Source organism: Cibotium barometz, chromosome 7 (genome assembly GCF_041138505.1).
Source record: "Cibotium barometz isolate CiBa-2024 chromosome 7, ASM4113850v1, whole genome shotgun sequence".
In the NCBI taxonomy this organism is placed as follows: domain Eukaryota; kingdom Viridiplantae; phylum Streptophyta; class Polypodiopsida; order Cyatheales; family Cibotiaceae; genus Cibotium; species Cibotium barometz.
In genome coordinates, this window is record NC_141052.1 from 12710520 (window position 1) to 12782608 (window position 72089).

Consider the following 72089-nt stretch of genomic DNA (forward strand, 5'->3'; position numbering starts at 1 on the left):
AACGAGTTCTTGAGAAGTAACTCTGTTATCCTCACCTCCCAGTTTCCCTTTCAACCTATTGATATGAAAGATTGGATGAACTCTAACATGTGGAGGTAGTTTTAAGTTCAAACACAACCGTGCCAATCCGATGTATAACTCGAAAATGGACCACAATATCTAGGAGATAAATTCGAGCATTTTCCCATTGACAAAGTTTGAGAATATTTAGGAACATTAAAATAAACCAACGCTCCTGGTTCAAAAGACTCAGATGAGCATCACCTATCAGCATAAAACCGTGCCCTATCATGAGCACTCCTGATAGAGAATCCCAAGCTTCGGTCAGAATTTTCTGCATATCTCGCAAGAAATCTCTCGATGCATCAAGCTCGATGTCCTTAAGACCGACATCAATAGGTGCCCTGGGTTAATACTTATACATAAGTATGCACGGACTAAAACCAATAGCCGTATATTTAAAACTGTTAAAGGCAAATTCCATCATTGAAAGATATTTTCTCCAATATGATGATTTTCTAGAGACATATGCACGAAGCATATCCTCTACAATCTGATTCATACACTCTGTTTGCCCATCAGACTACTGCGGATGATCAGAGCAATTCATATTCAAAGTAACTTCCTCGTTTGTAAACCTTTCAGAATAAAGTAGAAAAGCATAGCATTATAACAGCAGAAACCAGGGATTCTTCGACGCCCCGACATACCCACATCTGCATATGGAATAATCGACGTCTCGAGTTACCCATATCAACATATAGAGTCATCAACGTCTCGATGAGACACATATGTCCATCCGTAAACAATCAGGGTGACTATATAAATCACCTAAAGTACGGAACTAGAGAAAGAAATGCCAACAAAGGAAGAATCCAAATTTCCTTATCCGAACAACACAACAAGGTAAACTTGTTTGAACTCTAAAGAAAGAGATTTCAACAAGTGAAAATGCCGACGAGATTTTTCTCATCAAAACATATAGGCTATAGATAAAAGAAGTTTATCTAGAGAATGCCCACACTATAACTTCTAGTGAATTTAGAAAATAAGATTGTCTTTGAATGTTGAGGTCAACATGCTAACAATGTGGAAAGACGAGAGTTTGTTATAGAAACTGTATTTATGACCTATTTTTAAACTGTTTTATGTCAAGAATGCTGGGAAAGCATTTTGACCGTCTTGTAAATGAGGTCGTGGGGAGACCTAACTGATAAAGTTGTAACAGTTGAGATTCAACGGAGAATGTCTCGCGTAGCAAGATCGACCGAGATCTTTACCAACCTCGGTTTGATTTAAATGGTGAGCTTCCGGTATTGTAGATGAGGGACCAAGGAAGCGGCCTATGAGTGAAGCGCTAGGTGACCTGCGAAAGGATCCTAGAGGGTGTTGACCATACGGTGCTCGAGCTCTAGGTCGCCGAAGATACCCACACGTACATCGTGGAAGATATTGGAACAAGGAATAAGAGTTGTTTTCTCAATTCGGGCCTGGATCTGGTTGATTGACCTTGCTGGTCCTCAACGGATGAGTCCATGGCTCTTTTATATGGATATGTTGGTTGATCTTGCTGATCTTGGACGGAGATTCCATTTTGATTTTTATAAGTGAATATATTGCCAGGTACTATAAGCTAGGAACTATTGAAAAGGCCCCTCAGTGGATACGTGGTAAGCGTTCTGGTTGCCAATGATGCCATAAGTACACCGATGAAGGAAAAATTAAAAATTAGGATTTAATGGGATATTTTGAAAGATTATGATCAATGATAGTATAGTTTCATTAAAAGATTATTTTAAAGACAATTTAATCTGTGAAAAAGGTAATTTCATATTGGGTGTGTAAGTGGTGTGACTAGTTTTAAGTTTGTATGAATATCCGGCTCATAGTTGTTAAGGCACCCATTAGGGATTTATTTTGCTATTTTATTTTTTTCCTCATTTATGAAGTCATGTAGATGTGGGACTGAGTGTTGAGAGAATCCTTGGGGTATCCATATCCTTTGCACACTACCTTTCCCTATTCTTTTTTCGCTGCTCTTTGAGATGGAGAGACAAAGTGATTATTGAAATTGATAGTGACAAATTGTGTATAGCAAACCCTCCGTCAATGTAAATCGACCACTACAACATGTCTCCTCCACGATACCTCAGATTGAGATAAATTACAGAGCCTCCTTCACTAAACAAGGTGATCTTTTATTTTTAAGATGATCTAGTCTTGTTCTTATCTCTCATTATGCTATTGCCCACAACATAGCCAACAAGGCTACTCCCAATTTCTTATAAAATGGCATAAACTCTAGAAGAAGTCCTGGCAATTTCGTTGTAACCACAAGCTTAGCACAAACCCTACGTCCATCTATGAAGAAAGCCCATTGGCGTGTGAAAGTGCACAAGACCTTTTACTATTGAACTGCACTGGGCTGCTTTGATAATTCAAATTCAACACAACACTCTAGCATTCAAGGACAATGATGTGCATTTCCTGTGCGCGCATGCTAACCGTGTGTGCTCATCATGATGGTGCAAGAAATTGTGTGCGTGTTGCCAATGGTGGGTGTGTGTGTGCGCGCGCGCGCGCGTGCGTGCACGTGCAAGAAATTGTGTGTGTTGCCAATGGTGTGTGTGTGTGTGTGTGTGTTCTTGTTTAATATATATACATATTACACGGATGACATTAAATCATGAAATCATACGAGGCCGACAAGTTAGGGGCAGACCAGTCTTTATTACATTATAATCAAAAACTAGCTTGAAAGTACAAGAGAGTTTCTCTTTAAAATATTATACACTTCCGATATGACAAACTAGTGTACACAGAATTTCAGATAAGACATTTTAGTTGTCTGAAAAAGCTGAATGTTACATTGAGTATAAGGTACAGCCATATAATAGAGTAGGCTTATAAAGTAGGTCATGGTAAAAACAGCAAGGGATTAAATCCATGCAGGACCTTCCTCAATCAATAAGGAAGAGGACATATAAAATGGTGCAGAGTATTCAACAGACTAAAAATATTTTTAACATATTACAGCCAGCAGTATTTGTTTAATGATCAAAATAAATCCATACTCAGTAGGCATCAAACCAAAGCAAATATTTGTATAATGACTCCTAATAAGGAGATATAGTGTTTAGTCAAGAATACTAAACAAGCCTTAGGTAGGTGTCAAGCAATATACAGCCATAAATTTTGTATGTTATACGAAAACCAAAAACCAACAAAGCACGTATTGTATCTACTGCTCCATCATACCCACCATCACCAGTAACGACATAAAAACCAGTTTGTACAGATCATCAACCAGAACATGCCAACCAAGAAATCCCCACACTGGTATTAGCACTTGCCAGAAAAAGCCTTCACCAGAGGTAATGTCAAGCATAAATTTTCAGAGTAGGGAGTATATTCACAAAAATCAGGAGCGCCAAAGACCTCTTCTCAAAAGAGCAGTAAGTACATAGCATCACCAAGCACATGCCAACAAAAAAGAAGTAATGTACCAGTAGATATGCTCTACCTGAGAAGCCATGGTGCAGGTCGGAAATGCTCCAGTAGGAAGAGACCAAGTCCGGATGAAGAATAAGCGCACAGTGTGCGAAGGAGTAGTGTTTAAATAGCCTAGGGCTTACCCGATACCTTCTAATTATTACTAGAATTAGGGCATTCTATAAAGGCGCCGCGCAGAAAAACAGCAGAGCCTCATCTTCCCTCGAAACAGAAGGCGCAGTTAGAGCACCCAAAGTGTAATTCCAAATATAGCAAGGCCAACCAGTCCAGACCTATTTTAGAATATATTAAAAAAAACCCCCCTTTTTTTAAATTTTCCTAAAAGGGATGCAAAAAAGCATTTTGACCCTGCCTTTAAGTAAGGCAAGTAAATCACCACTGGGGCAAGCATCATCCTATAATTCTGGAGAATGAATCAGAGATATGAGCAAACCCATTAGGGTTTATACAAATAAAATCAAACCCATTAGGGTTAGGTCCAAAGTGTTTAGAATTAGTTCACAAGTTTTTAAACGGTAAGCCACTTAGATAGTTTAGTATACATGCAGCAGTAGAACAATAAAAAGCACTAAAAAAGTTTACAGTTAATGTGTGTGTGTGTGTGTGTGTGTGTGTGTGTATTCTTGTTTAATATATATACATATTACACGGATGACATTAAATCATGAAATCATACGAGGCCGACAAGTAAGGGGCAGACCAGTCTAACCAAAAACTAGCTTGAAAGTACAAGAGAGTTTCTCTTTAAAATATTATACACTTCCGATATGACAAACTAAGAGTGTACACCGAATTTCAGATAAGACATTTTAGTTGTCTGAAAAAGCTAAATGTTACATTGAGTATAAGGTATAGCCATATAATAGAGTAGGCTTATAAAAAGAAGAGTAGTGACAGATAAACAAAACAGGTACCCTCCTTATCTAGTCCCGCACACACAAGTAGGAAAGTTGCTTACCTACCACCATCAACCAAAAATAACATGTTAGAACAAGTTTATTTTAATGGTTGGAAGACAGGTGTCATTGCCTTCCCACACTTGTTATCGATGTCCATGTAGACAAGACAAGATAACAAGGGTACTGTAAGCATCATCCAAGCTTAACAAGTATTAACCAGTATCCATTCGTCAAATAAGTTTTATCTTATCAAGTCCAAAAAACTCATTTATCGAAAGTCAGCAAGTCATGTATCATCAAAACACCATGAACCATAAATTCCATTTCCAATTAAGCAAAAATGATAGCCATTAGTTAGCAGCCAGCCACCATTTAGACCAGTAGTATGCAATCACAAGGGAGCAGCAACAAGACAACTTAGAAGTCCTATGATAGAGTACAGTGTAAGGCTTAAGGTATATTACAACAACACAAGAAAAGATATCATACATGATGCCATATGCACCCTACAGGGTGTAAAACAACCCAAAGTACTTATCATTATGTACATTCAACATGCAATAGCATGCCAAACCAGCAGCAATTCAGATCATCTATACAACTAGGTGCCAAACACTAACCAAGTATCAGGCTATTTTTAGATAGAAATTCAAAAAAAACTCTCAGCTAAAGCTGCTCAACCAGCAGCCAAAGTCCACCAAGAGCACTTAGAATGGCTTCCACCATAGATGGCACAACAACAACAAAGATGCCAACCGTAATAACAACTCATATCAGCCGTTTAAATTTGTGCCACCTCAGCAACTTTTCTTGACTGGTTTGACCACTGCCTTGTGACTCGTCGGTGGTCATTGCTTTATGTTGTCTGATCTGCCCCTTTCCCAGATTCTTGATCCTCCCTGGGTTGTGAACCGAGATATCTGCCTGCTGGCTTTTACTGCTCTCTGAAATATCCACCACCCTCCGATCTTGGTGTCCGACCTGGTACATTCTGAGCTTACCAACATTCACCCAATCTGGAAGCTCCAATCCCTTTTAGTCTCTTCATTCTCATATAATCTGAAGAGCTCATATGGTCCAGCCTAGCCTATGCTCAAATTTTTCCTTTTCCCTCCCAATTTTCCAGGGTACCACAAACCAGGTCACCCTCCTCAAACTTTCTCGTGTTGAGACCCTGTGGTTGTGTTGTGCCTTCATTTGTCTCTGAGCAATATCCTACTCCCAGAGTGCCCTCTACCTCTCCTCATCTAGCTTTTTCGGTTCCAGCAACTTGTCCTAAAGATTCGTCTTGGGGTTCAGCTGGTGCTTAACTGACACTCTCAGAGCTGGTATCATGAACTCATATGGAACTATTGCTTCCAAACCAAAAGTCAATCTGAAGGGCATTTGCTTTGTTGACACCTTGAAGGCTGACCTGTAGGCCCAGGGTGCTGAATCTAAGTGCATATCCCAGGAGCCCTTCACCATCTAAGCCATTTTGGTCAGTATGCTTTTCAGGGTTTTGTTCGTGCTCCCCGCGTGACCATTGCACCTAGGATAATACGTGGTTGATTTTTGGTGCTTAATCTGGAATAGCTTAATTAGTGCTTCAACCGTTTCATTCAAGAAGTCGGTACCCTGGTCACTAACCAACTCTAAGGGGCAGCCATATCTGGTAATAATCTGCTCAAATAAGAACTAGGTTGTTTTCTTGGTTGTGTTGTCCGTCAGTGCTTTTGCCTCCACCCACTTTGTGACGTAGTCAGTTGCTGCTATTATGTATTTGTGATTCCCAGTGTTCTTGAATGGGTCCATGAAGTTGACTCCCCATTTCATGAATGGTGCCAAAGGGCTGAATGGTGTTCAGTGGCCCCATACTGCTAGAAAGTGGTTTTCCAGTTCGTTGACATACATCTTCTCCCTGCATCGGCTGAACATGAGCCGTAGACACTTCAGATGATCATTTATACTGGAATACACAGTGAAATCATCCACAATGGCCATGAACTTTTGTAAGTACTGGCAAATATAGTCATCATTGCTCTCTGAAAAGTTGTTGATGCATTGCACAGTCCTAAGGGCATCACTAAGAACATGAACGCCCCCCACTTGATGATGAATGTGGTCTTCTCTCGATCATTCAGCTTCCTGAAATCCACACAAATTCTCAATAGGAGTTGTTCGACTGTAGGAACTGCAGCAGTAGTTGACATAGACATGGGTGATCCCTCATGGTAACCTGGAGAGATTATCATGGGAGGATCAATCCTACTTTGTGGAGGGATTGGCCCACAAGATTCATTCATCTTTACTTGCAAGATAGAACCCTCACTTGGATAGTCTACTCCCAATTTCAAGTGCTCTTGCACTATGGTTTGGTTTAAGCAGTCACCCAACATTTGTTTGCAATCGGCATACGTAGTTGCAACTGATAGATATGTTCACAGCTCATCACACTTAGATTTGTTAGGCCAAAAACTCAAAATTGCACGTCATGCACCCTTACATGTTTGATGTTCCCCAAATTTGGATTGTACCGATGGAGACTTTGTAATTATGCCTTGTTTGAATTTTGGTTTCCATTTAGCCAGCCGTTTAGGCCTTGCAGTCAAAGAGATGCTTGTGCATGTGAACATGGCCTAACAAGCTCTGAATTGATCAAATCTTGGTTCAACCTATGGGAGGCAATGTGTTGACACCTTGTTTCAATTTTGGTTCAATTCCAATTCTAGTTCACACGGGCAAGAGTGATTTACATTGAAAATCATGAAACTACATGTGAACATCCTCTAACTTGTAGGGTTGGCTTGGGGTATACTGTACAGGCCTGCCAAATTTTGATACCGTTTGGTCGGGTTCACATGGGACAAAGTATGTAAGTGGGGGTTTTAGGGGGTTGGATGCATGAGTGGATGCCGAACTAATGCATGCCTACAGTGCAGTGAGGCACGTATTTGTGTGCACGGGTGCTTTTGCAGTTGCGCGTTTTTGTGGCACGGACGATTTGCGCGTGCATGGTGCATTGTGCCTCCGGCACATCAAGGTCAAACTTTGGGGGGGGGTGTGCGCGCGCGCAAGTGCACGTGGCTGCTTGTGTGTGGATGCACTAGTGCGTGCATCTGTGCATGCTTGTGAGGTGTTATGGCGCACGCGTAATTTTATTTTTTTTTGCTACAAGGACCGGCCAATCTTTAGAACCCCACACTTCATCTCTCTTTTGTCTGGCAAGAAGACTGCCATCTCTGTCTTCAAGACGCTGCCATCTCTGTCTTCAAGACGATAAGTTCTTTTTTTTTAAATTATTTTGTTTAAGACGATAAGTTCTAAGACGTTTTTTCAAAGTTTTTTCCAAGGCCATTCCAACGAGCACACAATGCTAGTTTTGGAGTTTTATTTTTCAGTCAAGGGAACCCAAGGGGTGTTCATGGGTGGCAAAGCAAATATCGAGACCTGCAACAACCATTCCCAAACAAACGGCAAGTAGACAACTAATTTTTCTCGATCAAGAAGAAAGGCCATGGTACTATTCTCGTAAGCACAATAAGAGAAATATCAATTCAGGAGATTCCTACAAATTTTACACGACAAAGAACACACTCGACCTCCAGATGAAGTCCTATTTCTCATCTTAGTATAAGGAAGTATTTCTTAGCTTTTGATTTTGAGCGTATGCTATACAAACCAGGGATGACATAGATCTAGAAGATGATGTCCCTATTGAGATAAGGCCACTTTCACACCTTTAGTTGGTCGCCATGTTGCGTGAACGCAACAAGGAACACATTTTTGCACAAAAGCGGTGATACTCATCGACTAAGAACAAGGCTGAGAATTGGGGTGTTTTAGATATATGCCATATGATTGGCCTTTCAAGCACGTAGTATATGTCCATGTATAGGGAGATTAATTTCAAGCTCGAAGGACTGGATGAGTTCGAGAAGCAACAAGGTTTCGTACGGGGTATGGACACAGAATACCGACTTCATGCTTAGACTCAATTCCCAGATTGACTTCATGCTAAAACTCAAGTCCCAAAGACCGTCGAATAAGCAATTAATCATGATCAAACATACGATGTTGGGAGCAATTGGCGCAGTTGTTCACCCAATCATTTTAAGGACAACAGGACACGACAGACCTTGCCAAACCATCATGAGGCTACGAAGCCTAGACACGCAGGTGATGTTCCTCATGGGCCTCACGCCCCAACCCGTCTAGGGTGTTCATAGGTGTCCCTCCAGGTTAGGATCAGACTCTCTTGGGGATTCCACACCTGGACCCAAGTCCAACTTAAGGGGGTTAATCCAAATAAGTTATACCGCGCCGACAAGCACCTCAAACGATTTGATACGCTACGACAGAGATATACTAACTAATTAAGTACCTCTATGTTTCCTTCGTCCTACCAATTTGTTGGGAAGAGGGGAAAAGGGATGTGAGGGCTACTGTACGTCCCTTACAAACCGGATTCATGGAAAAGGTTTCAAAGGCTACTGAAAAAGCATTTCTTACCTTCACAATTTAAATCTAAAGTTAGGCATCAATGGGATACATTGCATCAACTTGAAAAAGAAAGCATGTCTCAGTATGTGGAGAAGTTTTGGAATACATTACTACAGGTACAGGTTGTGGAGAAAGTCAATGAGAAGGACCAAAAGAGGAAATTCATTTCGGGCCTTAAGTCTACAATTAGGGCCGATGTGAATACGTTTAAACCTCATTCACTTTCTACAGCTATATCTTTGGCAACAAATTCCGAACGCAAAAATGGTTTTCTTAGAAAGGCCAAGTCATTTGAGAGTAACCACTCTAAACCTTTTCATGCTTCAAGAAATTTTCATAAGCCAGGGTTTGACAAAGGCAAGGAAATGGTCAAAGGCGAATCAAATTCAAAGAAAGTCAACGGTGGCAAGCCCAAAGGTCCTCCAATCAAATGTTTTCGATGTCATAAAGAAGGACATATAGCACCAAATTGCCCAGAACGTGCAAAGAATCCGACACCTGCGGCACGAGTCAATATGCTTGAAGGGGACGACAATGAAGATGAATCGCTCAAGCAAGAGGGTAACTCTGACCCTCACTATTCAGAAGCAGAAGGTAAGCCTCAAGCTCATTCGCTACTCAAAATAAAAGGAAAAATTAATGAGCATGAAGTTATTGTTTTGCATGACGATGGTAGCACTCATGACTTTATTTCTAAAAAGACAATTAGAGTTTTAAACATTCAACCTTCACCTACACATTATAGAGTTAAAGCTGCATTTACTGGAACCAAGTATAATTGCATGCAAGAGATGAAAGGTTTAACTTTAAGCATCAATTCATTAACAGAAAAAAGAGATTTCTTAGTTACACCTTTACAAGGCGTAGATGTAATATTGGGTATGCCTTGGAGATATATGTACAACCCTATTATAGACTATGATACACATAGCATTTGTGTAAGGAAGGACAACGAAAATATTTTCCTCCAATGTTTAGTCAAAGGAGAGACGAGCCCTTTATTGAGTCATACTCTTCCATTTTGATACATTAGGAAAAATACATTTATAATGTTGAATTTATTAAAGCCTAAAGGCTTTACCCTAGCCCCAATTTTTGGGACACTCTATTTTTGTTGTGGAAGAGTGTCGTGCTCTCTAAAAGCACACTTTGTATATTTTTGGGGACTATGGCCTATTTTTTATTGGAAGCTAATAAAAATACTCTTGTGTGGGGGAAGGCCACGCACAAGGGGGGGGGGGGGGGAAGATTGCACCCAGCATGTTTGTCTTGGAGCTAAGAATTATGTTTGCTATGCTTTTGTTTAATTTATTTGATTTTGTTGAAACCTGCAAAGCATGTGTTTTCATGGTTGAATTTATTTGTTGAATTTCTCAAGTGTTCCACAAGCTATCCTAGAGAACGATTCCGTTTTCAGTGGGAAGATTGCACCCAGCATGTTTGTCTTGGAGCTAAGTATTATGTTTGCTAAGCTTTTGTTTAATTTATTTGATTTTGTTGAAACCTGCAAAGCATGTGTTTTCATGATTGAATTTATGTGTTGAATTTCTCAAGTGTTCCACAAGCTATCCTAGAGAACGATTCCGTTTTCAGTGGTATTAGAGTGAAAAAATCAACTACTAAGGTTACAAGCTACGCTTGTAAAAATAAATATGATGCGCATAAGAAACATTCTCCTCAACATTATTCATCAATCCTCGTAATCTTCATCACCTAAAAATATAAGCCCAATTAATAATTAAATTAATCCCACAAATATTAAACAGGCACAAACCATCACCAACTCATGACTACCAGGCGTAAGTACCCCAAGAATCATCCTAGGAATCACCCTATCATACAAACCTAACTGAAATAATCATAGGCGGCCCCAAGCATACGTCATATACCGCACGTATTAATATTTATAGTGGTGTCACCCACGATATCAACCTAGCCAGCATGACGCAAGAGTAACCTAGGCGTCCCCAAATAACTCAAGAGGGAAAAATAATATTCTTAAAGAGGACTTAAAATATATTCTCATGACACAAAAAGAGCTTGTCTTCTTCAAAGATGGCATAACTCACTTGATTGAAACAGATCTACCGCTTGGCACAGATTTTGGAAAAGGTGGGATAAAAAAGTTCATTGCAGACATGGCTGCAAGTCATGCTATCTCTATGGTCTAAGTAGCAACTTTTGGGTTGAAAGCAAATCAACCAAGACATAAAGAGACAAAGGCAAGGAAAGAAGAAGATGAAAGGGATCTCCGGTCATCTGCAATGGAGCTGATTACAAAAAGGGAAGTATCCAGGGAGGCCTTATACGAGGCAGGGGATTGTATTCGCCTTGAAACTATTTGGGAGGATTGAGTAGACTCCTTGTCAATCCATGCCTACATTGCAAAGTGCCAGAATGAAGTACAAGTGGAAGATAAGCATAAAAGGGAAATTGGGGATGAAGGACCGTCAAAAAGGGTTACTAGAGGCAGCAAAAGAAAGGAACCAGGGCCTTCTCAAGAGTCTCTGCTACGAGATCCACCTCCACGTGAAGTGCCAATGGAGGATGCTTCAATAAAGACAAAGCATTAGAAAGAAAGGAGCAAGGGAAAAAGCCCATTGTATAAGCTGCAGTCCACGACATTGAAGCCGCTATAGACCTCAAGAAGGTACTAGAGGATAGGATCTTGAACAGCAAGGTGGAGTTTACTTTGGGCGAAGTTCTCGGAATTGCAAAGAAGGAGTTCCATGATGAAATTATTGACATAATATGAAGGAAAAGATAAAATTTGATTGAATCCATCTTGCCATAGGGTGAAGCAAGTATCTCTAAAGCTCACGGAATACAAGTGCAACAAAATGATGAAAAAGAAAATGAGATAGACTGTAACCAATCTACAAAGGGACACGCTAGGTATGATTTGTGGGTGAAGATGAAGAAAAAGAGGTTATTCCTAGAAGCCACTATTCTAGGAGTCATTGGGCAAGAGCTATACATGAAACCCTCGTCAAAATAGGTGAGCTGGAAGAACCAAATGTTGCCTTGATTGACCATGGATCAAAGATAAACCTTATGTCTAAGAGTCATTATAATAAATGCAAGTGGCCAATGGATGCTAACCATGGATATATGATTAGGGCAGCAAATAATTCAGCTGGTGAACTTTATGAAGTCTGTCCAAATGTGAGGGTATGTAAAGGACGATCAGAATTGCTTTGTCCAAGAAATGTTGTCATATCCCCTTATCGTTGGACAACCCTACATTACGGTGGTAAGGATGGAAACAAAGGTCCTTGATGACGATTCAGCCTATGTAAGGATAAGGAGCAAAGATGGTAAGAGGGCTGTCCAATTTTTAACTGTCTGTGTCAATCACGAGAGGAACCGTGAAACATTTGGGGAACAATCACTTCCAAAATCAAATAAAGAGTTTAAGAATTTCAAAGAGGTGAAGTGTTTTTGACAGGTACCATTGCATGGCGAGACTATACTGGTACGAGGGGCAGAAGATTCTCGCATGACTCAAGCTTTCTCAGCAAATTTTCTAAGTTTGTCTAGCTATGGTCAGTGTCTTTCATTAAGAGTGGAGATTTAAAGCGTGGAGAGCGTCATCATGTACAAAATGTACAAACAAGTTTGAAAGAGTGGTTTTCTCGAGGAGGGTGAATCTATAATAGGCGTGTTTGACGAAATAAACTTTGTGGATACTATGAGTGAAATTCTTGCTATGGAAAGTTCTTGTTTATAGGGTGGGAATGAGACTATGAAAGTTTCAATGGACATGTATGATGTGATTGAAGCTTTTGAAAAGGAGTGCAGAAAAATGCAGTGTGGACCAATGGTTCAGGTGGATACCAAATACAAGACAGTGGCAAAGAAGGTCAAGCCAGTAGCCTTGCCCATATCACCAAAGAGCAAAGAAAAGATGGATAAAGCTTTTTTGCAACCGAACCTCAAGGATCCAAAAAGGATTAGGCACAAATTCACGCAAGAGTCTTTGAAGGAGCTAAAGATGGGCTGCAAGGACTTCCTGCTACCAAATGAGAAGAAATGCTTTGAGGAGATGCTTTTGAAGCACAGTAAGGCATTTGCTTTTCAGTCGCATGAGATAGGATGTGTTGATCCAAGTGTGGTAGTACCAATGGCGATCTTCATTGTACCTCATGTGCCTTGGAACCTACGGCCAATTCCAGTGCTTAAGGCTCTCTTGCCAAAGTTAATGGAGCTACTGAATGGGAAAATCAAAATGGGTATTTTGGATTCTTCTTGTGCTCCATATTCCAACAGGTGGTTCACTGTGCCAAAGAGGAATAGGGCTCTACGCTTCATCCAGGACATGCAGCCAATGAACAAAGTCACAATTAGAAATGTGGGTACAGGGCCAATTATGAATGAATCTGTAGAGGCATTTGTAGGAAGGGCGATATATTCTAAATTTCTATGGGGGATTTGTAGTCAGGTTTTAATCAGTTCCAGCTAGATATAGGGAGCAGGGACATGACTACCATGAGGACACCGTTGGGTTTGGTAAGCATGTGCACCTTATCATAGGGAGCGGTTGTAAATATGATTAATGGTATGAACAAAGTCTTACATGAATTCATACCTCAAATAACTATGCCCTTTCTGGGCGATGTGTCTATTAAAGGATATGACAAAAAAAAGAAAGATGAGGATCCAGATTCAAGGGGGTGCCGCAAGTTTGTGGTGGCAAATCATATAAAAGATAGTGATAGGATTTTGTCCAGGTTGGAAGATGTGAACCTAACTTTGTCCTCAGGAGCAAAGTCGATATTTGGAATGAAAGAAGTGCTTGTTGTGGGGCACATGTGTAGTCCAAGTGGCAAAAGACCTTGTCCTGCGAAGGTGGATGCAATACAAAGAAAGAAAGAGACATGTAAAAGTTATTAATCGATAATTGATAACTAATTATTAGTCATGTAAATTAAGGAATAAATATTATGTTACTTAACCAATGATTTGGGGGAGTCATAATAAATTATAAGAAATTAACGTGTTTTGCCATTAAAAAAATAAATTTAAACATGATTTATGCGCAAAAATCGATAAAAAGGCCATTATAACTTGGAAACCATTGTTTACCTAAAGCCGATGCGCTTCAAGGTTGAGTGTTGGAGAAGCTAATTATGCCTTCTCCTTCAAGATAATGTCATTCTCTTTATGATTATGTAAGTATAATAAACTTTGAGTGGAAAAGTTAGTAAAATTGTGAGTTAGGGACCCCTTTTTATAAGTTTTTGGACCTGTGGTGATTGGATAGGGGGGAGCTAGCTTTAAAAATGTGCCACTTTGACCTAGGAGACCTGTTGAGTATCTTGGTTTAACCTATAGCCTCCTTTTTAATTAGTTCTAGCACGTGGCTACTCACTCGCATGACTTGTGAACTTAAGAGCAATAATATTCTCCCCCTTGTGGTCCCATGATTAACCTAGAGTTAATTCAAAGATTTATATTTCTATTTTCCTAGCCTATCTAGCCCTCTTTTTCCACTTGATTAACTCATTGCATCCTATCCACCAACCTCTTGATATGGAAGCTTCTAGAAACTTTCAAAAAATACACTTCTAAGCTTTTCTAGAATCTTTTAAAAAGTTTGGCTTTTTCAAACTTTAATTTTTTCAACTTTGATAGACCATCTAAATATTTAATGCTAAATTTATAATTAATTAATCACATACGCTTTATAATCACACGACCGCTAATTGCCACTACAACATGAGGAATAGAGAAGCAACATTAAATCAAGTAGACACCCAAGAGCCTCAGGCAACACCACAACATAGGCAAAGGGGCAGAGGAAGATACCGAGGGGGACTACAAGCCCAGGAAGGACCCAGGGGCAGAAACCAGCTATCATGTTATTATTGCCGGGTCTCGAGGCACATAAGCCATGACTGCCCACTAAGAATAAGGCATCAAGAAGAAAAGCAAGCTGAGCTTAACAAAGTCAGTGCTAGAAAGAAAATTTTGCCAAAAGACCCCACAAGGAAGTGCTCGGATCCCATCGCAAAATGAACTACCCAAAAATGCATGGTGGGAGCAACACCAAGTAAGGATTGAAGCACAAAAAACAATAGACGAGCAACAAAGGAAAGACAAAATGATTAACGAACAAAATCATGAAACAAGGCAAAATAATGAAAAAATGCTACGTGAACCATTGCAAGGTGAGACAAGCATGGGGCCTAAGAAACCAAGAAAGAGCGATGGGATCCAAAGGGACCATCAGCCAACAATGGACCTCAGATGTCCGGAAAATAAATGGAAAGCCTAGATAGGCTTGATACAGGGCTTGAGATGTCCCAAGAAGTGCAATGGGACCCAAAGGGACCATTAGGCAACACAAGGGTTGAGATGCCTAGAGAAATGTTGTGGAACCCCATTGGGCCACAAATGTGTATCGAGTCTGATCAACCCAGGGGTATGTAGTGGAGCCAAGAAAGGCCACTAGCAGATACAGGACCTGAGGTGTGCGGAGAGCAGCAATGGAACCCAAAGAGGCCATTGTGTGCAAAAGGGTCAGAGTCACCCTAGAAGTATACAGGACCTGAGATGTCCGGAGAACAGCAATGGAACCCAAAGAGGCCATTGACTGAACAAATTGAAAAACTAGATGATCCAATGACGTCTAGGGGGCCGGAAGAGCCCAAAGAAGTTACAAGGAGCACAAAGAAGCCCTTGGAAAATGAAAGCCATCAAGAGCTAGGAGAACCATCCAAAAATCCAAGGAAAGTGTTGGACGAAGTGAGGAGGCAAAACCCCAATCAAAAGGGAGGAAAAGGAAGCCCAGTTAGAAATCATGAGGAAAGGGCAGAAAGAAATGATGAAAATCAAAAAATAGGACAAAGGAAATAGGGAGGTACTTAACTAGTTAGTATATATCTATCGTAGCGTATCAAATCATTTAAGTTGGCCGCCTACGATATAACTTCAGAGATTAACCCCCTTAGGCTAGACTTGAGACCGGGTGTGGATATCCCGGGGGAGTCTGGTCCTAAGCGAGAGGGATGCCCTCTGAACACCTGAACGGGTTGGGGCGTGGCCCTCACAACAACAGATAGACTTTAGAACTATTTACCCTGATTGTAAGTCCAGCCAGACATTGTGTCCATGGATCGTTGTGATGTTATGGTCCTAATCTGGCGAGGGCGTATCACAATGGTAGATTGTCAACTTAACCCAACCGGATGGGTGAGAAAAATCCATGGAAATGCTTTCCCATTTACTAGAAGGTATCTATAATGGGTGCAACATTCCAGCCTTTCGAAGATGTTCTGCCTTGTTGACTTGGCAAATCTGGCATTTATCCACATAGTCTTGTATGAAGTTTTTCATCTTTGGCCAGTAAAATGTTTGTTTTACTAAAGTCAAAGTTCTGTGTACCCTGGATGTCCTGCTGTGGGTGTATCATGACACTCACGAAGGATCCGCAAGCAAATATCTGGTACATCTAGCACACAAATCTTCTTATTTCAGAATAGTAGACCATTCCAAATCTCCCACTAATCCCCGGCTACCTATATCGTAGGCGGCGCAGTCAATGAGGTCCGATCAATCTAAAGTGAGCTCCCATCCTGGACCATATGCCAATAAGGACCAAAATAATGATCGCCCTTGCACAACCTCCTTGGAGACTGAAATAAGTCAGTGAATATCTCTGTGAATGCTAAAGCATTCACCTCTGGAATGCGACTAAATGCATCTGCAACGTGATTTCAAAGAACCCTTTCTGTAACGTATATCTAAGTCGAAATCTTGCATCAATTCTGTCCATCTTGCTTTCCTACCCCTCAAATCTGTTCCATCACAGACATACTTTATAGACTGGTGATCTGTCAAAATGACGCATTTAGTACCGTCGCATAAGTAATGTCTCCAAGTCTTGAGTGCATATACGACTGCATACATCTCTTTCTCAAGAGTAGGCCATTTGATTTGAGTGTCGTCAAATTTCTTACTCTCAAAGGCCACTGGTCGCCCGTCTTGGAATAAGGCCGCTCCCAAAGCATAATCACTGGCATTTGTCTCGAGGACATATGACCGACTATGATTTGGAAGAGCTAACACTGATGTTTCTTTAACTTTGAGTTTAAGCTCATTGAAGGCCTTGTTTAGATTTTCATTCCATGGGATCGGCTAGTTGGACTTTTGTCTCTTGCCTTTCAAAAAGTTAGTGAATGCAACTGTAAGATGGGAGTACTCACGCACCGATTTCCGTAAGAAAATTGTGAACCCTAGAAAAGATCGTAATTGTCTCATTGTCTTACATATAGGCCATTCTAGAACCTTCTAAATTCTCTCTAAGTCAATGCTAAGTCCATTCCTAGATATAGGATGTCCTAAGTAAATGATCTCTTCTTAAAGAAGCCACATTTGTTGATCTTAGCATTCTGTTTGAGAATACTCAAAACGATGCAGAAGTGTGGAACATGGTCCTCCAAAGTCTTGCTATACACAAGGATTTGTCGAGGAAGACAACTACAAAGGTATCTCGATGATCTCTGAACAAATCGTTCATCATCTACTGCTAGAACGTAGCAGGTGCACTAGTTAGACCAAAAGGTAAAACAAGAAATTCATAATGGCCATACCTCGTACGGAAGTAGACATGTCTAGGATGAATGTGTATCTGGTGATACCCCGTACGACGTAAGTCTAGCTTTGAATAGTAGGTAGCGCCTTGCAACCTATCTATCAAGTCATCCAATCTAGGAAGGGGATACCGATTCTTGATTGTAACTTTATTCAACTTCTTGTAGTCCATACACATGCGCCAAGAACTATCCTTCTTCTTATGAAGTAGAACGGGTGCGCCCCATGGACATTGCTATGTCTGATGCACCCTAGCTTTAGATATTCATCCTATTGCTTAGCTAGTTCATCTTCTTCTAATTGGCTCATCGAGTAAGGTGGAATACTTACCGGCTGAGTTCCGGGAACTAGGTCAATCCTATGGTCTACTTCCCTTTCGGACGGTAAGCCTGATGAAAGATATTCTAGAAAGACGTCTTTATATTCATCTAATACTTTCTTCAACTGATCGTTCTCAAAAACATTAAATTCACTTAGAGAATACTGTAAACGTATAAAATGGTTTCAAGACACAATGATACAGGTCATACAAAGAAAGGTCTGATGAAATTATATGAATAAGTTCATTTACAAGAGGACCCTCAGAAGGAGGTACAAAATCGCCCTGGATACTAATCCGGGTGCCTTCAAATGGAAAAGAAACACAATGGATTGCCCAATCAATCTTGGCATTGAGGGCTTTAAACCATTCAATGCCTCAAATCAAGTCTACATGCTCCACTTGCATGACAAAACACTGGAGACAATCCAAATATGCTTGAATCGTGATCGGCAAATCTGGTACCCAAAACTGTCTCCCATAAACAAGACGCACCTCGTAGGTGTGATCGCTAGGCACCGTTGTCATGTGCATACCAGATGCGACCATGTACATGGGCCTAGTCAAGTGTAGGCTAGGGGGACCTAGGACTAGGTAGCAGGCAGATTGGCAAGCTGGGCATTGTGGGCTTTGGACGACCTGATGGGCGGGCGGCCACTTGTGGACGCCCATGTCTGGACGCCCAACCATTTTGGTATAAAAGAATGGGCAAGTCATCACTTGATTATTATCTTTGTGCAATCTTCTAAACAGCACACAGTAGAGCATGGAGGAGCGATCATAGAGCTTGGATCTAGCGTGGACGCACGTGTGCTACACATACAGCCAAGACCGACAGTAGCCTTGGGCTCTAGTGGAGCACTGGGACCCCGTGAGGGCATGGGCTAGTTAGATGTGCATGCTAGGAGCTCAGCTTGTAGCTCAGGGGACGATGATCTACGATCATGCGTGGCATGCAATCTGAAAAGAACATGCACTCATGGGAGGCCATAGCCACGACCTAGGAGGGAGGAGAGCTCTAAAATTACCACCCAACCACACAAGAATAGCTAGCCCTAAGTGCCCATTGGGTTTTATACTAAAACCCTAGCCCGTGTCCACATTCATTGACCGGCCGCCCACTATCCTCATAACTGTGGCCCTTGGCTCGACACCCGGCTCCTCTTGTCCCCTTGACCATGTAAGGCTTAGCCTAGGCCGTGCCCGCTAGTATCCCTTATGGTCGAGCTCCCCAGGACCGTTGTCATGACATTACTCTCCCCTTTTGAAAGAGTTTTCGTCCGCGAAAACAAAAGTAGAGAATCGCTTCTTCAGCGTACTAATGTTTTCCCAAGTGGATCCTTCGTCAGGCCTATCCTTCCACTTGACCAAAGCATGGCAAACGAACATGATGGCGAGTACGTAACTCATGGAAATCGAGAATCTTCTCTGGCTCATGTGGTGTGACTGGAGGTTCGGTATACTCAACCAATACTCCAGGATCAACCACGTTATCTTCATTGTAAAGTCGTTTCCTTAAACGGCTCACATGAAAGACTCGGTGAACCTTTGAAGTTGCTGGAAGCTCCAGCTTATAGGCAACTTGCCCTACCCTCTTGAGGATCTTAAATAGACCACAGAGCCTAGGCGACAGCTTGGGTACTGGGCCGGTCTTTAAACTTTGTGAATTTTCAGGTACACAAAGAAAAACTAGTTCCCCTTCATCAAAGGTAACTGGTCTTCGTTTAGCATCTACAAATTTCTTGTAACGGTCTTGTGCTTGTCGAACATTTTGACGAGCAACCCATAACATATCCATGTGATCTTGAAGAAAATCCTTCACTTGTTGAATTTTCTCGTTGGCTAACCCCATCGTAACAGGTGACCTGGGTTGAAAATCATACATAAGCATAAAGGGACTGAATCCCGTAGTTACATGCTTAGCTGTTGTAAGCAAACTTTAAAATGGGCAAGTAGTCTTCCCAATTAGATTGTCGTTTGCTCACATATGCTCGTAGCATATCCTCAAGTACTTGATTTACCCTCTTGGTTTGGCCATCAGTTTTGTGGGTGATCAGCAGTACTGAGATTGAGCAGCGTATCCAAACGTTTGAATACCGCCCTCCAAAAATGGCTATCAAACTTCTTATCGCGATCGCTTACAATGTTGGCTGGTAGCCCATACAGCCGATAAATATTATCCACGAATAGCCGTGCTAATTTGGGAGTCTTAACTGTTGTTTTGGTTGGAATAAATCGACACATCTTTGTTAATCGATCTACCACTACCCAAATGGCATCATGTCCACGATTAGTAGAAGGTAGTCCAACAATAAAATCGATAGAGATGCTCTTCCGACTTTCCATTAGAGATCTCTAAAGGATGCAAAAGCCCACCTACCTTTAGGCGCTCTATATGTGCATACGTCTTACGTATTTCTGGATGACCTGCAGTGGGACTATCATGACACTCATAAAGAATTTGGCGCCGTGTGGTGTCAGAGTCCGGGGGTACACATACCCTTCCCTTGTGGAGTAAGTACCCATTATCGATGGTAAAATTCTTCCATCGATTAAACTCATCGCTCGTAAGAGGTGAGTCTGGTGTGGAATTTGCATCGTCTGCTGCAGCTTGTGGTGAGGGATCCCTTCTTTTTACCAAGTTCCACACTTGCATATACGTGGGTTCATGCTCACACTTACCTTGAAGGGATGGTAGCAAGTCACTTCTCAATTCCGTGAATGAGAGACTTTTCACTTCAGGCATACGACTTAGAGCATTGGCAACCACATTATATCGGCCTTTGCGATATCGTAACGTACAATCAGATTCTTGAAGAAACTCAGCCCATCTAGCTTTGTGTCCCTTCAAGTCCTTTTGAGTGGTAAACCATTTGATACTCTCATGATCAAACACCACTTCAAACGTAGCACCATGTAAATAATGCCGCCACTGTTTCAAAGCATGGACAATAGCAAAAAGTTCACGCTCATAAGCTGAATAATTGCATTGGGCGCTATTGAGTTTCTTACTTTCAAAAGCCACAGGACGTCCATCCTGAAGTAATACAGCTCCTATAGCTGTAGCACTCGCATCTATCTCCACAACAAATGGCTTGCATGGATCTGCGACGCATCTATCTCCACAACAAATGGCTTGCATGGATCTGCGACGCATCTGTCCCCACAACAAATGGCTTGCGTGGATCAGCGAGACAGCTAATATGGGTGCAGTGGTGCTAGCTACCTTAAGATTATCGAAACTGCGTTGTTGGTCCTCACCCCAAGACAAAGTGCAACCTTTGCCTTTCAATTTGTCGGTCATAAGCACCGCTATCTTAGCATAATCCTTAATGTACTTGCGGTAGAAACCCACCAAGCACAAAAAGCTTTGCAATTCTTCTAAATTAGTAGGATGAGGCCAACGAAGAATAGCCTCAACCTTTTCTGGATCCATCATAATACCCTCATTGGTTATGATGTGATCAAGATGGTGAATTTTGGTCTTGAAAAATTCACATTTCGTTTCCTTCGCATAGAGTTTATAAACACGTAACAACTCAAAGGCTAGCCGAAGGTGCTATTAATGTTCTTCTTCAGAACGACTATAGACCAAAATATCATCAAGGAAAACTACTACAAATTTCCCTAGATATGGTCATAAGACACTATCCATAAGTGTCATAAAGGTGGCAGGAGCATTAGTTAGTCCAAAAGGCATAACTAAAAACTCAAAATGCCCAAACCGGGTTCGAAAGGCCATCTTAGACACATCACTAGCACGTATACGTACTTGATGATATCCCGACCTTAAATCAATCTTAGTGAAATACTTTGCCACGTTGAGTTGATCAAATAACTCATCAATACGAGAAAGTGGATACTTGTTCTTAATCGTGATTGCATTCAATCCATGATAGTCTACACACATGCGCATAGACCCATCTTTCTTCTTCACCAATAATATTGGTGAAGCCCATGGAGAAGCACTGGGCCGAATAAATCCACGTTGGATATAATCTGCCAGCTGTTTCTCGATCTCGCTAGCTTCACTAGCACTGAGGCGATACGGTGGACGACTCACCGGTTTACTGCCTGCCATGAGGTCGATGCCATGCGTGATGGCATGCTCAGGGGGTAAACCTGCGGGTAAGTCAGCTAAAAAAAACATCTTGGTATTCCTTAAGTAGCTGTTGCATACATTTATTAACATGAGATTGAATAGAATAGTCGTTACCATTAAGAGAGTACAACGATGGGGAAGATTTCTTTAAAATGAGAGTAGAGAGAGAGTGTGACGTGCTAGCCTCTGGGCATTGATTATCCACATGTATTTGTTCACCACTTAAAGACTTTCGTAAAGAAACAAATGGAGACAAGAAATAACAAAAATAGATGTCTTGTACTTCATTATTTTTTAGCAAACAAGTAACTTCAGCTGTACAAATAAGAGGAGACGGTGGGACCTCTTTCTCCCCGAGGAACAAGACATGCACACCATTGTCCTCAAATGCAAGAGTGTTATGTTGATAGTTACGTGAAAGTGAACTACCCAATCCATGCAACCACTCCCGGCCCAACACCACATCCGCTCTAGTCATGTTCATAACATGAAAGTCAAGGTTCATTGTATGCCCTTGCAACTCCAAAGAAACATCCTTAACTGCCGTATCCCACACATCCTTGTCGCTCCCGTTCATGAGAGAAACAACATATGTATGACTGCTAGGGACTTGTGGTAAGCGTAACTTCTTAACCAACGTATAGTTAAGGAAGTTATGAGTTGACTCGTCATCTACAAGTACGCGAACTCGTCGTTCGTTTGATCGTACCATGTAGACGGAATAACTCATGCGGGCCGAAAGTTGCCTGCCAAGGGGCAGCAGTAAGGCAACACTCATGCTCGATGGCTTGGTGGCACACTTGCACAGCCGAGTACTTCGAGCATTCTTCTAATGGTAGAAGCTGCACCGTGTGTAGGGCCTTTTCCTTGCCTTTGCTCTTATCGGGCTGCCAAGGGGCGGCAGTAAGGCAACACTCATGCTCGATGGCTTGGTGGCACACTTGCACAGCCGAGTACTTCGAGCATTCTTCTAATGGTAGAAGCTGCACCGTGTGTAGGGCCTTTTCCTTGCCTTTGCTCTTATCGGGCTCGTTGCCCTGTAGTTGTGGAGGACAATCCTACGCTCATGAGAGCCTAAACACTGAAAACACAACTTCTCGCGCGGTGCGCTCGAGCAAGCTCTTCGCTTGACAGCGGCCCTCTCGCCCCTTTGGGCTTCTTACCATTATCCTCTCAAGAGAGGGGTTGAAACTTACGCTTCTCGTTTTTGTGAGACACGAGATGAAAAAAAAGGTTTCCCTCGTGCAAAAGAATGATTTTTCTTGTCAGACAGATCATCAAATATTTGGGTGCTTTTGATGGCTTCCTCCAAGGTTTTAGCATATTGCGTTTTTACTTTGGTCTTGTACTCCTTGTCCAAGACACGAATAAATCCTCTAACCTTTTGAAAATCATCAAGACCGTCCAGTTTTAGAACTTGGAGATATACTGGGTGAGTGTGAGACCCTCCATGCGACACTTGTCCCATGCTGTCCAGTTACGGTCTTTCTCATTCTCGGGAAGGAATTCTTTGCGGAACATATCCTCAAAGAGAGTCCACGTGCGTAGACGAGTCCCAACATCAAGACTCATCCACCACTTGTAGGCCTTGCCCTCCAGTGAGAGACTGGCCTCGAGTGCACGGATGGAATCTTGGGTACGCCTCAAGGCATGCAAATCACTCCACTTTTGTAAAAAAGTGTTGACCGCATCCTTGTTGCGATCTCACTCTTCGCCACGGAACACAGGGGGTTTCATATTCTTTAACATGTTGCCCATCTCCTATGTACTTGAGGGACCAGTGGCCTTAGCACCTTGGGCTAGCCCTGAAGGTGATAGATAGGTTACAAGGCGCTACCTATTATTCAAAGCTAGACTTATGTACGAGGTATCACCAGATACGCATTCATCCTAGACATGTCTACTTGACTGTGTTCCGTACGAGGTATGGTCATTATGAGTTTCTTCTTTTACCTTTTGGTCTAACTAATGCTCCAGCTACATTCCAACAGATGATGAACGATTTGTTCAGAGATCATCTAGGTAACTTTGTAGTTGTTTTCCTAGACGATATCCTTGTGTACAGCAAGACTTTGGAAGATCATGTTCGACACCTCCGCATCGTTTTGAGTATTTTCATACAGAACAAGCTTTATGCTAAGATTAGTAAATGTGACTTCTTTAAGAAGGAGATCATTTACTTAGGACATCGTATATCTAGGAATGGACTCAGCATTGACTTGGACAGAATTCAGAAGGACCTAGAATGGAGACAATCAGACAATTACGATCTTTTCTAGGATTTACAGTTTTCCTAAGGAAATTAGTGCGTGAGTACTCTAATCTTACAGTTGCATTCACGAACCTTTTGAAAGGCAAGGGACGAAAGTCCAATCAACCGATGGAATGAAGATTTGGTCAAGGCCTTCAATGAGCTTAAACTCAAAGTTAAAGAAGCGCCAGTGTTAGCTCTTTTAAATCCTAGTCGGCCATATGTCCTTGAGACAGATGCCACTGATTATGCTTTGGGAGCGGCTCTATTACAAGACAGGCAGCCAGTGGCCTTTAAGAGTAAGAAATTTGATGACACACAAATCAAATGGCCTACTCTCGAGAAAGAGTTATATGCACTCAAGACTTAGAGACATTACTTATACGGTGCTAACTTCGTCGTTATCCTTGAATCATGTTGCACAAAGGTGAATGCTTTAGCATTCACAAAGATTTCCATGGACTTATTTCAGTCTTTGAGGAGGCTGTGCAGGGACGATCATCATTTTGGTCCTTATTAGCATATGGTCCAGGACGGAAGCTCACTTCAGATTAGACCTCAATCGATTGCGCCACCTATTGTACAGGCAGTCGGGGGTCAGTGGGAGATTCGAAATGGTTTACTATTCCGAAATCAGAAGATTTGTGTGTCGGATGTACCAGATATTCGCTTGTGGATTCTTCGTGAGTGTCATGATACACCCATAGCAAGATATCCAGGGGTACACAGAACTTTGGCTTCAGTAAAACAAACATTTTATTGGCCAAAGATGAAAAACTTTGTACAAGACTGTGTAATTAAATGCCAGATTTGCCAAGTCAACAAGGCAGAGCATCTTCGGACGGCAAGAATGTTACACCCATTACAGATTCCGTCTAGTAAATGGGAAAGCATTTCCATGGATTTTATTACGGGGTTATATAGGACCTCTAAGGGTCATGATTCCATTTGGGTTATTGTTGATCGGTTGACAAAAATGACTAGATTCATACCTACCAGGAAGACTATTTTCGCTACATAGTTGGCTCATCATTTTGTTGAGCAGTTATTTCGGTTATATGGTCTTCAAGTGGACATAGTCAATGATAGGGATTTTAAGTTCACAAGTGGATTTTGACAATTAGTTTTTCAGAAACTAGAGACCACTCTGAGCTTGAGTTCCTCAGATCATCCTCAGACCGACGATCAAACTAAGAGGGTGAATCAGATCTTGGAGGATATGCTTCGTGCGTATGTCTCTAAGAAGCAGTCTTCATGGGAAGATTATCTTCCTATAGTAGAGTTTGCATATAACAGTGCTACGCATACTAGTACTGGTTACAATCCTTTTATGCTTATGTACGGGTTTCAACCCAGATCTCCTCGAACAGTGGGATTCGCGGGACTCACTAATGAGGCAGCAAGGAATTTCTTGCAAGACATGCAAGAGATGTTACAGTTTGCTCGCCAGTCCATTAGGAGTGCACAGAATCGAGATAGATTGAATGCAAACAGACATTGTTCACCTTGAGAGTTCTCGGAAGGAACAATGGTCTACTTACGAGTTCTAAAGAATTCAAAGACGTCTACATGACGGGTTAGGAAATCATCCCCAAGATATTATGGTCCTTCTGCGTTATTCGTCGGATTGGTCCAGTTGCATATGAGATTGCGTTACCGTTCCATATTCGTGTTCATCCGGTCTTTCATGTAAGTTGCTTGAAAGAAGTCTTGGGTGGCGCAGATCAGTTGGTTTCTCCTCGGGATCTAGCACCGATCGAAGATCTATCTTTCGTACCGCACGAGCCAGAACGGATTCTTGGCTTTCGTGAAAGAATAAGCTCATTATGGAATACAAGATCAAGTGGCAAGATCGGATCAAGGAATACTCTACATGGGAGTCGCTGCATACTCTTCAGAGGTACTTTCCTAATTTTCTTTGGAGCTAAGGAGTGAGCTCTTAGAAGAAAGGAGTATGTCATGTGCATACCAGATGCGACCATGTACAGTAGGGAGTACATGGGCCTAGTCCAGTCTAGGCTAGGGGGACCTAGGACTAGGTAGCAGGCAGATTGGCAAGCTGGGCTTTGTGGGCTTTGGACGACCTGATGGGCGGGCGGCCACTTGTGGACGCCCATGTCTAGATGCCCAACCATTTTAGTATAAAAGGATGGGCAAGCCATCAGTTGGTTATTATCTTTGTGCAATCTTCTACACAGCACATAGCAAAGCACGGAGGAGCGCTCATGGAGCCTGGATCTAGTGTGGACACACGTGTGCTACACATATAGCCAAGACCGACAGTAGCCTTGGGCTCTAGTGGAGCACTCGCGGTGGTATGGGACGCTGTGAGGGCATGGGCTAGTCGGATGTGCGTGCTAGGAGCTCAGCTTGTAGCTCAAGGGACGATGATCTACGATCATGCATGGCATGCGATCATCGTAGAGGTGAGTCTAAGCCCCTACAGATTCACGTGTGTATTGGTTGTGTTTTGCATGCGATCCTCAAGGAGACGCGAGCATGGTGAGTTGGTCCTAGTCGGGTCCTGATGATGACAACCGTTGAGATCTTCACCTTCTACACCAATTGATTGTTAACGAAGTTGTGTGAGCTACCAAGATCCAACAGTATGTGACCTAGTTGTCCTTTCATTTCTCCATTGACTTTAGGACCAAATACTGCGAAACTAAAATTACAATCTAAACAGGTAAGTGGATGATGCAATACGTTAAACAAAAATACCTGCAAAGTCTGCCATATGGGCCGCCTTGAACTTTTGCTACGATGGCTGCTTCGTTTGTCAAGCTTCTTGGGACAATTGGCATGTGTATGCCCCTCTTGTTCACAAGTAAAACATCCCTGCTTCTTCAAGCGAAGAGTTCGCTAAAGCCTTGCCTTCTTTGCTACCGCATTCTTTTGAGGTCCCTTTTCAAGGTTTGAAAACTTTTTGTTCTCTGTGCTAGAAGAAAACAGAAAACTTCTGTTTATTTTTTTGGCTTGTGTCGGAGTTATCTTTGTGTTTCTGTGGTGTCATCAAGTCATCATAAATGCACGCAAACTCGATGGCATCCTCAAGTGTAGCTGCTCAGTTGTTTTTTAATTTCCAACTTATAAGTGTCTGGCAATCCTACTCAAGAGTGTATACAGTCTTGTCCATCTTCGTAGCCTGAGTCTGCAAATCCCGGAATTTCTTGAGATAACTGTCAAATGATAGTCCCATGACTTTCATATCGAGGTGTTTGAATTTAGCCACGATGTCATAATCAACCTCTTTGTTCAAGAATTCCTTGCGAAACGCCTGTTCAAAATATGTCCATGTCGCTGGCTGCGGCGGGCAGAGTTCTTTCCACCACATTAACGCTTTGCCGGATAAGTACCCGACTGCTAACTAAATCTTTTGCGTATTTGGGTAGGGGTGAAACTGGAAGTGTACAAGCCACCTCTATAACCAAGTGTCAATGACTTCCTTCTTTCTCTTCTTTTGCTCACCCGAGAAGGGATCAAGAGTGATATTCGGAGCAGCTATCTTTTCGAAACCCGAGGATAAATTCGGAGGTATTCCCATGATGAAAGTGCGGATCTGCTCGAGAAGGAGCGATTGACTGGCAGTGATCTTGGCATCCAAAGATGTGGAAATCTTCTTGTATTGTTATCCTCAAGCTTCAGTAGCGCGGACGTGTAAACATGTTGTATCTTTGCCATTCGTTTTCCATCTTTTCCTTGCTTGAACTCAAGGATTCTCCCTTTCCAATGATAGAGGCGTGAAGCAATGTGGCGTCGAGGAACCTTGTGTGCTCCCTTCATGCTGGGCTGCATAGTAACCCACATGAAGCGCTTGTACTCCACTGTAATCCAATCACCTTCATTGTCGAGCACATTGCTGCGGCTCATAGCCTCAATAGCGCCTCATGGTCTTCGAGTACTTGGTAAAGCCATAGCTACAATAGAGAGAGAGAGAGAGTGAGTAAGAGTACTTGGCAAAGTTGTAAGAGGAGAGATACAGAGGGGGGAAGATAGAGACGGGGAAGATTGAGCAAGAAGGGAGAGAGTAGGGATGAAGGTGAAGATGATGGAGATGAGGCGCGAGAGAGAAAAGTACGAAGAAAGTAGCATTGTACCTTCACGAATTTGGAGCACGAGAGAAAATAGGCCCTACATAGTCCTATTTAAAATGTCCCCTACAAGGTCTTTAGAGTAAATGCTGGACAGCTTTGATTTCAAAGCTTTTAAAGTAATATATATACCTAGAAGAATCTGGGAAAAGCCCAAATTTACCCATAAATGAAGAGTAAGTGGAGTTACAAGCTTATGGCAGTCAACCACAAAGACTATATAACCATCAGCTCCATCATGCGTAGTATTGACCATATACTAACGTCGCCAATAGTGGGTGTAGAACTATGTATAAATATATGCTCCCACATACACACCCCATACACACACATGAGCACATACTTATAAAAAGTTCTGCGAACTGAGTTTCTGTCAATTCTCTAAAGATGCAAGGCAGACTTAGCCACAATGAAGCCTAGCACAAAACAGAAGCATTAGACAGAAAAGTATGTTTCTTAAAAAAAACTAAAAGTAAAAGCTTTGACCACGAATTTTAAAAACCAAAGTTCCAAAAAAAAAATACGAAAACATACATGGACAAAGTAGCCTCTTGGAAAAACAGCGAGGAGAGAGAAAGGCGGGTATTAGCGTGGAGAGAGAATAATATAGAAAAACAGATTTCGAAAAAAAAATAGCCGCTAGCTTTTTTTTGTCTGCGCAAGTGTTTTTTTCTATTCGCACCCTGAAATTTGCCATAAAATGGCCTCTCCTCCCACCCGCGAATCTTCAGCCTCAAGTACTTCTTCCACTGCTGCTACTGGCTGAAAACAGCCCTCTCCTGCTTGTCTCGTTGCGCGCACACACACACATGCTTTCTACACAGCAACCAAACCAAACTGCATTTCCTTGACAAGGCATACCGGCTGAATTCTGACAGGGCTGCCTCCCAAGCCACAGAAAAAATGGGAAAAATAGGGGAAAAGTACGGAGAGTGGGAAAAAATGATAAAACACCTCATAAGAGCGGGCACACCCACAACAAAGGCCCTGGTGTATAAATCTAGACAGGAGATGACTTCTAACATAAAGATGCAAGAATCTTACACACTTATGGCGTAGAATCATCACACATAATCCTTGCAATTGGCTTATGTGTGTGCCTGATTCAATAAGGGAAGACTAGGAGAATCCATGTGTGTGTGTGTGTGTGTGTGTGTCCGCATGCACACGAGAATAGAATATTTTGTTACTTAGAACTATGGTAATTAAACGTAGATTATCTCCATACAAGCTCCGCTAAGTAATTTAACGCCAACTCTAAAAGGAAGCCTGTAATAGAAAGATAATCAAAGAGTTAGACATGTTAATTAAGGGAATAACACAATTATAAATGTGTGTGTGATGTTTCTCTTTCAAAGAGCTTGTCTAACTATGTTAGCACTAATTTTGCAATTGTTTCTCTAAATGTAAATGCTAAAAGGAATTTAAGCGCTATTTCGGTTTCATCCTAAGCGGGAGGAATGCCTGTGAACACCCTAGACGGGCTCGGGTGTGAGGCCCACGAGGAACATCACCTGCGTGTCTAGACTTCGTAGCCTCATGATGGTTTGGCGAGGTCTGTCATGTCCTGTTGTCCTTAAAAGAATTGGGTGAACAACTGCGCCAATTGCTCCTAGCATTGTATGTTTGAGCATGCTTACTTGCTTATTATTTTAAGGTCTTCGGGAATTGAGTCTTAGCATGAAGTCGATCTGGGAATTGAGTCTTAGCATGAAGTCGGTATTTTGTGTCCATACCCCGTACGAAACCTTGTTGCTTCTTGAACTCATCCAGTCCTTCGAGCTTGAAAATAATCTCCCTCTACATGGAGATATACTATGTGCTTGAAAGACCACTCATATGGGATATATCTAAAACACCCCAATTCTCAGCCTTGCTCTTAGTCGATGAGTATCACCGCTTTTGTGCAAAAAGGAATGATACAAGCTTTCAAGTAGTAGAAACTCGAGGAAGAGGGCCACAAAGGAAGTGAGCTTGGTTACGGCAAACATACGGGGAGATATAGTTCCTGTTTTAGATGCCTGGGTCAAGGAGCAAAGAGTGTCAAAGGCGTATGTTAACGGAGGGACACAAATGTGTGTAATGACTAAACAAAGTTACAAACACATGATGGATAAAATTGAAGCTAGAAGTTAATTCCTCATTACAATTATAAGTATCCTTAGCCAACAACTCTAGTCTTAGGTGCCTAGGGGGGATTAAGACCTAAAGATCAAGGAGCATGACATAGAGGTTGAGGTGGATATGTATGTGATCACAAATAATGGGGAGGGGTACTTGATAATCCTAGGAAGGCCCTCGCTTATAGAAGTATGAATGCCAAGAAAAAATGGGTCAAGGGAATGCTCTTCCTAAAACCTAAGGCATCAATGGGATCTAGTGCAGAAAAAGTGACTTATTATGTGAAAAAAGACAGAGAATTACACATGAGATATGAGACGATAGAGCAACACATATTCTGCTACTATCAAGAATGAGGAGGGATCAATGTATGAAGATGAAAGCATTTTAGTAGATGTAATGGGGATTACATTTGGGCATGGTGAGGTAGGAATTGTACACACCAAGAATGATAAAACGAGGAGTTGGAAGGGAAATATAGATAGAAGATGTTGGTTGATGACTTGTCACCAAAAGAGGAGAGAGAACGTATGGAAATGTTAAACACATACCCAAACATGCTCATCATAGACCATGAGGGAGTGATGACCATTGAGCATTTCAGAGATAGAACATGTGGCTCAAACGACGTTAAGGAGGTTGTGAAAAGTGCAGAGGAATGCAATTTTGGTTAAGGTTACTGAACTATTGAATGTTGGCTTTATCTACCTTGTAGAAGATTCTGAATGGTGTCCCCAGTGGTTGTGATACCTAAGAAGAATGGAAAGTGGAGGGTAGGTGTAGACTAGCCATTAAATAGATCCATAAATTTCCCCTCCCATTTTCAGGATGAGGTCCTCAATGAGGTAGTGCATTGGCTCCCTCAAAGCTCACCCCAAACTTGGGTGTTCCTCTTTTGAAAACATTTCCTAGTAAACTCTCACCTTTAATGGAGTGGCCGACAGATTCATAATACATGTAACACTCTAGTCATACGATACCAAGGGAATGCTATGATCTAAGCTTGGAGTTGTGTCAATGAGCAAGAGCGCGCCTAGCACACTTGCCTAGGCAAAAGAGCTCTGACCACACTCATAGACACACAAACACACATTCATTTCATGCATTGAAGACTTGAATCATCACAATCAAACAACGGCCGATCCTGTCCCCTCCAACATCGAAGGCCACATGTACCGCTGTCTGACCCCATGCACACCGAAGGCCTGGTTTACTTATCCATTCGGTAAAGCAGGCCCAGCACCCAAATCCAACGGCTCTCGCAGCCCCGGGAATTGTGCAACCACTCCCCAAGTCTCATAGACGTGTAAATAAATAGCAATGTAAGCTTGGGTTCAAGAGTCAAAATATATTTTAAAGTATATATATTGCGTGTCTTTTTGCATCGCGTCCATTGTAATATCTGTAGCGTTCTAGGTTTTCTGTAGAGGGCAATGGCATCCGCATCATCTCCTCGGCGTTCCAGAAGAAAGGCTGTCGCACTTATGAAAGTGGTGTCCTATGGAACGCCTCAGAGGCTGTTTGCACGAGAGGGACAATGCCACCATGTGTCACCTCAACCCAAGCCTTGCCGACAAGCTGAAGGTGGGAATCAAAAGGACCTTGAGCTGTGACAGTCAAATTTCTCCCATTGAACTCACTACGAGTGTCAACCCTACAACTCTGGCATTGATTCAAGGCCTAGTAAACTCCGCAATCGCGCTGATGCCCTGCAGCAGCAAGCGAGACAAAGTATGAAAGAGGAAATTCCTTCTGAGATTCAGAACGAGCTGGGTGTCACTTTGCGCTCGCTCATATCAGAATGGGTCAAGTCTCCTTCCGGCAAAGTGACATTGGACAAACTAACCAAGGAGCTTAACAAGGCATACACAGATCAGAATATTAAGTGTAGAGTCATGGCAGGTGATGTGTTGCAGGAGATCAAGCATTTGATCAAGGGTGTTGATGCAGGTGATGCGTGCTCAGAAACAACCAAGTCATTTTTGAAGATTGCTCAGCGAGTAATTGAGACGACTTCAAATATGCCAGGAGCTGAGTTTGTCGCATTGATCACATCCTATCTCCAGACTTATCAGCATGTGCATGTACAGTGGAGCCAAGAACGGCTTCAAGATGTGGTCAACGAAGCCAAGAAGGGAAAACTAGGAGTGGGTGATGAGACACGCACTACATGGATCAACAAGATGGCTCTCGACATCGCTACCGCACGAGGATGGCTCGTGAATGTCTCGTAGTATATATATGCATTACTCTCAATATCTTTACAATAAAAATAAAAAATTGTGCACAGTAGCCTTTTGTGCACGTTTTAAACTAAAACCTTGTGCGTTTGATTTTTTGAGTAGCCACTAGCTATGTTTAGGCAATAATATAACTATGCCTTTTCTTTTTCTCATATTTGCAGCATGATTTTTATTTTCCATGCATAATTTCTCATGTGCACATCTTTTAGGTCTTACCAAAAGGCATAAAATAATTGTACACTATGGGATTGCAAAAGTGTACAATTATTTTATGCCTTTTGGTAAGACCTAAAAGATGTGCACATGAGAAATTATGCATGGAAAATAAAAATCATGCTGCAAATATGAGAAAAAGAAAAGGCATAGTTATATTATTGCCTAAACATAGCTAGTGGCTACTCAAAAAATCAAACGCACAAGGTTTTAGTTTAAAACGTGCACAAAAGGCTACTGTGCACAATTTTTTATTTTTATTGTAAAGATATTGAGAGTAATGCATATATATACTACGAGACATTCACGAGCCATCCTCGTGCGGTAGCGATGTCGAGAGCCATCTTGTTGATCCATGTAGTGCGTGTCTCATCACCCACTCCTAGTTTTCCCTTCTTGGCTTCGTTGACCACATCTTGAAGCCGTTCTTGGCTCCACTGTACATGCACATGCTGATAAGTCTGGAGATAGGATGTGATCAATGCGACAAACTCAGCTCCTGGCATATTTGAAGTCGTCTCAATTACTCGCTGAGCAATCTTCAAAAATGACTTGGTTGTTTCTGAGCACGCATCACCTGCATCAACACCCTTGATCAAATGCTTGATCTCCTGCAACACATCACCTGCCATGACTCTACACTTAATATTCTGATCTGTGTATGCCTTGTTAAGCTCCTTGGTTAGTTTGTCCAATGTCACTTTGCCGGAAGGAGACTTGACCCATTCTGATATGAGCGAGCGCAAAGTGACACCCAGCTCGTTCTGAATCTCAGAAGGAATTTCCTCTTTCATACTTTGTCTCGCTTGCTGCTGCAGGGCATCAGCGCGATTGCGGAGTTTACTAGGCCTTGAATCAATGCCAGAGTTGTAGGGTTGACACTCGTAGTGAGTTCAATGGGAGAAATTTGACTGTCACAGCTCAAGGTCCTTTTGATTCCCACCTTCAGCTTGTCGGCAAGGCTTGGGTTGAGGTGACACATGGTGGCATTGTCCCTCTCGTGCAAACAGCCTCTGAGGCGTTCCATAGGACACCACTTCCATAAGTGCGACAGCCTTTCTTCTGGAATGCCGAGGAGATGATGCAGATGCCATTGCCCTCTACAGAAAACCTAGAACGCTACAGATATTACAATGGACGCGATGCAAAAAGACACGCAATATATATACTTTAAAATATATTTTGACTCTTGAACCCAAGCTTACATTGCTATTTATTTACACGTCTATGAGACTTGGGGAGTGGTTGCACAATTCCCGGGGCTGCGAGAGCCGTTGGATTTGGGCGCTGGGCCTGCTTTACCGAATGGGTAAGTAAACCAGGCCTTCGGTGTGCATGGGGTCAGACAGCGGTACATGTGGCCTTCGATGTCGGGGGGGACAGGATCGGCCGTTGTTTGATTGTGATGATTCAAGTCTTCAATGCATGAAATGAATGTGTGTTTGTGTGTCTATGAGTGTGGTCAGAGCTCTTTTGCCTAGGCAAGTGTGCTAGGCGCGCTCTTGCTCATTGACACAACTCCAAGCTTAGATCATAGCATTCCCTTGGTATCGTATGACTAGAGTGTTACATGTATTATGAATCTGTCGGCCACTCCATTAAAGGTGAGAGTTTACTAGGAAATGTTTTCAAAAGAGGAACACCCAAGTTTGGGGTGAGCTTTGAGGGAGCCAATGCACTACCTCATTGAGGATCTCATCCTGAAAATGGGAGGGGAAATTTATGGATCTATTTAATGGCTAGTCTACACCTACCCTCCACTTTCCATTCTTCTTAGGTATCACAACCACTGGGGACACCATTCAGAATCTTCTACAAGGTAGATAAAGCCAACATTCAATAGTTCAGTAACCTTAACCAAAATTGCATTCCTCTGCACTTTTCACAACCTCCTTAACGTCGTTTGAGCCACATGTTCTATCTCTGAACATAGTTCAATTTTATGCTCAATGGTCATCACTCCCTCATGGTCTATGATGAGCATGTTTGGGTATGTGTTTAACATTTCCATACGTTCTCTCTCCTCTTTTGGTGACAAGTCATCAACCAACATCTTCTATCTATATTTCCCTTCCAACTCCTCGTTTTATCATTCTTGGTGTGTACAATTCCTACCTCACCATGCCCAAATGTAATCCCCATTACATCTACTGAAATGCTTTCATCTTCATACATTGATCCCTCCATTCTTGATAGTAGCAGAATATGTGTTGCTCTATCGTCTCATATCTCATGTGTAATTCTCTGTCTTTTTTCACATAATATTCTCTCTCTCCCTCCCGCAAAATTGAAACTAAAGGTTGCATAGTATTAGTAAGTGCTTTAATGTTCATTGATGTATCTTCAAACTTCATATTTCAAAATTTTATAAGTAAACTATAAATTTTGTATCTATATATATATATATCGGGGACAACGTTCACTACGTTTGGAATCTTTTCAGCACGTACTGAAGTCGTCGGAGACCGGTTGAGGATATGGACAGCCGTAGCCACAGCCTCTCCCCAAAGTGGACGAGAAAGATCACAATGCTCCAGCATCGTCCTCGCCATCTCCACCATAGTCTTGTTCTTTCGTTTAACTACTCCATTCTCTGACGGCAAACCTGTATTAGCCAGCTCCCTCTTGATGCCATGTTCCACACAATCTTACGAAAGCTTTGGAAGAAAATTCACCTGCTTTGTCAACCCAAAGAGTCTTCACCTGCAAGCTAGACTCTTTCTCCACCATTACATGCCACTCCTTGAACCGAGCAAAAGCTTGGTCCTTTTGTGAAAGGAAATAAACCCGTGTGAATCTGGAACAATCATCAACATGCAGCATAAAGTACAAAGAACCTCCCAAGGATGCTGTCTGCATGGGTCCACACAAGTCAGTGTGTACCAACTCCAAAGGTTTCGAAGCCCGCCTGGAAGCCTGCTTCGGAAAAGTTTCCCTGTGCTGCTTACCACGAATGCAAGAACTACAGTGTCCTTGCCTACTGCCAACATCTGGCAAGCCAACCACTGTCTGGTCCCGGAAAGCTCGCCGCAGCATATCCACATTCAAGCGGCCAAACCAAAAGTGCCACAAGTCACCAATCTGAGAACCTGTCAAAGAGAAGAGTGTGAAGAGTTTGTATATACCATTCTCCACGCCGCCTTCCCAAACAACCTGGCCAGTCTCACGGTCCCGTAGAGCAACAGAATGCTTCTCAAACTCCACCCAGAAGCCAGTCTTGCACACCTCATGCACTGACAACAGATGAAAACCAAGTACGGGGACATAAAGAACAAAAGAGGGATGCTTCCCCCCTCTGCCATCAGGAATAATCATGTGCTCCCGCATCGTTGACGACTTTACAGGATTCATCACCCGCATCTGAACTTCCAAGAAGATTCTCTTTATGGGTGATACCCTGTTGTAGAGAGAAGCCAAATGCTGCCAAATACCTCTGGCTAGTGTCATATGCTTTATATGATTGATCACTTGTGGTATGCAATTGAGGAAGATGAAAGAACGGACTCTGGCATTGACACGATCCCATAACTGTGCTTGTGCCTCCCATTTCTTCCAAATAGAGGGTAACTCCCCTTCCTCTTAACTCCGGCCATGGAACCCCAACAACAATGAAATCAGCCAAGTCATAAGACTCCAAAACAGATTCCATCATTACCTTCCATATGCCGTAGTTGTTCCCGTCCAACTGACGGTCCACCGGGAACGTGGGGAACGTGGGGAGTGTCGGGATCTTCACGTGCTTCTTAGCTATCTCAAACAAATCTGCCATTGCGGGGTTTTGTCAGAATACGCAGCGGAGATGATGACCAAACCTGAGAACACGAGCAAAAAACGCAAGCAGAAAAACAGCACAAGAGAGAGAGAGATGTAGGTATGTAACTCTGCTCTATATACACAAGAAGATCCCGAGATATGATACAAATGAGGTATGGGGGCTGAGGACCTATATATACCTCCCTAGAGGGCAGTCGGCCAGCACTAAAGTGTCCACGACTGAAGAAAGAGGTCCCACGACTGCATAAATGCAGTCGGCCAGCAATCTGGTGCCTACGACTGATCAAACCCAGTCGGCCAGCAGCAAGAGTGCCCACGACTGATTAACACCCAGTCGGCCAGCACTGTACTACTCTTGGCACCCTCTGGCAGCCCTCCCAAGCCTCAGAAAAATGGGAAAAAATAGGGGAAAAATGCGGGGAGTGAGGAAAAATGATAAAACACCTGATAAGGGCGGGCACACCCACAACAAAGGCCCTGGTGTATAAATCTAGACAGGAGACGACTTCTAACACCCCCTCTCAGCTCCTGGCTGTGAAACCAACCACTGGGAGCTGGGGTGCCGCCCGAGCAAATCCTGAGAGAGCGACTTCGTGAAGAGGTCCACCGTACTGTCCTCCGTCGAACAGAACTCCAGCAAGATGTCATCAGCAACGATCTGTTCACGAACAAAGTGCCTCTGGATGACCATGGGTTCCTCCAGTGGAAGCCCAAACCTGCAATGTAACCTCCTCCTACTCCATAAAACTGCTCCTGGGCAATAAGTAGATCCCCTCGTGTCCGAATCTCCTCCCCAAACCGAGTCACTCCAACCGTGGAGTCGAACTCCATCCAACAATCCCCCTTCTGTGTACAAGAGTCCATGATCCTTCGCATGCCGCAGAAACCACAGGAAACGCAATCCTGCCTCCCAAAGAGTCATCTGCAACCACGAGCTCAACCGCCTCATCAGGAAGCTCCCGTCCAATCTGGTGTCCATCAGCCAGATCAATGAACCATACAGCTTCTGAGTCAAAGAGACATCACACTGCTCACAAGGATCAACACCTGTTACGGTGCACAAGCAAGTCCTGGAAACCTGATGAAACCTGTCAACCACCCCCTCTGAATCCGGAACCACAAAGCCTGGAGAAACCACCTCCTTCTGCAAGTAAGCACCTGCCACCTGCCTGGCTTTCCGAAAGGTCCCCGTGGAAAGAACATCCTCAACAACTGGAAGTTCTATGTCCCGAACACTACGAGACATCAGAGCATAAGTGACCTATTCAGCTTCCTCTGACTCACGAACACAAGAACTACCAACATCAGTACTGGAAAGTTCCAGCCAACTGCTGCCATCTACTGGTACGCTATCCACCATCTGGTCCCGGAAAGCCTGTACCTGCAGCGTATCCACACTTGAGTAGCCATTACCAGACTGCCACTCATCACAATCCTGAGGACCTGGGAGAGAGAGTGCTGAAAGCCTGTAAACTCCATTCTCCACTCCGCCTTCCCAAACCACTTGGCCCGTTGCTTTGTCCCGGAGAGCAACAAAATGCTCATCAAACTCCACCCGTACGCCAGTCTTGCAAACCTGATGCACTGACAACAAATGAAAACCAAGTGCCGGAACATACAACACCTGGGAGGAATGCTTCCCCCCTCTACCATCGGGAACTATCTCCAGCCTGCCCTCACTGTGAACTGGGATAGTGGACGTATCACCAGTAAGAATATGACCAAAAAGCCTGCAGAGATCCTGTAAACCGGAACGGGAAGGAGTCATGTGCCTGGAAGCACCACTATCGAGAATCCACTCCCGAGTATCCGTTGCGGAGAGTCCTCCAATCTCCTCCCTGCCTGAAGAAAATGAAACATCGGTGTCCATCACCTCCAGGTGCACAAAAGCCGGAGTCTTCATGATTGCTGCTGAGGAGTCTTCACCCTTCTCGGTCTTCCGCTTGGGACACTGCCTCCAGTAGTGGCCTTTCTCGCCACAATCATTACAGGTCCTCTCTGCCTTCAGTTTCTCGCAGTCAGCGTCGGACTTGTTCTCAGAAGACTTCTCCAATGAAGCCTTCCCTTTGCCCGAGTTACGGCCTTTCGACCGTTGGCCAGTAAAGGCCTCCGAACCTCCACCCTGAGGAGGGTTCGTGAATCGTTCCTCCTGGTCCAGGACCATGGGCACAAGCTCCTCCCACGTGATGGTGCTGAGCCTGCCACCCACTGGTAATCAAAGACGAGTAAAATGCTGAGTACGAAGAGGACAAATGTGACAGCAACGTGATGGCCATGTCCTCTGACGATATCTCCTTCCCAGCCTGAAGAACTTCCTGCTGAAGAGCCTGCAGCTTGTTAATATGCTCCCACATCGTCGACGACTTTGCAGGGCTCATAACCCGCATCTGTACTTCCAAGGAAATCCTCTTCATGGGCGATACCCTGTTGTAAAGTGAGGCCAAATGCTGCCATATACCTCTGGCCAGCGTCATGTGCTTTACATGATTGATTACCTATGGTGTGCAGTTGAGGAAAATAAACGAACGGACCCTGGCGTTGACACGATCCCACATCTGTGTTTGGGCCTCCCGGTCCTTTCGGATCGACGGTAACTCCCCTTCCTCTACTTCCGGCCGTGGAACACCAACAACGACGAAATCAGCGAGGTCGTAAGACTCCAGAACAGATTCCATCATAACCTTCCATATGCCGTAGTTGTTCCCGTCCAACTGACGGTCCACCGGAAACGTGGAGAGTGTCGGGATCTTCACATGTCTCTCGGCCATCTCAAACAGATCTGCCATAGCGGGGATGTACTCTGAAAAGGGTGGATGGGTGGGAACAAAGAAGAACTAAAACCTGCAAGTGGCTGTCCAGCAAATCAGCCCGCCTTCCTCTTGCTTCTCCTCTTCCCGAACAGTCCAAAACAGTCCACCAATCAGCCACAAAACAGTCCCCCTCTTGCTCACACAAATCCCAAGAACTATCTAGAGCCTAGGGCTCTGATACCATGTCAGAATACGCAGCGGAGATGATGACCAAACCTGGGAACACAAGAGCAAAAAACGCAGGCAGAAAAACAGCACAAGAGAGAGAGATGTAGGCGTGTAACTCTGCTCTATATACACAAGAAGATCTCGAGATATGATACAAATGAGGTATGGGGGCTGAGGACCTATATATACCTCCCTGGAGGGAAGTCGGCCAGCACTAAAGTGTCCACGACTGAAGAAAGAGGTCCCACGACTGCATAAATGCAGTCGGCCAGCAATCTGGTGTCCACGCGACTGATCAAACCCAGTCGGCCAACAGCAAGAGTGCCCACGACTGATAAACACCCAGTCGGCCAGCACTGTACTGCTCTTGGCACCCTCTGGCAGCCCTCCCAAGCCTCAGAAAAATGGGAAAAAATAGGGGGAAATGCGGGGAGTGAGGAAAAATGATAAAACACCTGATAAGGGCGGGCACACCCACAACAAAGGCCCTGGTGTATAAATCTAGACAGGAGATGACTTCTAACAGGTTTTAACTGAAAAGGGAGTGTGGGTGTGATAAAATGAAGAACTAAACCTGCAAGTGGCTGTCTAGCAACACGGCCCGGCTTTTCGCTTGCTTCTCCTCTTCCCGTACGGCCCAAAACAGTCCTGAAGTCTTGTGAAAGGAGGTGGATGAGATAAGAAATAACAACAAGTGGCTGTCCAGCACTCAGTCCGCCAAACGCTTGTAATCCTATTTCCTCAAAGCCCAAACAGTCCTCCAAACAGCACTTCAAACTACCCCCCTTTTGCTCACACAGTTCCCAAGATCTTCCAAGAGCCTAGAGCTCTGATACAATGTCAGAATATGCAGCGGAAATGAAGACAAGAATTGAAAACTCCAAGTGCAAGTGAACAGCAGAAAAACGCAGAACTGGGAGAGAGAGAGAGAGAGAGAGAGAGAGAGAGAGAGAGAGAGAAGCGTGTAACTCAACTATATACACAAGAAAATCCCAGAATACAAGACCAGCAATCAGTGCCAGTCGGCCAGCAGCAGACACATGTCGGCCAGCACTCTCCAGTCGGCCAGCATACAGGGGAAAGCCGGGGGCAGCAGAGCAATCGGACAGCCCTCCACACCAAGGAAAAAATAGGGAAAAATATGGAAAGTGGGGAAAAATGAGAAAACACCTAATCCGGCGAGCACACCCACAACAGAGGCCCTGGTGTAAATATCCAAACAGGAGATGACTGCTAACCCCCCCCTACCCCCCCCCCCCCCAAAAAAAAAAAAAACCCACTTGTATGAGGTAGTTCCCTCCAAGAGCGGCCAGCCATGGAGGGGACTATCCTCCCAATATTTACCCTCTTTTAGAGTCTCTGAGCATGTACTTCAGCCTGTTGGAAGGTTTTTCATATATCAATACAAGGATCTCTCTCTCTCTATATATATATATGTACCTGTTGGAAGGTTTTTCATATATCAATACAAGGATCTCTCTCTCTATATATATATATGTACTTCAGCCTGTTGGAAGGTTTTTCATATATCAATACAAGGATCTCTCTCTCTATATATATATATGTACCTGTTGGAGAGGTACATATATATAGAGAGAGAGAGAGAGATCCTTGTATTGATATATGAAAAACCTTCCAACAGGCTGAAGTACATGCTCAGAGACTCTAAAAGAGGGTAAATACTGGGAGGGTAGTCCCCTATATATATACATATGTATGTATGTATGTATAATATTCAGGCAATATTTTAGTGATTGCATCACTATAACTCCACGACCAGCCATGATGAGCTCAAGACCGTTTGCAGCCTGACACCTCGACAAGCCTGCTCAGCCTGTAGAAAAGGGGGCAAATCAGCTTATAAGAGCAGCCCTTCACTCCCTCATTGAAGCATCTCATCTCCCAGTTTGGACATTGGATCCTAGGTATCAACAGGAGCATCCAGAACCAAGACAACAGCACTACCAGTTGAGAGAGGGAACTGAGAATGATCCCCTGCTCCTTTCTCGCCCATTCACACCACTTTTCATAGTGTAAACTGCTGTTAATTTCTCAAGCTCCATATTGTCTACTACCCTTGCTCCTAAGTCTACTTCAAGGTGGTGCATAACTTTCCTTCAGATACAACCCATGTGAAACTGCCCCAACTAACTGTTTGTTCCGCGACCATCTTTCCTCCTTTACATAGATATCAATCTATCTAGCCCTTGCCATAATCATGTCCACATGCATTTGGAGGAATACACATGTGACAGTCAGTGCCATGAAAAAAGTCCCCCCTGCAAAGCAATGTGTATAATCGCAAAGAATCTCAATTGTCTGATGACTGGGCAGGGGTGGGGGCCAAAAGAAAGCATCCATGACTCGTTGGCCACCTGTATAGCCACTTGAGCACCTGACCAACTAGAATACAGATCGCTTCCTTTGGAACATGCTCTGTATTTGCCTGCCTCTAAATATATGTGGAGAGACATGGTACTGCGAGTACATGTGAAAGCCAAATAATTGTTGGCAATGATAAAAGGAACGGCTTATTCATCTCCTCAAATACCGAATGTGTATATGCTTTGGCCAAAAAAATAAAAATCACAGGGCTTCGGTGTCCAGGCAAGGTACCTTGGTATGCCCTTTCAAGACAATCTCGTTGCTCATGGGAACCTGGTAAGTATCCTCCTCCTCATCATCATCATCATCGTCATCTTCATTGGTGTCACCGTCTTCATCATCTGTGCTGCTGAGGTTTTCCCCTGGTGGAGGACAGGGCGGGCCAATCTCCTCACCGTCACTCTCACTGAGACTAGGTTTGGGAGGTAAGGGAGGCCCTACCATTATGTCATCTTCGTCTTGTGCAGGCTGTTCTAAACCCCACTCAACATTTGCTAGGGATTCTGAGGATTTTAGTGGTTCTGGTGTGGCCATGGGGAGGGGTCCATGTATGGGTCTGAACGATTTCTCTGCTTCATGGTGGTGGGTACTTGATGGCGCAGGCTTCTTCGGTATGCTTCTTGCGGCAAGAAACCTTTCTTTCAAGGAGCCCAGGGCATCCTGCTTCTTCCCATCATTGAGTGCAGAGCTATGGCGTTTTGTAGTGGAGTGGACGGCCTCCAAGTAAACTTGCTTGCGCTCTTGCCTGCCAAAGGAGAGAGGGAACTGGGCTCGCAATCGCTCGCACACTTGGGCTTCATCCTCGATCACAGGCACAGGTGGCTGATTTCCCTATGCAAAACAGAGAAACGCAAATCACAATGGCGCCCGCCCACCTAGGGTTTCCAGGAGCTGGCATCAAATTGTTGTGAGAAACGTTACCTGGTCGAGCTCTTCGTCGTCCTCGTCTGAATCCATGTCCTCTGTGTTGTCTTGCTTTCCCACTCCACTGATTGCCTTCGACAAAGTGACAACTATAATGGGTTGGAGAGACTCCTTAATGTGTCCTAAAATCACTGTCTTAGTTAAAACTATAATGGGTCATATTTCTTGGAGAGAGCAGGTTGCCTTTGTTGAAGTAGACTCCTTAATGTGTCCTAAAATCACTGGCAGAAAATGAGAAAAGAGAATAATTAAATAGAAATTCTTGCATAGTCGAGAGTCTTGATGGTGAGGGAAACATGGGAGGTTAGGGTAGGGTTTGCTATAAAGAAGGGTGTGGAAGGTTAGGGCCATGCCTTGCATGTCCTCTTACCATTGGAGGGTTGGAGTTATGCCTCGCATGTCCTCTTACCATGGGAGGTAAGGGTAGGGTTTGCTATAAAGAAGGGTGTGGAGGGTTACCATTGGATCTCAGGGGGTTGCTCTCTTTCATATAAGGTGCTCTCTTTCATATAAGGTGCTCTACGAAGTCCTCAAAAGTCAAAGGTAACTCATTTCTTTATCCATTGTGCTTACTATCCTCTTGTCTGCTTTTAGTACGGTAAGGTGCGATGCTATTGCTTGTCTTTTATGTTGAATTGCCTTTATTTATGCAAAAAGAAGCTAACAGCAAGGTGGTTTATTCCTTTGTATGTTCTTGTGATTGGTTTACCTTTTTATGGGTTCTTTGTTATTGATGGCAATGGCATGCTCTCATTGCTTGTGTATACTTACTTCCTCGCTTTTTAAAGATGGTTTGATGTGAATGTTTCTTGCATTAACACATTTGTTTGTTGCCACTTAATATATGTTGAGATTGCAAAGAGTGGTAAGGTTGTTTATGCAGGATGTCAGTTGATATTGCTAACACCTTAGTATTGACTACTAGGAAAATATTTTTGCAACTTGAAAACCTGTGATGACATAGGCGCCACAATCAAGGGATATTAAATACATGCTCAGATGATAGAAAAAGGATAAAACAGAGCTTCTTTTTTGCATGACAATAGTATATAAGTAATGATTACCAATAAGCATAGGACCGAGAAACAATAGCTGTGATGATATGTTTAGGTTGCTAGAAACATGCCGCTATAGAGTCATGTTTTTGCTGCATCGACACATATACAAAATGTATGGTGAGTAGACACTTAATTGCTTTGAACATACAGAACATGAAGGCATCTCCAAATCTGTTACCCTTGTTTGTAGGGATATACTAAACATGGGTATGGTAAGGAAGTGCTCAAGTGTTCCGAATAGATGCAACTCAAGGGCATCTTTTTCAAGCTTGTTTGCAACTTCACATCTTTGATAGTTGTATAGGAGCCACAAGCAAGGGCCAAGTAATACATGCAAAGATGGAAACCTTGTTGTTGGGACCACCTTGGCCAATATATATGCCAAATGTGTGCCTCTTGCAAGCACGAGTGTTTGGCAAGCTTCTAGTGAACAATTGTAAAATTGCAAGATATACTAAACATGGGCCTGGCAAACGAGCACTTGAGTTTGTTGTATGCATGTAGCTAAAGAGTGTCTCCACAAATTCAATCATGTACATCTTAAAAGCTTTTGGTAGCATCAGAGTCGGTAAATGCTAAAATGAAGGAAATACATATCAACCAAGATAATGAGAGTAAGATACCAATCCACCAACTCTTGAAAAATTTAGCATGTATTTCTCCACCCTTATCTATGCCTCTCATGCTATAGTATGCATATCAACCAAGATAATGAGAGTAAGATACCAATCCACCAACTCTTGAAAATTTTAGCATGTATTTCTCCACCCTTATCTATGCCTCTCATGCTGTAGTATGCTTTCAAAATGCATACAAATGCACCAACTTCTAAAGAGATGTAACATCCTAAATGACTCCTCACTCTGCAAAACATTGTTTTAGGCTAGGAGCTTGACATGTGTTGACATGTGTCAAACCTTGCTTGTTTTAGGCTAGGAACTTGACTTGTGTCAAACATTGCTTGTTCTACAAAACTTTATTTTAAGCTAGGAACTTGATATGTGTCAAACATTGCTTGTTCTTTTGCTGCCAACAAATTTTTGACAAATCTAGCAATATACATCATGCTTGGTCCTAGTGGAGGATCTATTCATGCCCATTCTTAGTGGAGAGTCTATTCATACCCATTCGCATGTTTGTGGCACTCATGGTATTGAAGATGTGCTACTATTGTATGAGGATGATAATGGTGTGCTATCCTATCTTATATACATTAGGCCTCGAATGCATGTGTCATGATTAATGGTGCCATCTACATGATAGATTATGTGAGAGTCAACTACAGTGATCTCTCATCTATATAAGGTTTTATCGCTCCCACTTTGATACACACACTCATGGTATTACACAAATATTTATCTCTTCCGTTTTGACACACACTCATGGTATTAAACAAATATTTATCTCTTCCATCTTGACAAATTGAAATTTCATTACATCTACAGTGTTTCAAAATCAAAGGAGTAATGTCTCATTTGTTTCAATTTCAATAGTACAATAGTACACTCAACACTATCATACTACTTGTTTTTTTCTTCCACCTTTTTTCCAAGTTCCTCTCAAAGGACAATTTCTTGTCAATTATGTAGCCATATGCACACCAAGTCCCTATTGAAGTACTCAATTTCACTTTCCATTAATAAATGTATCCTTCTTTGAACAGCCCTTCTCTATTCATTTTGTCCCACAACAATTTTGCTCCTCTCAAGTCTGCTTCACATGATCCAAGATCTCCCAAACATCTTGTTTCTTGTCTTTCATCTACACTTTCATCTTCGGTAAGATCATAGAGATGGCATGTTTAGTAGTTGTCATGTTGCTGCTAGAGCTAGACATGATGGTTAGAGGTTTGAGATCAGAACCACAGTGCAATGGCAAGGGGGATATAAAAAGGAAGCACCGAGCACAAGAGATAATGAGAAAGGTGGACAAACAAGAGTATAATAATATTAGAGGGTACCATGGAAGGAGCTAAGGATAAGAAGCAATCATGAGAGAGAGAGAGAGAGAGAGAGAGAGAGAGCCCTTTATTCAAAAGAATATCATTGTAGAGACCATGCATTAAAAAGTAATGCGAGGACTCTTTATTCCAAAGGTTGTATCAATATATATATATATATATATATATATATATATATTGAGAGAGAGAGAGGGGGGGGTACACTCTTTATTCCAATGGATTGTAGAGACCATACAATAAAAAAGTAACACGAGACCTCTTTATTCCAAAGGTTCTATAAAACATGCATGTAAAAGTGTGCACAAAAAAATGTAAAACATACAAAGAATATTAAATTAATAAATGTCATTTATGCCACCCATCTATGTAATGGTTGAAGATTAATCAATTCATTCATTTATACAAAGCACTCTTTGACTTTTCTCGATATGCTCTTGTCATTTTTATCATCCTTGATATTCCTTTTGCCATTTTTACCATCCTTAATATTCCAAAGGTTGTATTATTCTACAAAACATGGATGAAAAAGTGTCCTCCAAATACTGTAAAGCATAATTATTATCATTTCTACCATCTAACTATACAATGGTTAAAGTTCAGTCTCTCTCTCTCTCTCTCTCTCTCTCTCTCTCTCTCTCTCTCTACAAAGACAAGAGCTCTCATAGCACAAAGGGAGATTGTGTCATTTCATTATGAGAATTGCCTTTTATACAACTGGCACTTATTCACACTTGGGCGCCCAAAACTTACTAACTAAGGCCTTGGGTGGTCAGTATCTCAAAATATATAACTTTTATAGTGCCTTTACATGACACTTATTAATTCCCTTAATTGGATGACCATCTTTGTTAATCCAAAATGGGATTAACATCCCCCCTACCTGATGTAGGTTATGTCCTTAGAACCTTTACCTAGGTTGAAAGACCTGGTCACCGAACTCATGTCTATAGAAGTTGCAGCGGGACTGAACCTTTTTAAGGGTTCTTCGAAATGCTAAGTGGGAAGTCCAGAACCCGGTGTCGACCATGTCTCCAAACGTGACATGCATGTATCCTGGAAGAAACCTTAGGCGATGATAGTAAAGCATCATGCCTCTTTCAAGTGGCCCTCTGTTCCTGTCAAAGCAAAGCTGATTTGCATCAAATCCATCATGTCTTTCTTATGGTTGATCGATGATGACTATGATCAACTTCATAAATCTCACAGCAGCTACTACATCTGGATCTGGGATTCTATGCCATGCTCTTATCCATGTGAGCAATTGTTGTCTTTAACTTGTTATATCTGAGAACGATGATAGCGAGAAATGCGGGAAGTTGTAGCAAAAATGAGAATCCCATTTCTTTGCCTGTTGGAATTGTAGTGGAGTCATGCACCTTTTGAGTGGCATGAATAAAGGGTCTACTCTTTGTGCTGGCAGCTCTGGTATTGATAATTGTATTCGGGCACTGTTAGGTACTCCTTTCGCCATTCCGGCTGGATGCCAAAATCTACTAGGCAGGGGTTGGTATCATTTGTGTGGATAGCCGTGTAGACTCCCCTTATATGCACTGGGTGTTGCTTCCACCATCTTTGGAAACAATAGCTGATCATAAATGTGACAATTCTGATTTCCAGCAAATTAACCAATTAACCAAATTGCAGCGGGACTGAACCTTTTTAAGGGTTCTTCGAAATGCTAAGTGGGAAGTCCAGAACCCGGTGTCGACCATGTCTCCAAACGTGACATGCATGTATCCTGGAAGAAACCTTAGGCGATGATAGTAAAGCATCATGCCTCTTTCAAGTGGCCCTCTGTTCCTGTCAAAGCAAAGCTGATTTGCATCAAATCCATCATGTCTTTCTTATGGTTGATCGATGAGGACTATGATCAACTTCATAAATCTCACAGCAGCTACTACATCTGGATCTGGGATTCTATGCCATGCTCTTATCCATGTGAGCAATTGTTGTCTTTAACTTGTTATATCTGAGAACGATGATAGCGAGAAATGCGGGAAGTTGTAGCAAAAATGAGAATCCCATTTCTTTGCCTGTTGGAATTGTAGTGGAGTCAGGCACCTTTTGAGTGGCATGAATAAAGGGTCTACTCTTTGTGCTGGCAGCTCTGGTATTGATAATTGTATTCGGGCACTGTTAGGTACTCCTTTCGCCATTCCGGCTGGATGCCAAAATCTACTAGGCAGGGGTTGGTATCATTTGTGTGGATAGCCGTGTAGACTCCCCTTATATGCACTGGGTGTTGCTTCCAAAATCTACTAGGCAGGGGTTGGTATCATTTGTGTGGATAGCCGTGTAGACTCCCCTTATATGCACTGGGTGTTGCTTCCACCATCTTTAGAAACAATAGCTGATCATAAATGTGTCTATGCTGATTTCCAGCAAATTAACCAATTTCGGATTGGCCAGCTTTGTGTGACGAGCCACATTTTCCCATAATGTCCCTTCTCCACCCATTGGTAAAACATCTCCTCTAAATCTGGCATTGGTGCTCGAAGAGGGTATGGAATGTAACGATGCCTCCTTGACTCCATGGTCGGGTATGCATCCGGCGCATGATTCTTCTGGTAGGCTCGAAGGGTGTGATTTACATCAGCACCTTAAACATGAGTTACGGTTTCAATAGTGGGTCCCCTGTGTGGATGAAGCCCTCATATTCTTCAGCTATCAGCTATCAAAGACTTAAGAATATTATCATCAAAAAAAGCCTGGATATCATCGTGAGGTTGATGACTGTGTACCTCATCGACGGTCGTGGTGGAGATAGTGTTAGTGTCGGCAACTCCTCGGGGGCGAGAGTATTTGTGGGAAAATCAACTGGGAGAGAAGAGAAGTGAGAGAAGATGCAATCTGCCTCAGTTTTGTTAGTTGGAGATACATTAGGAAATAGGTTTAATAAATTACTGGCCATGGATGAGAACATTGGATAAGTATAAGATGAGAAGAACACTGGATAAATACAAGATGAGGAGGGTCCTTGTGTTTCTTCTTGACCCTCTCCAGAGCTTGGGGGTGGGAGGCTGGGCTTGTTAGTTTTCATAAATTCCTAGAGATCAATTATATCATCGGTGGTTATAATAAGAGGATATTCTATATGCTCTTTATCAAAATTAAAATCACATTAGTAAGCATAGCCTCTAAATGTTTATGGATATTTCGGTAAACCTTTATAATACCAAAAGGATGATATAATGTAGATTCAAAGAGATTTAAATGTTGATGGTGGGTATTATATACTTTAGTCCATCCATGGCTAATAACCCATTGATAACTTTATGCAATTACCTCGTAGTTGGCCGATGTCATTGGGATATCATCTGAGATAAACAAGTCGAGTTTATCGACACTTTCATTCAGGATGTCTGACTATTGTAGCACCCGACACCAACTACGGAGGTTTATCAGATGGGTCAGTAAGAATTATACCCCCCAAAGGATTCCCATTATAATTGTGGGGTCAATAAGCACTATATCTCCTCGAAGGATTCCCATTATGATTGTGGGGTCTGCATCTCTCTCCGTGTTCTGATGAATTAGTGTAAGGTCTCCTAGACTGAGGACTTTTGTGAGGTTAATTTCATATTGAAGGAGAGAGAGGGTTAGTGTAGATAAAAACAATGTTAGTGTTTGAGGAGGGGCCCAAGGAGTCACTGGCAACGAACCTATCTCCGTGGTGTGTTTGATGAGGAGTCGTAATTCATCAGTCTGTTCTATTCTTTGAGATCTTTCTTGGAGGGCAAGCTGGCGTTTCAGATCTTGTATTCTTGAGTCTTTGGTGGTGAGGAGTGTGGAGATGGCAGCTTCCCGTACATCTTGAGTAGTAGCTAGTTCTACATGTCTTCTATCTGCTTCCTCTGCCTACAATCCTGGAAGCTGTGGCCTACAGTAGCTTCTTCAAGTAGTCTTTGCTGCTCCTCTGCCAAGCTTTGGCTTGTAGTCAACGTGCTCAAGCACTTGTTGATGAGACTAATAACAAGCATTTGATCTATCTCTTGGGACTTTGCATCGATTACCTCATTTAGGGTCTTCAGTTTCTCAGCATGCGCTTTGTTCATCTTCTCTCTTTCTGTTTGTAGGCTTACCACTCTATTTTCTACCTGAGTAAGTGCTTCAGCGAGTGTTTTGATTTGTCCTGTATACCCATCTTGGAATGTGGCTTGTGCTTCCTCTAGTTGTCATGCATATTGTGCTTCCTTCTCCTTGGTATACGCCACTTCCTTTTGCAATTGGACCTTGGCCTGCTCTAATCTTGCCTTTAGCTCCTCGTTTTCTTTTGTGGTATGGACTATGGTTTTGTTGATGAATCTGTTATTACTTTCCAAAGTCTGCAATCTAGCCTCCTATTCCTCGGCTACCTTTAAGCTTTTTAGGATGACTTCCCTGTGAGTGGCATCAGCCCCACTGCTAGTTGCTCCTTAAGTGCTTTCACTTGGTCCGTAGACTCCTAGACCTGTTTCCATAGCGTAGCATTCCTTTCATGCAGCAAGTGAGTGGTAAGCAAGTGAGATCTCCATACTCATTGCTCTTGGGTCCACAAATTTGCACGTGGAGGCCGAGCTTTCTGTTTGGTGCACTAGCAACATATCGAGACCTTCCATGGTTATCTTGAGAAAGTGATGAGCGTCAATATTGTGCAAGAACGAACCTTCTTCAATTGTGTCCTCAGCTTCCAATCGACTTCTCTTACTTGGACTTGTGGTCTCATCGGGTCTGTTCCTCTTCTCAGCTTCTTGAGCTTCTTGAGACTCTGGGTGTGCTGAGGTGGCCTCTTCATTCCTTTTGCCTTCATCCTTTTGTGGCACTTGTTCTACTGGAGCTTGCATTGCACCAACTTCCGTTGAGATGGGCTGATTAGAGATTATGGAGTTGCAGAGTGGTGAAAGGTTTGTGAATACCATTTGAGCAGGTTGGAAGATGGCGTTTGTTGTGTTGACTCTGGAATTGCTTGTGCTGATATTTATGTTATCTTTGGCCTCTTGTTCCTCCAGAACCTGTTGGAAGATGGCGTTTGTTATGTTGACTCTGGAATTGCTTGTGCTGTCATGCTGATATTTATGTTATCTTTGGCCTCTTGTTCCTCCAGAACCTATTGTTGGAACGATGAAATATCTTGTGCCACCTTTTCTTCCATTCGTTGCATTTCAGATTCCAATTGTTGTAAGCTGCCACACATCTTTTTACCTTTCTTTGATTTCTTTCCCTCCTTTAGTTCTTGAATGAGTTCCTTTGTCTCTTTTAAGACAGCCTGTCCCTGCTGCTGTAGCTCTTTTGAAATGAGTGTCGAGGGCTCCAATGTTCCCTCAGTCTACCCCTGCCTCCTCCTGAGTGTCTTTGCGAATGGGCAGATGAGCTACATGGCTGAGTACTTTAGTAAGAAGATAGGGATTACAAACCTTTGATTGGTGTGACTTTAAGTAATTCTCCATCTCCCGATGAATGTACCGAGCCCAGTCTTCTTGTTTTTCTTCATGGACTTTTGCTATTCTGTTTTGAGGGGGACCTATTATACCTGTCATGAGCATTGACATCGCTCTGCAAGCTTTTTAATCCACTTCATCTCTGATGTTCTCGTATTCTGCTCCATTTGAGTTGAAAGAGACCCTCAATTGCCTTAACTTGCATGAGCATTGACATCGCTCTGCAAGCTTTTTAATCCACTTCATCTCTGATGTTCTCGTATTCTGCTCCATTTGAGTTGAAAGAGACCCTCTTTAGCATATCCTCCATTGGCATCTGATCGATGGTATGGACATGGTTGTTGGTATAGGTGGTGGTAGCTCCAGTGATTCTCGGATCATTTCCTAGGTAATGAGGACCTGCTCAGTGGACCTATCTGCCTTGGTGACTGTGCCCCTCTTGGTGTTTCTATCATATGTCTTCAAAAACTCCGCACATAGTGTTGTGTTGATGGTGCGGGGGTGGATCTTTGCCAATTTTCCTAGACTTACTTTCTCTAGCTTATTCTTGACATCTACATCCTATAATATTTTCAAACATTCAGGGCTGTGGTAATGGAACATTATTTTATCACCACAAGCTGTCTGAATGTCCATTTGAAGGACTAATGTCTGTGTATATGGTCCAAGATAGGTGAGCTTGGTGCCGTGTGGTTCTCTCTTCTGTTTTTCTGGCTGGCAACCTTGTGGTACTAGCTTGCGTGATAGTCGGGTTCCCCTTTACCTCTAGTTTGGATGTAGCGGGGGAGGCCATGTGAAAACACATCAATCATTATGATTGGTAGGAGCTTGTGGTCCTCCTTTTTCTTTTTCTTTTTTTTTTTTAAGGTTAGTAATTTGCATGGGTGTATGATGGGAAGAGTGTTAGTGTGGTGAGCAATAAACTAAGAAGGAATGTGTGTGAATTAAATTGTGAAGTAACAGGCCGTGACATGGCCAGGCATGAAGGAATGGTGCGTGAAAGATTAATTCGTGAGATGTTAACCCGTGAAGGGTTAGCACATGAAAGGTTAGTTCATGAAGTGTTAGTACGTGAAGGGATTAAGCTGTGAAAGGCTTAACCCGTGAAGTAGTAGGCGTTAAAATGTGAAAGAGCAGGTTTCAACCATGAAAGAGCAGGTTTGTTAGATTATCTGGGGTGATGGGTAGCTTAGATGTGGGCATGAGATCTTACCCACTTTACGATATGTTTTTCAACCCGACATTTTGCATTTGACTTCGTGAAATAGCACACTGCTATTTCACGGGTCATACCCGTATGCATTGATGAGATTCATTGGTCTCAAGATTTAAGGTAAGAAGGACCAGACAAAAATCAAGATGAATAAAACAAGGATTACACAGACTCTGTTAATGTGTGCATAGATGATTTCATGAAAGTGTGAAGAGCTCCTACTTGGAAATTGATTGTCACAAGAAAGCACGGGAGAAGCACACCAACGACGCACACAATCTAGAAGGTGATGAAGATGAGAATACGACTCAAGGAAGCAAACTGGGCGATGAAAATTTGACAAAAAGGGGAAAGAAGATGTATTTATGATCTAGCCGCCGTTGGGCCCCGACGGCCATCTTAACTGGGTATGCCATGTGTCTGCGATTCGTGGAGGGTTTTTTACCATTTCACGGCGTGAAGTGGCATGAGTTAATTCACGGTGTGAAACGAATGAACATGTTTCACGGCATGAAAAGCATACCCTTTTACCTTGGACCCTTTTATTGGAGCTGGGTAGCCTTCATCATCCTCTTTCATTCTTTTAGTGTCGCGGGAACCATTGTTGTACTTTGGAGCCTGTGGGAATCTATTGTTGTAACCACATAAGTTTTGAGTGAGAACAATTGATTTTTCCCTCCATCCACTAGATGAGTATATCCACCGAATCCTGGTGAACCTGTTTTGCTTCCTATGTCGTGAGTGCACATCTTTCTCACCGTGGTCCACAGCTTGGTTTAGCTTTTCCTCCTTGGTGGATGTCATTGGCAATCTTGCCTCCTTGATTACTTAGTTGAACTTGCTTATTTTTCCAGATCAACTTTGGTGCTTCCTTAGCATTTGATTTATTTTGGGACTTGGTCTTGTCTATGCTTATGGCACTCTTCAATTTCTCTGGAAGTACATACGGAATTGGGTTTTGGATTTGTTTTTGTTACCCATACCGTTTCATTTCCTTGATAGTAACCATGTGCCGCTAAGAGGTCCTTTCGGACCCACCGCTGTTGAATGCTGAGTTGTGTGCGGGCTTACCTGGAATATAGCTTCCTGTCCTTGTCTAGCTTTTGTTGTCTCATGCTTGTAGCATGTCTGTTTTGCTTTGTTACCCATGAGGCTTTGTCTGTCTCATAGTATCCTTGTGCTCGAAGCTGGGCCTTGGGAACCCATTGTTTTTATGTGGATACTTTTGCTACCTTTGCTTTGATTCTCTTCATGTGGATGCTTGATCTGTTAGCCTTCTGTTTTTCGTGGCATTGGAGATTCCATCTTGCATGTCACTACCTATTGTTGAAATATACAAGTGAATAGGGTGTGTGCAGGAACAAGCCCTTAGCAAAAGAGGCTGTAAAAGAGAATCTGTAAATGTGAGAGAAGCTATGAAAAGGTGAGAAGTATCTACTGGAAGAGAATAAAGGGTAGCATGAGGAGATTTAGGAGGTGTGGAGATATTTTGGGAGAGGTGGAGAGAATCAAGCAAAAGAGGTGGAGTGAATCAAGGAGAAATCAGTGGGATTGGATGCTTGGATGTAAACTCTATAAATTGAGGCATTGGCCTAATGAGAATTTACTAGTTTTTTATTATCCATGCCTACATTAAGCTATCAGTTAATTGCTCACTAATCACATCTTAATTATCGTCTAATCTCTTTGTTAATGATGTTGATTCTAGCATTTGATCCACCATAGCTCATCACATTGCTACAAATTTAACATGGTATTAGAGCTTAGCCTAGAATCCATCAAATTTATGATCCCATTATCTTACTAATTAGGATTAGTAGATGATTAAGAAATAATCATTTTTTAAGTTATTTTCAACAAGCTCTTTGCACCCCAGCTAGTGGAGGGGCCTGATCTCCCTCCAGGAGCAAGATTAGGGCAAGTGCTTCTAGGCAAGCATAGCCAGCCTCCCCACACCCATCAAATCGGCACGTCAAACCGCCAAGCGAAGCTCACGAAAATCGTAATTTAACAGGCACCGTTTTTCTGAGGGAAAAATGAAATGTCTTCTTCTCCAGATCAAATTGCTCTAATTGCTTTGGGCCCTAGGGGTTTTCAAGGGTGCTCTACAAGCTGGTGAAGATAGATTTTGATTTGATCAAGTCTACAGTGAGATCCAAGCTCTTCATCAAATCTGCAGGTGACTTTGGTAAAACAGAGATTAAACATTCAATGTTTGGTTAAATCTTGTGTTTCTTAGCTTAATCCTCTACTAGACTAATTGCTATTGATGGCCTTGAAAGGATTTAAGCTCATTTGAACTCTAAGGCCTCAATTCTGGACTCCCTCTGCATACTCTATTTTTTGCACACAAAACAGAGGATTAATTTGCTAATCAATGATTAATCAATACTAATCACTATATTTTGGTGCAATTGAGGGTTCAAATTAACCCATTAGGTATTTGATACAGATCCCTATAACTTCAAATTGCAATTCGGAGATGGTTTGATACTCTAACCATTCCGTACAAATTTGTTACCCTTGATTTAATGTAATTTCTGGTAAAATTATGCTAATAAATTTGTGGTAATCATCATCTTGCATTTACCCCTTGGTTAATGCCTGCAAATCACACTCAAATTCGAGATTATTCACATCCAGAGTTGCATTTGGGAATGTGCATAAGAATGAATGCTATATGCATTATGTATTGGGCACACATGGGTGATTACATCATTGTAAAAATGGGATCAGACACTACCCTTGTCCAGAATAAGGTAAGAGGTAAGACCTCCTACATAGATTTGGGTTTGCATTGCATAATGACACAAGATAAACATTAAAAGTCCAAAAGAACTATCAACAATACATTAAAACATGTTGCTCACATGGAGCAAGAACTGACGAATAAGCTCGTGGCCCTAGCCATGAAAGAAGAAGAACATCTCTTTCAACACTGAGAAGAAGAGCTAGACGAAGCATTGAAGGAAGACATGGACGCGTGAAGAGAAGTTTCCACCACCCACGAGACAAGAAGACTGAAGACAAGAGAAGATGGTGAGGCTCCAAGAAGTGAGGAGCCATGTGAAAATCTATGAGAGAGAGAGAAAGAGAAACCCCACAACCCAATGTAACCTGCCCCAACAGAGTAAAACCACCTATGAGCCACCGGATGATGTAGGCCATGTGGTAGATGTATGTGTGAGCACTTTAGTCAAGGTCACGGGCACTTGTAGTAGCCTTGGACGACACATAGAGAGAGAGAGTGTCAAGGACTATGAGTTTAGGGACTTGAGGCACTGGTCGCCGCGGACTATCAAGTGGTATAGGGTCCAGGTGTGCTAGGATTATTCACTTGAGGGGAGGTGTGCTAGGCACTGGTCACACGGACTATCAAGTAAGAGGGAAACTTGGTATAGGGTCCAAGTGTGCTAGGAGTATTCACTTGAGGGGAGGTGTTGAAATATACAAGTGAATAGGGTGTGTGCAAGAACAAGCCCTTAGCAAGAGGCTGTAAAAGAGAATTTGTAAATGTGAGAGAAGCTGTGAAAAGGTGAGAAGTATCTACTGGAAGAGAATAAAGGGTAGCATGAGGAGATTTAGGAGGTGTGGAGATATTCTGGGAGAGGTGGAGGGAATCAAGCAAAAGAGGTGGAGTGAATCAAGAAGAAATCAGTGGGATTAGATGATGCTTGGATGTAAACTCTATAAATTGAGGCATTGACCTAATGAGAATTTGCTGGTTTTTAATTATCCATGCCTACATTAAGCTATTAGCTGATTGATTACTAATCACATCTTAATTATCATCTAATCTCTTTGTTAATGATGTTGATTCTAGCATTTGATCCACCATAGCTCATCACATTGCTGCGAATTTAACACCTATTTTCCCTTATTCAATGGACTCCATAATGGTGTCTTTGCCATCATTGAGTTGTACTTCTTGTTTTGCCCATTGGATGTGGCAGTTGTTGTTGCTGGTGCAAATCCATGTTTATCCAAGAAGCATTTCCTCTTCCATTGTTCTTACAGGCATAAGAAACACCTTCTCAACCAAGGGATTATTTCTAATAGAGATGTTTATATTTAAAAGCCCTATTGTATGTGTAATAGATGGATGCACACTTCGAACCTTGGCATTATTTGCCTCTAAGGGAGGTTTGTTTAAGGCCCACGTCTCATAGGAAATCAAGTTATGACTTGACCCCGTATCAATGAGTGTGATGCTTGACGTGTGGCCCTCCTTTGTAGAGACTTTTACACTGAGTCGTGCAAGTTCAATATCCAAGTCATCCTTTGTCAAGTAAGGTGAGTGAAGCCATGTTGATGTGTTCTCCATTGGAGTCTTTGTTTTGCTCTGGCTTCCCTTGCCTTGGCTTCCTCTTGAGCTTGTTTGATCTTTTTCTTAACTAGCTCTTTTTTTTGTTTTAAGAGATGCTCTTATGTGAACATTTCTTGGGTCAGGGGTCTATAATATTTCTTGAGTTTACTTCCATTGATATACCCTTCCATTTTTACCCCTTTGATAGTTTCAATTTTGACTGACCCTTGAGGCGTAATTTCGGACACTCTAAAAGGTCCTAACCCTCTGTATTTTAGTTTCTTTTTCTTGGTGCTTCTCGCTCTAAAATATCAACCTCCTTAACTTTAGTTGGTCTCATAAGACGTGGATTGGTCATCTTCCTTTACTGTTTTCACCATCAATTGGACCACCTTTCGTTCATTAATGGCGTACATTTTGAAATGGTCTGGCACTAAGAGCAGGTCTGGCTTGTCATCCTCCTCATCCTTTCGAACATACACCTGATCTAATGCCCAATCATGCACCAATTTGGCTTCCCTCATGAAGGGTCTTCCCAAGATAATGTCATATGAATCCGGCTGGTGCAGAAAGTCCATCACAACAAATGTATGATGGTAGCGGAACAAAAAGACCTTAAGCCAATAGCTCCATTAGTCTTGAAAAAATTGATCATTTTGGCCTCCGACCAGTAGCCTTAAAGTTTGACTTGAAAATTGAGGCAAAAATGGCCCTTGAAGCACAAAAAACTGCCTGAAACAACCAAAAAATGATTGTGAAGTATATTTGGGCTACTTTTTGAGGGTCTAAACGACGAAATCACGAAAAACTCAAAGAGACAAAGTTGTAGTACTCCAAAAATACTACAACTCTCTGATATAGATTTTTCTAAATTCCTATTAAACACATTCAAAAACGAACTGTAAAACGGAGAAACTAAATGATGCTCAATTGAAGAGATGTTTCATGATGGGCATAAAGAAAAACAGCTTATACAATTTGATCATTGTATCCAATCCAGACACATTCGACCAATGTTGTAAAGAAGCAATATGTTTAGATGACAACATGATGGAGGATGATCTTGATATGAGATGTCTCTCATCTAAACTAAGTGAAGCAATGGCTACAAAAAAATTGATCTCAGAATTGTCATTCCCTGAATTCTACAATGCCTTGCTTAAAAGCCTTGAACTAAAACACCCAAGAGAGGATGAGCTCCCTCAAGAAAATACATCCTTAATGCCTCTCACAGTGGTGGACCTAACGCCTTGTGTTCTTTGCCACCATTACCATTCTAATCCCCAATGTGCATACCCTAAGCCTCTTTCAATTTTGCCAACATTGCAAGGCTTTATGTCATGACACACCGAAATGTCCTAATTCACCACAGTTACCTCAAAACTTCCATCTCCCGTGACCCAAACAAACACAATTCAAAGGGTTGAAACTGTTTAAGAAATAGTTCAACGAACACTTCAGTGTTTCTATTGTAGTGGACCACACAAAGTAGCAAACTGCACAGTTTGGAATACTTCCATGCCCACAATCACTGACACCTTGCAACCCATATGTGAACGATGTGGAATCGATCACATATTCTTCCAAGATTGCTCAAGGCGAGATGCTTCACTGCAGCCTATCCCACAGAATACAACTCTTAATATCTTGAGTGTACAAAACGGGCAATTGTCCACGGTACCCTTGAATGTGCTTACACACTTACAAGCTAAGGCACGAGAAACAATAAAAAAGAATGCAAAAGAAAATAGTTCGAAATGGGTAGAGGAACATGCTTTAAAGAAAAAACTAAAAGAAAAAGCAAAACCGTCTAAACCTAAGAAAAACAAGGACAATCAAACTGTCAAAACCAAGGTTGAAATAAAGGACACAAGGGAAAAGAGCCTGTAGAGGACCTAACCCCAATAGAGAAAAAAGCTACACATGATGCAGAAGCATCCACCTCAAAGGCTACCACACAAACCACAACACCCACATGTGCAACACAGGATACAAAAGCCCGAAAGAAAGTTCGTTCTCATCCCATGGGCAAACCTAATGAAAACCTGATGATCCAAGGAAAGTCAGAAGATGATATAAGTTCTAGTACGTTACTTAGTGTGAATGAACCAAGTTCTTATTAGTCACTAAGTGCACCTCATAGACCAATCAAGAAACTAGAATCCACCCAACCACCCCGACTTGAAAATCATGATCACATGACATATGCGGAACGCAAAAAGTAAGCTCAGGAGAGCATACTTAGCATTGTTGAGTGTCATACAGGATCACCGGTTGTGATTAAACATCATAATGTCAACCCTACAAAAGTAACCAAAATACAAGAACCAGAGGAGTATCGCTTCCCCTTTCAAGAGGAAGAAGTACTCTCTAAAGAAGAGTCATTAGAGACAGATTGCATGAATGATGCGGTTGAAAAAGCACGTGTGGAATTTGATGAATCCCTTACAAAATTAAAGCAGTTTCTCAAATCCTCAATTGGAGGAGTGCTCTTCTCTCATGGTGGTGAAGATAGTATAGCTTCAACCCTTGCATCTTTAAAGGCTAAACATGAGTTATACCAAGACATCAAGAGCTACATAGAACAGGACTGTGAGGATTCACAAGTTTCCAAGCAAACCTCAGTTAGAATTGTCAATGGACTAAGTGTGCCATTGTACATATTGGGCACTATTGAAAAAGCTGAGAGCCAAAAAGAGGATGAAAGTGAATGGGAATATGAAATCGAAACGGGATCTGAAGTTGAAACAAAAACTAAAACATCCATGATTCCTCTTGAAGATTCTATCATGGTATGGTTGGATTTCCCTACGCGGGCAATGATGTTAAGCATAAACACGCATTGATTAGTCCTCGAGCTAGTCATAACATCATGACAATAGACACTTGGGTGTCATTGATTGGGACAACCTCAAATCATCCCTAAAGACAATGGTCTTGCAAGAGGTGCCAACGGACAAAACATTTAAGTTCCAGGTTACTTTAGCTATGCTACTCAAACAATCAATGGAAATGTGGAATTTAGATTCCATTTTATCCCAGATCCCCTTGAGTATGATGTGTTCCTAGGTGGAACTTGGATAAGCGAGTCATTGTATTCATTTGATGAATCCATGCAAACAGTCACCTTGAACACTCCCGCAAGCATTGTGAAATTTTTATTACGGGAGGAAGAGACCTTGGAGGAGCTAGAACTTCCAACATATCTTACTAACAATATCCCAAGAATTATGGTTGGATTATAACTTTCCCCACTAAACTCACCACAATTCAAGAGTTAGGTCAACCAACACTTATGACTCTCATCTTGATAGAATTCCACTCACACAAGACTTGAACATGCCATGTTTGGGGTACTTTAAACATACAATGTATATTGAAACTAACCCCCTTACTTACAAGTTTTTTGTGGTTGAGTATGTGTTAGAAGTAGATTTAAAATTAGGGCATAAATGGACTATTCCTGCCCAAGCACCATTGTGCTTTGCTAGCGATAGGGTCATCATGATGGTCAATGACACAAAGTTGACGATAACATATTGCTAGGAAGAGGATCCAACCCTAATGGATTTCTATGATGCTGAACGCAAAAAGTTATAAGCCTCTTCCACCAAAGCCCTTCTACACAAGGACCTACCATTTGCATCAATGACTGACTCCGATAAAGCATCTATCCCCTCAACTCCATCCTCACCACAACAAAGTCCAATGCACAACCTCGCAATCCACATCTATTCCTGAAGAAGTTTCCCAAGTGCAACCATCTAACAAGGAACTCAACGAAAAAGTTCTAGAGCTTATAATGTTCATCAAAGATGGGTGCATGTGCACGTGCTTCAACAATAAGGATACTATGATGGTAATCCTATCATATAGTTGCCAAAGTCGAACAAAGTGAAGACAGCCTCACCACCAACTTCAACCCCAAGAGCTTCACCTAAAGTTTGATGAGAATGGAGGCCCACACAAGACCAAGCAAGCCGCTCAAAAAATACACAAGAGCTTGTGTGTTCATTCAAACCCAAAGGCAACCAACCAGAAGCTGTACCTACTAGGGCCTCGACAACCTTAAGCCATAAATGCAAGATTCAATTTTCATGTCTACAATAGAGACTTATGAGTGCATTAAATACAAAATCACAATGCTCTTTTTACTCCTTTGGGGATGGGAAGCATAAGTGCAGAAGTTACGCTCTGTAGACATAAGAACCTATTCTCTAAAATAGGTAGTAGACACAAGAACTTGTTACTCGCAAGGTGGTAGCGAAAAAAAAGGCAAAAAAAGAAAAAAGAAAATAAAGAAAAAAAGAAGAAGAAAACCTTTATAAAAAAAAGACACAAACACAAGGGAGTCACAAATATGCCCTACCTAAAAATGGTAGAATATCACAAGCCACTCCCAATGATCTTCAATAGCCATTAAATTTTTGTTAAGCTTTTAGCTTACTATTCTTTTGGCTAAGTTAATGTAGTAGCTGCTCTGTGAGTATATATCCATACTCATGCACTGGAGGACATATGCACCAGAGCCTCATCATCACAACCTTCCAGGTACATCTCTAGATGGGGGGGCCATGGTGGATAAAAGCCTGGTCACTGGTACAACCCATCGCCTAGAACTTTCCTTCAAATTGTAAACCTCTCCAAACACAAGTCTTCACAACACATGGGTCTCTAATCCTTAGTGAAGATATCTATATTTAATGTACTTCATGTATATTTGCCTCATAAGAGCACTTAAATATACATAAAAGCATAAAAAGCACATAGGAAGAAGCATGCAGGAACAGGTCCTACTCACCACCATTTGGCAAGAATCCTGCCACAAAAAGTGACTTTATCAAAGGGCAATTTATTCAAATAATGAATGTCGCTCTTCAATGAATCAAATAAGGAACTGAGAAACATAATCTCATTCTGATGATTTTGTCTATGTTCCTCTGGATCCTCCTTCTCTTCTCCCCCATTATTAACATCTCTTAGTTTCCCAACTAACACAAATCCCTTGTAACTCTTCTTATGATTATAACAAAAAAAACAATGTGAGCAAAAATATCCCAAAAAAGCTCCCAAAAATATAAAAATGCAATCATAACCCCCCCTCCCCATCCCATTAGGAATTTATGCTAACCTTTTCATTTACAAAGTAGCCTTTCTTATTCCTTTCGGAAGAATAAAGACAACTGAACAAAGCTTGCCAATTCTCCCCAAACAAAGGTCTTCAACGCGATCCCGAAGACACGATCGACATCAAGAAGGAGGGAATGTTAACCCATTTCTAGGGTCAACAAGAGCTACTGCCATTATCTTATATCAAGGAGTCAAGGTAGATACAATAAAAGGTCATACATTCAAGATGTATGGTGTCTAAATCTACAACTTGGCCGTAATGGTCCTATGTAATACTTATGGAGTTTTCCACTTCAAGAGTGTGTGTGGTAGTAAGTTAGGATGAAGTCCCGAGTGATGCATTAGGTCTCTTATGAGCCTAAAGTTCCCGGTCGGCCACATTTTGAGTGTGAACACTTATGGCCATGTATATAAGTGAATATCTCTCATAATACAAAGAACTCTCCCATTGTGCAATAGAGTCTTGTTCTTGCTAATCCTCTTGTTAATGTCTCTCTCTCTAATGCATGCTAGTGAGAGTGTGTGTGAGTGAAGTGAGGTGAGAGGAGGAACGAATACACATAGTGCAACGCAGCGGTGTGACAATGGTTCGTGGGAGATGTGGTGGAATTGCTTCTTAAGGAGTTGTAGAGTTTGGAGACCTCAAGGGTTACGAGCTTGGCCATTGGAAAGATCCTCACACGACAGTTGTGGTTCATCAGGTAATCTCTTTTTGGATGTGTTTCAAGGGGGGTTAGGGAAAGCCATAACATGCATATGTGTATGTTCCCGATGAAGTGAGAACAAAGTTAGATCCAAAGGTAAAGAAATGCATCTTTATTGGTTATGCTTTGGAGCAAAAAGGTTATAGATGTAACTCTAGCACTTATGAGATGCGAGATATTGTCTTTGATGAGATGAGTAGTTGGTTTGCGCCACAACAGTGAGAAGGAAACATAAGATGAAGATGTAAGAAGTGTTGATGTTGCACCACATGTAGAGTAGCAATCATTGGTGCTTAGTAGACCTGGAGAGTTCTCTAGTAGTGGATCCAGTGTTAGTCCATGGTCAGGTAGGTTGAGGATAGATGTAGGTACACATGTATCATGCAAAGGGAAGGAAAAGGTAGATTAAACTTTTGTGTCTAATCTGTAAGCAAGTCACTCATGTGTGGATGGTGACTCTAGTGGCTCTGAGTAGAGCCTTCATGAGGAGCTTGGCATTCTGTCTGTGGTGGTTACTACTGGTGTAAGAAGAACCAGGGCTATTTTGAGGGCACTTGGTAGTGATCCAATTGTACGCATGTCTATAAGAGTTAGATACCTTGTTGTTAATAGGTTGAGATATGATAGATATACAACCCATCATTATGCTTACATGATTAAAGCGATACACTAGTTGGAGCCCACTTGTTTTGAGCAGGCACTTGGAAATAAAAAATGGGCAGATGCTATGAATGAGGAGATGGCATCATTGGATACAAATGCAACATGGGAGTTAGTGCCTTTGCCTAAGGAAAAGAAGGCAATTGGATGTAAGTGGGTATATAAGGTCAAGTATGACGTAGATGGTTCAGTGAACAGGTATAAGGCGAGATTAGTTGCCAAGGGCTATGCACAAACCTATGGCATTGACTATGAGAAGACATTTAGCTTGGTTTGCGAGAATGGCAACTGTGAGAGCTGTCATTGCTATGGCTGCACAACAAAGGGTTGGTCTTTACATTAGTGGATATAAAGAATGCCTTCTTGGTGATTTACAAGAAGAACTATACATGATGCGGCCACCAGGTTATATGAGAGTGATGCATACCCAGATTTTGTGTGCAGGTTATGTAAAGCCTTGTATGGCTTAAAGTAGGCACCTAGAGCATGGTCAAACAAGATCGGGGATTATCTTTTTACCATTGGATTTCACATATACAATGTAGATTTTTCACTTCTATTATGTAAAAAAGATAGATAGAGGGATCATGCTATTAGTCATTTATGTGGATGACTTGATTATAATGATGCTGACATACTCATCAAGAGGCTTTTGACAAAAAAGTTTAGATGAAGGATTTGGGTGAGCTCTGGTATTTCTTAGGCATAGAAGTGGTGAGCTCTGGTGTTTCTTAGGCATAGAAGTGGTGATATCACCTCATGACATTTTGTTATTATAGAGGCAGTATGGGCTTAGACATATTGTCCAAGCATGGTATGATAGGCTCTAAGCCTATTTCAATGCCATTGGAGCAGAACACAAAGCTTTTCACTAGATACAGGTGAGCTTTTGAGGACCCCACTATGTACAATGCATAGTGCGTAGCTTGATCTTCACGACCATTACTAGGCAAGACTTGAGCTATGCTATTGGACTTGTGAGTCAATTTATGCAGGCCCCTAGGAAGCCACACTTGGGTGTGGCTAGCTGGATTCTTAGGTGCATAAAGTCCATAGTTAATTATGAACTTTTCTATGAGACTGGTACATAGATATAGCTACATGGGTACAGAGATGTTGATTGGGCTGGAAGTGTCGCAGATAGAAGGTCTAGCAGTGGCTTTATGTTAGTGTTGCTACTATGAGTTGGAGTAGTAAGAAGGAGCCAATAGTTACTTTGTCAAGTATAGGGATGAGTACAGGGATGCTGCTATAGCAGCTTGGTTTTAAAAGCTACTTGGTATGTGTGAGACCATGGATAGGGCAATTGTCATTTATTATGACAACATGAGTAGCATACAATTGGCTAGTAACCTAGTATACCATGCTAGAACGAAGCACATTGAGGTGTATTATCACCTTACGAGAGGGAGAAGGTTCTAGTAGTAGGTGATGTAGGTGATGTAGATCTAGTATATCTTAGCACAAAGGATCAGGTGGCTGATATCTTCATGAAGGCATTGGGCACAGAGAAGCTCCACAGATTCAAGAACTTACTTGGAGTGCAATGTGTGGAGTTGAGCTCGAGGAGGAATGTTGAGATATCAAGCTCAACCAGTGCTGTGGATATTGATGACCCGCTTTGGTGATAGCTTCCCCACTTATGCCATTGGCATGGTTGGTGAGATTATGGTTGATATGCCACCAATGGATGATAGGCTGTATTATGGCAGCCACTTTGAAGTACTAGAGTTATGGCGTAGTTATAGGGCCAGCTCATATAGTCATGTTTACACAATGGATCGACCATTGTATGTTATTGTAGGAGAGTACTTTCCCTTATAGTATGTACTCTTATCTTTTATTTATATAGTTGTAGAGAAGAGAAGAAGATAGAAGAAAATTCAGTCATCCATCTCTCTCTTGTGTGTGTGTGTTTTACTTGCAAGGAACTCAAGCTCTCCCTCTCCCTAGCATTCTCTTTAAAGTGTGGGTGACTAGGCAAAGCCCATAACCCACTTGTATATAAGTGATTTAGCACTTTTCATAATATAATCAACTATTGAGCTCAATGTTATGGCTCACCCTAACCCTCCTTTGAAACACATCCAACAAGAGATTACTTAGTGAACCGCAGCTGTCGTGAGGATCTTTCCAATGGCCAAGCTTGTAACCGAGGTCTCTAAGCTCTACAACTCCTTGAGAAGAAATTTCAATGTGTCTCTCGACGAGCGTTTTCACATCGCCACATTAAGAGGGATAATGCTATTACAATGACTAATCTTATAATATATCCATGAAGTACATCACTTGATACTTTATCCTAACTCACTACCACACGCTCTTGAAGCAGGAATCACCATAGATATTTTGTCGGACCATTACACGCACCCGTCCAAGTTGTAGATTTGGACACCATTACTTCATATCTTAAATGTATGACCTTTTAGTGTATCTACCTTGACTTCTTGATATAAGATAATGGTAGTAGCTCTTCTTAACCCTAAGAATGGCTTAACATTCCTCCCTTCTTGATGCTGATCACGTCCTCGTTGATATGGCATTGAAGATCGTTGTGTGGGGAGTATTGGCAAGCTTTGTTGATGGCTTTAGATGTTGAGTGACGTTCAATGGTTTTGTTCCTCCGGAAGGAATAAGAAAGGCTAGTTCATAAATGGAAAGGTTAGAGGTTAGAGAAAATTCCTATTGGGGTGGGTGGGTGGATGGGGGTATTTGCGACGAATGATTGCATTTTTATATTTTTGTGAGCTCCTTTTTTGGTTAATTTTTTTGCTCACTTTGTTTTTTGGCAATCATAAGCAAAGTTACATGGGATTTGTGTTGGTTGGGAAACTAAAAGATGTTAATAATGAGAGACAAGAGAAGGAAGGATCCGGAGGAACATAAACAAAATTATCAAAACAAGATTGTGATTCTGAGTTCTTGATCTGATTCATTGAAGCGACATTCTTTATTTGAATAAATTAGCCTTTAATGAAGTCCCTTCTTATGTCAAGATTCTTGCCAACTGTTATTGAGTAGGACCTATTTTTGCATGCTTGTTCCCATGTGTTTTTTAATGCTTTTATGTATATTGAAGTGATCTTATGAAGCAAATATACATGAAGTACAAGAATTGAGTCATATAGACTCTTATTGAGCTACTCCTATTGAAGTAGCCACTTGTTGGCGAGGCTTGAAAGCATTACGTTGACTTGCAAGGCTTAGATAGATATCTTCACAAAGAATTAGATATCATTGTGCTGTGAAGATTCTAGCTTCTTTTGGAGAGGTTTGACAATTTAAAGGAAAATTCTAGGTGATGGGTTGTACCATTGACCAAGATTTCGTCCACCATGGCCCCCCATTTAGAGATGTACTTGGAAAGTTGTCTCGATGATGAGCCTTTGTTAACCCATTTCTATCATAATAAGAGCTACTACCATTATCTTATATCAAGGAGTCAAGCTAGATACACCAAAAGGTCACACATTCAAGATATAAAGCAATGGCGTCCAAATTTACAACTTGGACAGGTGCTCGTAATGATTTGATGGTGGCGATTCCCGCTTCAAGAGCATGTGGTAGCAAGTTAGGGTGAAGTCCCAAGTGATGTACTTCATGGATATATTATGAGAGTAGTCATTGTAATAGCATTAGGCCTCTTATGAGCCTAAAGTGCTTGGTCGGCCACAGTTTAAGTGAGTGTGAACACTTATGGCCATGTATATAAGTGAATTTCTCTCATAATACAAGGGACTCTCCCATTGTGCAATAGAGTCTTGATCTTGCTAATCCTCTTGCTAATATCTCTCTCTAATGCATGCGAGTTAGTGTGTGTGAGTGATGTGAGGTGGGAGGAGAAACAAGTACAGGTAGTGCAATGCAACGGTGTGACACTGCTCGCGGCGGTGTGCCAACGCTCGGGAGGTGCGGTGGAATTGCTTCTCAAGGAGTTGTAGAGCTTGGAGACCTCAAGGGTTACGAGCTTAGCCATTAGAAAGATCCTCAAACGACAATTGCTGTTCATTAGGTAATCTCTTGTTGGATGTATTTCAAGGGGGGTTTAGGGTAAGGAGTCAAGGTAGATGCACCAAAAGGTCATGCATTCAAGATATGAAGCAACGGCGTCCAAATCTACAACTTGGATAGGCACACGTAATGGTTTGATGGAATACTTATAGCGATTCCCACTTCAAGAGCATGTGGTAGCAAGTTAGGATGAAGTCCCAAGTGATGTACTTCATGGATATATTATGAGAGTAGTCATTGTGATAGCATTAGGCCTCTTATGAGCCTAAAGTGCATGGCTGGCCACAGTTTAAGTGAGTGTGAACACTTATGGCCTTGTATATAAGTGAATTTCTCTCATAATACAAGGCCATAAGTGTGAACACTTATGGCCTTGTATATAAGTGAATTTCTCTCATAATACAAGGGACTCTCCCATTGTGCAAATAGAGTCTTGCTCTTGCTAATCCTCTTGCTAATCTCTCTCTAATGCATGCTAGTGAGTGTGTGTGAGTGATGTGAGGTGAGAGAAGGGACGAGTACACATAGTGCAACACAGCGGTGTGACACTGCTCATGGCGGGAGGTGTGGTGGAATTGCTTCTCAAGGAGTTGTAGAGCTTGGAGACCTCAAGAGTTATAAGCTCAACCATTGGAAAGTCCCTCACGACAGTCGTGGTTCACCAGGTAATCTCTTGTTGGCAAGGGGGATTAGGGTGAGCCATAACAGGCCTTGATGCAAATGTTCTCCAGTGCATGAGTATGGATATGTACTCATGGAGCAGCTGCTATATTAACTTAGCCAAAAGAATAGTAAGCTATAAACTTAGCAAAAATGTGATGGCTATTAAAGATCGCTGGGAGTTGCTTGTGATATTCTACCATTTTTAGGTAGGCCATATATGTGACTCCCTTGTGTTTGTTTGGTTGTTTTTTGTTTTTTTGTTTTTGTTTTTTTTTTGGCTACCACCTTGCGAGCAACAGGTTCTTTTGGCTGCTCTCCTTTATGAGAGAATAGGTTCTTAAGTCTACCACGTAGCTTCTACACTTATGCTTCATATCCAGAGGGGTGAAAAGAGCATTGTAAGTTTGTCTTTAATGCGCTCATAAGTCTCCGTTGTTATAGACGTGCTTCAAGTGTTATCGAGGTGGTAGGTATAGCTTTTGGTTGGTTACCATTGGGGTTGATTGAACACACAAGCTTTTGTGTATTTATTGATGACTAGCTTGCTTGATGTTGCTTGGGTTTCCATTCTTGTTGAACTTTAGGTGAAGCTGTTGGGGTTGAAGTCGGTGGTGAGCCTTTCTTCACTTTGTTCGATTTTGGTAACCATATGACAGGATTACCATCATAGTATCCTTGTTGTTGAAGCATGTGCAGAGACACCCATATTTGATGAACATTATAAATTGGTGGCTGATGCTTTTGGTGCTAAGGTTTTATAATTTGTGCAGGCTTAGGGGACTTTCTGATGCGCTTGGAAATCCAAGCTTTGGTATTACCTTGGTAGTAGTATCCTTGTGCTTGTAGTAATATTTTTGGTACCTACACTTGTTGATTTATTGGAGTTCTTTGAGGAACTCGCATAGGCTTTTATGGACAGTGTTGTGGAGTACTTTTATTTTTCCTTGGCCTCTGAGTGTTGTGTTGAGGTAGAGGCTTTGATGATCGAGGCACCCAAATTGGATTGGTGCCTTTGTAGTAGCCTTGGGCTACAAGTAGCTTCTTCTCCACCCACAATTTTGATACCATTAAGATACCTTGATTTTTGTTATCTTGGTAGATTTTTCTTTTTAATTGAAGTGGAAGGTTTGGGACCCTCCGTCATATTGGTTTGCACTGAGGTTAAGAGTTTGAGACTCATGGGTGTTGTTTTGTTGATGAGGCTTGAGTCCCTATGGAATGGCTTTGGATGATGAGGCTTTTGAGCATATTGCCATCTCCTTTGGTGAGGTTTGTAAATGAAGAGGTGTGGGCTTTGGGGCTTTTCCTTTGAGTTCCTTGTTAGATGGTTGCACTTAGGAAACTTCTTTAGGTTTAGGTCATTATGTAAAGGGTATTTCGTGGAAGAGGCTTGTAACTTTTTGCATTGAGCATCATAGAAATCCATTAGGGTTGGATCTTCTTCCTTGTAGTATGGTATTGTTAACTTTGTGTCATTGATCATCATGATGACCCTATCGCTAAAGCAAAAGCACAAAGGTGCTAGCAATAGTCCATTTATGCCCCAAGATCAAATCTACTTCTAGCACATAACCACAAAAAAATTTCAAGTAAGGGGGTTAGTTTCAATATACATTGTATATTCAAAGTACCCCAAACATGACGTTCAAATCTTGTGTAAATAAAATTCTTTCAGGATGAGCCGTAAGTGTTGGTTGACCTAACAAATCCCATAACTTGAGGGTCATGAGATTGTGTTCTCTTTGTGGATAAATATGTGCTTGGATTGTGGTGATTTTATTGGAAAGATCCAATCCAACCATAATTCTTGGGATATTATCCGTAAGATATGTTGGAATTTCCAACTCTTCCAAGGTCTGTCCTCCTGGAATAACAATTGCTCAATGCTTGCAGGAGTGTTCAAAGTGACTATTTGCATGGATTCATCAATTGAATACAACGAGTCATGTATCCAAGTTTCACCAAGGATGATATCACACTCAAGGGGATTTGGGGTAAAATGGAATCTAAATTCCACATCTCCACTGATGATTGTTTGAGTAGCATAGCTAAAGTAGTCTAGAACTTCAATGTTTTGTCCATTGGCATCTTTTGCAAGACCATTGTCTTTAGGGGTTATTTTAGGTTGTCCCAATGACACCCAAGTGTCTATTGTTATGATGTTATGACTAGCTCGAGGGCTAATCAACACGTATTTGTGCTTAACATCATTGCCTATAGGAAAATCTAACCATACCATGATAGAATCTTCAAGTGGAACCATGAATGTTTGAGTTTTTATTTCAGCTTCAGATCTCGTTTCTGTTTTATATTCCCATTCACTTTCATCCTCTTTTTGGCTCTCAGTTTTTTTAAGAGTACCCAATGTGTACAATGGCACACTTAGTCCTCTGACAATTCTAACTGAGGTCTGTTTGTTGGAGACTTGTGAATCCTCACAATCATGCTTTATGTAGTTCTTTATGTCTTGGTATAACTTATGTTTAGCCTTTATTAAAGGTGCAAGTGATGATGCTATGTTGGCTTCACCCCATGAGACAAGAGCACGCCTCCAAATGAGGATTTGAGAGATTTCTTTAATTTTATAAGGGATTCATCAAATTTCTCATGTGTGTTTTCAACTGCATAATTCATGCAATCTATCTCTAATGACCCTTCTGTAGATAGAGAGTATGTCTTCCTCTTGAAAGGGGAAGCGGTACTCCTCCTGGTTTTGTATTTTGGTTGCTTTTTTAGGATTGGCATTATGAGGTTCAATCACAACTGGTGATCCTGTATGACACTTAACAATGCTAAGTATGCTCCCTCACACAAATCACCATCAAATCCACATCTTTTTCACGGGAAACCATTAATCAAGATAATGAGCAATGGGTTATGCGTAGATTAGAGGCAAAACAATGGAAGAAGCTAAGGGATGGCTCCCCGGCAGCGGTGCCAAAAATATTATGTCTCACCCTAACTCTCCTTGAAACACATCCAAAAAGAGATTACCTTGTCGTGAGGATATTTCCAATGGCCGAGCTCGTAACCTTGAGGTCTTTAAGCTCTACAACTCCTTGAGAAGCAATTCCACCATGTCTTCCGCCCTGCGAGCGTTGTCATACCGTCGCATTGCACTACGGGTCCTTGTCCCTCCTCTCACCTTACTTCAATCACACACACTCACTAGCATGCATTAGGGAGAGAGATTAGCAAGAGGATTAGCAAGAGCAAGACTCAATTGCACAATGGGAGAGTTTCTTGTATTATGAGAGAAGTTCACTTATATACATGGCCAGAAGTGTTCACACTCACTTAAACTGTTGCAAGCCAGGCACTTTAGGCTCATAAGAGGCCTAATGCTATTACAATGACTACTCTCATAATATATCCACCATGAAGTACATCACTTAGGACTTCATCCTATCTTGCTACCACTCACTCTTGAAGTGGGAATCACCATAAATACTCTGTCATACCATTACGGGCACCCGTCCAAGTTGTAGCTTTGGACACTATTGCTTCATATCTTGAATGTATGACCCTTTGGTGTATCTACCGTGACTCTATGTAAGATAATGGCGATAGCTCTTGTTAATCCCAGAATTGGATTAACAACCTGAGAGCTACTTGTGGACATAGTTTTGGTTTAGTAGATCCTTGGTCTCGAGGAGGTTTGCGATCTTTGATCTTATCATTCATTTGAAGGGAAGGGGAAAGAAAGATGTATGCGATGTGTGACTCTCATCATTGTTGAAAACGTGAAATACATCATCTTTCATGAAAACTCAAGAGATAAGAATTTAAATAAACCTATGCTCCAAGACCGAGAAGTAAATGACTAAGGAAATCTAAATTTGGAGTCGCTTTATGCAATTTTCCTTTTTGAGTTGGAGTCATAGGTGTATAAGCCTTAAGTAGTAATCAATTAGATTTTTCAAGTGGATCAAAATCTTAAAATTTGGAGTTTAATACTTGGGGATTGTAGGCATTTTTAGCCATAATGTTTAGTTCAAACATTCTTAAGGGACGTTCATGCAAAATACGACTTCAATTCTATTTTTTTTTCCTACAAGAGGAGTTTTTTCTAAGGGT

At 42.0% G+C, this 72089-nt stretch overlaps 1 protein-coding gene across 1 annotated transcript; it reads right to left on the reverse strand.

Moving 5' to 3' along the window:
* Window positions 1–5032: 5032 nt before the first annotated feature.
* LOC147636692 (uncharacterized) lies at window positions 5033–47379 on the reverse strand. Its single transcript, XM_086800949.1, has 5 exons — window positions 47184–47379; window positions 46834–46961; window positions 42888–43001; window positions 42198–42797; window positions 5033–6539 (listed from the first exon to the last, which is right to left on the reverse strand). Exons 1-5 carry the CDS (start codon window positions 47377–47379, stop codon window positions 6528–6530), a joined length of 1050 nt encoding a protein of 349 aa, XP_086657075.1. The 3' UTR covers window positions 5033–6527.
* Window positions 47380–72089: the final 24710 nt, after the last annotated feature.

Excerpts from the sequence above, each read along its gene's own strand:
- LOC147636692 (XM_086800949.1), bottom strand. The coding sequence starts at position 47,379 with ATGGCGAAAGGAGTACCTAACAGTGCCCGAATACAATTATCAATACCA. Across the intron at positions 43,002-46,833 it reads GACATGAGTTCGGTGACCAG|GAGTCTCTCCAACCCATTAT; the intron begins GTCTTTCAACCT and ends GGACACATTAAG. Across the intron at positions 42,798-42,887 it reads ACGACGAAGAGCTCGACCAG|GGAAATCAGCCACCTGTGCC; the intron begins GTAACGTTTCTC and ends TGTTTTGCATAG.